Source organism: Octopus bimaculoides, chromosome 1 (genome assembly GCF_046866305.1).
Source record: "Octopus bimaculoides isolate indiv1 chromosome 1, ASM4686630v1, whole genome shotgun sequence".
Taxonomy (NCBI): domain Eukaryota; kingdom Metazoa; phylum Mollusca; class Cephalopoda; order Octopoda; family Octopodidae; genus Octopus; species Octopus bimaculoides.
The window spans coordinates 59,031,981-59,104,069 of record NC_142928.1 but is presented as its reverse complement, the minus strand read 5'-3'; the positions used below and the strand labels follow the sequence as shown (position 1 = coordinate 59,104,069).

Below are 72,089 nucleotides of genomic sequence, written 5' to 3'. Positions count from 1 at the left end.
TATAAACATTTCTCTGATGTTCATAAATTTAATTCTGCAGCAGCCAAATTATGTTAATTCCAGCATCCTTTCATATTTGTTGAATAATCTGTTCTACTCTAGGCACAAGGCCCAACATTTTTAGGGAGGGAGCTGGTCAATTAGATCGACCCCAGTACGCAACTGATACTTAATTTATGAACCCTGGAAGGATGAAAGGCAAAGTCGACCTCAGAGAAATTTGAACTCAGAACGTAAAGATAGACGAAATACCGCGAAGCATTTCACCTGGCATGCTAACGTTTCTGCCAACTCACTGCCTTATATTTGTTGAATATTGTTATTTGAGCGTGATCGTTATCAGCGTCGCCTTACTGGCACTTGTGCCGATGGCTCGTGAAAAAACATTCGAGCGAGGTCGTTACCGGTGCCGCTGGACTGGCTCCTGTGCAGGTGGCACATAAAAAACACCATTTGAGCGTGGCCGTTGCCAGTACCGCCTGACTGGCCTTCGTGCTGGTGACACGTAAAAGCACCCACTACACTCTCAGAGTGGTTGGCGTTAGGAAGGGCATCCAGCTGTAGAAACTCTGCCAAATCAGACTGGAGCCTGGTGCGGCCATCTGGTTCGCCAGTCCTCAGTCAAATCCATGCTAGCATGGAAAGCGGACGTTAAACGATGATGATTACCAAATATAAACAGCTTAACAATAGATATGTTCTCCTTCCCTGTGCAATTAATAGGAAAATGAAATTTTCCGGCGATACATTTTAGATGGTGCAGATTAGAGTTAAATTTTTACAGGAGAGAGGCGTTTCAGATAATTCATACACTTTGGTTAGTTTAAGTGAATGAATTACAAGGGAGACAACTATCATGTACTTCGCTTGAAATTGTAGAAAAGGAAATATTTCAAGTAAACACCGTAACACTTTACGTGAATCATTTCCTTTCTCCAGTTTATTATTGCAATGGCGCTTACTACGGATGCTGATGAGCTAAAAGTGCAATCTGATTTGCTAAATCCAAACTTTGACGGTTACAAATTATCTCTGGAGCCTTTACCAACATATAAAATTAACTTGGAAACAGGTAAAAAAAAAAATCGTTACTTCTTCCAAAGATAAGTAAAAACCATTCCACAAACAAATACGCCTTAATTCTGTTTATGTTCTTTGCTTCCAATTCATTCATCTAAACGTTTATATATTCGTTCGAAGATGATTATTTACTCCGTTGCTGTCACCAAAAGGATCGCAATAACTTCGAATGGTTAATCAACTTCGTTGCAAGTGGAGTATTTTTTCATCTGTTTACATATCCAAACACTTTCGATTTAACAATGTAGTATACTAATGACGCGTGGTAAAGAAGTGAAATGCAAAAATATGGCAATGTATGGAATCCCCGTAATTTGTTTCATTGTTTTGGTCATTGATATAAGTATTTTAAAATTAAGGGAAGAAAGGTGCGAATTAATATATATTAACAACAATAGCTTTAATCTTAGATAACTTGATAAGTGTTAGGGTGGGGAGTATTACCAAAGAAATTCTACGACGAAGTTGTCCCATTCACAGCCATCTTCAATGAGTGATCTTGTCCGAAACACCAGAACTCGTCATTTATCACGACAGGGCAGACGAACCTATGAGAAAACCTCTCTAAGAAGCATTTGCGGAGTCGCACAACGTATGGGAAATGGCAGCTATATCTCTCTTAAAAGGAGAAGGACACATTGAACGATGTGATCCTAGATGTACACTGCCTGTGAAGAAAAACAAATGCGGCATAGTCATAGCTGTAACGTCTTTAATCATGTCAGGGCTGACTTGGAGCTAAACAGCAGACGAATTTTTCTTATTTTATAAATTTTATCAACTTTCTGATGACACAACTAGGACCCTTGATATCTAGTTGTTTAGCCTCAATCGAGCAGACCTATGATCGTGTGTGTGTGATTAAAGAGAGAGACGGAAGATGGAAGGCACTAGAATCTTTATTGGTCACTACAATTCTTTTGGCCCATCTAATATCGACCCTCGTTGGTGGGATACTATACAACTGGTTTTGATGTATTCCTCGGTGTAGATGTGTCTTCTTAGGTGATTTCAAGAGGTATCTCGTTATACCCATAAAGTTAATCCACCCGACAGACTTCAACACAAATTGTCTGATCAGTTTCCCTTACAAGACTTGAGTCTATCCTCATTAATGCTAGAACAACATAACTATACACCTTATACACTCTAATGAGGTTGGTGACAGGAAGGGCACCTAACTCTAGAAATCATGTGCAAATAGAATGTATGAGAAAGACGAAAGACATCCTTGACCTGACTAGGGGAGCAATAACATGGAATAAGAACTGGCTCTGACCATGACAACCTGCCCGCCCCAAGACATGGAAAAGAAAATGAGGAGGAGGAGGACTGTATGTGTGTGTGTGTTTAAAGTCAGAGGTTGAAGTGCCATAAATCAGTCCTGCATAGAAAATTGGGGACAGTGAAGAGCAAATGGTAGTTAACATATCCACAGATATTAATTGGTCTTTAACAAAAAGCATTCCAAAGAAATGTACAACTTGTTAAAACAGATATTTGTTCCGTGCCTATCAATTAATGCTAATGAAGGGATTCTGAGGTGGTAGACAGAACATTTTGCAGATTTTGTTCGCAGTTCATCCACAATAAATGAGAATGTTATAGAAGACCTGCCACATCAATATGTTTTGAAAAAAATGAGTAATGACCCTAACCCAGAGGAAGTCAAAATTACCATTAAACAGATCAACTTAGAAAAGGAAAAACCCAGGAATGCACGTTGCATGTTACTGATATTATTAAGCATGGTGAGAATGTAGTAACTGATCTTATGACCGCACTAATTGTTAACATGCAAAATGGTTCTCTGTTCCATTGGATTGGAGAGATGCAACACTGACCTTAAAGTACAAGGGAAATGTGTCAAGACAAAATGGTAACTTTCATAGTATTTCCTTACTTGGAACAAGTTGTGCAAGTTCTTCAGTTTTCTAGATATTATGGTGATCATATGCATTTTTGAAGTTGGTAACCAACAATTGCACCTCCTCATATATGTTCTGGCAAAGCATTGTCATGGGCTTACTGCTATTCAATGATTCACGTGACATTGGTCTATTTTTGTGGGGAGAGTCTGGACAAGTTGAAAAGTTTTCAAAGAAACTTGACTTTAAACAACTAACCAAATTCATGTTATTGCTTCAATATAAAGTATATATGAACCTTATATGATCAAACATCAAGAAATTCAAATACTTTTACTAGCAGAAGCTTCAATCTATTATGCATCAAAGTCACTATCATCAAAATTCAATTCAGATGGCCTTATCATGCATATTACATAAGTAGCACCAAGCTTCCCTACCAGGTACTTTCCAGTGCACTCAGCAGTAGTGAAAAATCCTACAGATGCCTTCAACAGCATTACAAAGATCAATGGAAGAGGACAAGCAACAAAGACAAAAAGCTGCCAATTTCAACCACATCCATCTCTGCCGATCAAAGATAGCTTCAAATGTTAAAATGTTTTGTATTAGAATTGTAAATATTTGAGGAGTATCTTATGCAATACCAATTTCTCCTAAATGTAATGATGTTCTTCAGTCTTTTCTCAAATCTTCCTATTTTTACAGAAATTGATGTTGCCACTCTCACTGATAAGCAATTTTCATATCAACACTTGAAAGCTTTAGGCTGCCATAATCACCTAATTTTTGATCAATGGGCTATGAATGTTGGCCATTACATTCTTTATTTTGTTGATAAACTATGGAATATTTGCTGCATAGAACTAACCACTGTAAGTACTTCTACATATTTTTCTCGAAAATGCAATCTTTTTTAACAGTTTCATTTATTTAATATGACTATATAGTTCATTGACATCTGCCTCTAGTCCTAGAGCTTCTTCCTAAAATATACTTATCCCTTTTTGTGATGTCTAGAGAACCTGTAACTGTCTTTGTTGATATCTGTGTTACAAATATCACAATATATTTTATATAAAGAATTTAGATAGCTTATGTTTACAACAACTCTGTCACCTTTATGTTACAAGAAAAGAGTTAGGAGCTCTTTGCATACTGAAAAGAAATGCAATCATAACCTTGTAAAAGGGGGAATCCAGACTATCCATTAAGATTTTTACTGACATACTTGTGTTTAAAGCTCATCTAATGTTTATGAAAGTTTCAAATCAAAAGTAGATCACACTTGCTTTGAAACAATGTTCAAATACTTGATTAAATCTTTTTTGTTTCATATATTTTCTTTTTATTCTCATTAATTCATATATGTAGAAATAAAAGGAAGTTAATTTTAACTGGCAAAAACACCAAAATAAATTCACCATTTTACTTCAGCTTATTCCAAACTGATTTACAAGTAGGTAAGATCAATCTCTTAATTGGGCATCATTGTCTAACCTTAAGCAAACTAAACCTGCCTTCCTATCTTAGCCTACAGTTCACTTTAGGAATGTTATTTACAATGATTTTTATTAATAGAATAAGTTAATTGAGCTAAATTTCAATATCTGATATATCTGTTTAATTATTTCTCTTTTAGGAAAGTGGACATCCAAAATTAATTAATGTCAATCCAGCTTTCCAAATACCAAACCGAAACAATCTCCATTTGATACCTGGACGTCACAATGTTACAATAAACTTCCCTGCTCCAGATTGGGCTGTAATAGCAGATGGTGCTGGTACTCTATATTTACTAGAAACTGGACTTCGAAAAAATGTGCAAGATAGATCCTCATCATGGCAAGTGAGTATATTTAAATCAAGATCATTAAAATTTTTCTTAAATGTTACTGAATGGGAATTTATGTGTTAGCTGAAGAGCTTAACTGCTGGATTGATTCATATTTAGTTTGTAACATCATGTTATGTCCGTAAGCATATATCTCCAATCATTAATAATCCTAATTAGGAGTAATAATGTACTAAATCACATATTCAAAGAATTCTCAATAAATTAAAACTTGCCTGATAGTTGGAGAAAGAAAACGAAAACCTAGCAGCAATTGTTATTCACAATGAAATGAAATGGGAGGTAATTTTATAGAAAATGATTGATTTTCATGATTATGGGGGCAAATCTATTCTTTGTTAGCAGGCAAGATGACAGGTATGAACAAAATGCCAATGTGTTGAGAGCCAAACTTTGCATAAGAGGAATCAAATGAAGTGTACAAGGATGAAAACTGTGCTGGTATGGACATGTGATGCATATGAGTGAGGATAGTTGCTTCAAGAAATGGTATTCATTTAATGTGGATGGTCCAGGAAGGCATGAGATTAAAGTGGTGAAGATTCAGCTCAAGACTTTGAACTTTGTGGAGGAGATGACAAAGGACCAGGATAACTGGCAATATGCAGTTCTCAAGTAGACTCACTCACCTCATTGAAACTGAGATTCTGGAAATACATATATATATCTAATATAATGAATGTGAATGTCAGTGTGTCACGCTTTTCAACTTTACTCCTAGAGGCCGTAGCCCAACATATACCATTTGGAAATCAGGCCAACTCCATGAGTAAATTAAAAACATTCCAGGCCAAATTTAGCCCTTCAATCCTGAAATTTTTGATTCCCAAGTTTTCATTACTGCGATTGTTTTCAGTGATTTTTTTTTTGTGATGAATTTTTTAGTATCATAACAATTTTTATAATCTAAAGGCCAACTCCGTGAGTAAATTAAAAGCATTCTGGGCCGGATCTGGACCCGCAATCCTGAAATTTTGGATTCCCAAGTTTTCATTATGGCGATTGTTTTTGACATTTATTTACGTGATTTTTTTAAATGAATTTTTTTGTACAATAACAATTTTTATACCTTGGAAATAAATTTTGGAAATAATTGAAATTAATTGTGAAATCCAGTGATTATTTTCCGTGATTTTTTGTGACAAATATGATCATCATTGGAATATGACTCTGGAGGAAGCAATTGCAACAAATTCTCCAAAACAAGTCAAGAGATCTGTTTGCAGATCTTCCCATTCAGGATCAGTAGCTTAAAAGCTGCCCTATCGGATAGCTTTTAAGCTTGTGTGTATATATATGTGTCACATAGCTAGCTAGAGGCGATGGCTTCTTGGAGCTAATTCACGGCAGCTTTCGTCCTAATTTTGGGACTGCCATGTTGGCTTGGCGATAACTATTAATTTCCAGTACCGCTGCCGTAGTCTCCTTTAGAGAGACTTAGAAATATTAATAACTCTATATATATATATATATATATATATATATATATATATATATATATATATATATATATATATATATACTGAGGGTGATAAATTGAATATTAATTTAATTAACATCAATTTAAAACCAGTGGCCTAGCATATAAAAAATCTGAAAATTCAGAAAAATTGTATTACATGCATATAAGAAGGGATGACCGCTAAGTGGACATCTGATATGCTAGAAAGAGGTCATCAACGACCCAACCACAAAGAAAAACACCAATGTTTGCTGAATTTTTTCTGGAAGACATTATTTTTGTTTGTGGTTGGGTCATTGATGACCTCTTTCTAGCATATCGGATGTCCACTTAGCGGTCATCCCTTCTTATACGCATATATATATATATATATATATATATATATACACACACACACATTCCATCATATATATGTAATGGAAGTTGACTCATTATTGTGTGTTTGTATGTGGGTGGGTGTACACATGTAATGAAACTGCTATTCTATTTAAATTTGTTATACTTCATACATTTAATAACTACCTACACTTTAATTTTTTTTTAATAATATATAAACACAGGATTGTGTCAAATCGTTTTTTGTTTTAACAAAATTTTATATATCCATGTCAACATAATTCTCTATAATATTTATGTAATACAATACAGTGTATTTTATATTTCATGCTATAATTATATATGTTCATAGACAGAACATTTTATTGAAAGTAAATTCTTCCTCTATGTATATAACAGTTATCTTTGGGGGATAATGGATATGTCTTATTCTAATTGTAATCCATAGCTTCGTTTCACCAAATCTGATGTTCTTGGTGAAAACCGTGGTCTATTTATACTATGTGATGCCTTATTCCATACTGAGAATGAGAGTCATTTTGTTGAATGTCTGATACTACATGTTGATGAAGCTGATGAAGAACTGAAGGACAAGTATAATGCTACCTTTATGACTGTTCTTGAATGGTTAACTCTGTCTTCAGGTAAATAATTACATTTTTCTTTTTATCTTTTACTTGTTTCAGTCATTGGACTGTGGCTATGCTAGGGCACCATCTTGAAGAGTTTAGTTATAAAAATTAACCTCCAGTACTTAATTTCAAGTTTGGTACTTATTCTATCAAGCTCTTTTGCTGAGCCACTAAGTTACAGGATGTAAACAAACCAACACTAATTGTCAAGCAGTTGGGAGGGGAACAAACACAAGCACAAACACACACACATGCGCGCTCTCTCTCCCTTTCGCTCTCTCTCTCTCTCTCTCTCTCTCTCTCTCCCTTTCTCTCTCTCTCTCTCTCTCTCTCTATATATATATATATATATATATATATATATATATATATATATATTATATGCAATAATGATATTAATATAGAAATTAATAAATATAAAAATAAAAAGAATATGGATAGAATAGAATATAAATCTGATAAGAATAACATAAGTAAAACATCAAGAAACAGATGGAAAATGAAAATAAATCAAACGCATATAACAAATATGCAAACATTAAGGAATGGATAAAAAGGAATTGAAAAGCTAAATGATAATATCCCTAACAATTCTGTAAAACATTACACCCCATGCATAAATGACATAAACCTCCATAAAAATCATTCTAAAGATAATATAATACCTTTTGCAAAGCAAATTAGAACTAATATAGTGAAATTATTCTGCAAAGCAGTCTCTAAGCATTTTTCAGAGAAAAATAAATACCATAAAATAATAAACTCACAGAAATTCAGTTTCAGTGTATGCATATCAAAAACATAACACAGATTATTGCTGCACAAAATGCTAAAAGATTAAATGATTTCCAAGAGCAAAGAAAATAAAAATGAATTATTAGATGACGAAAATGGCGAGAAAATCAATGATAATATGAGTTGCACAATAAACGAAGAAAGGGAAATAACTCTAAGGGAATCCCTACTAGGATCTAAGCATACAATCTATAGAAAGAAGAAGCAATAAGCATAATATTAATTACAGAATTGATAATATAAATATTAATAATATAAATACTAATAATAGCAACAAGAAATATAAAAGAGAAAACAATAAAGGTATTAGGATAGGCAAAGAAAATAGTAACGAAAGTAGTAAACAAACTAACATAAATAACCTTAGGTTAATGGTAAAGATACCAAACTTAGAAAGTAAATATAATGAGGATATCTTTGAACGCGTAGAATTCAAGCACAACATTATTAGTGAGGAAACAGAGTGCTACTAAAAATAAAGCTTGTGATTGCGCTAAAAGAAAACAGTGACCATTAAATTCTTTTTTGTTGGGAAAAAGGAATTATATATGGGTGTAAGGTTGTATCTGAGGGACAGGATTACTACTATATAGGTTCTATGGAAAATTATATAAAAAAGATAGTTAATCATGAAAATACCTTTAGGGATAGTCAGCGAGAGGCTAGCACCAGTCTAAGTAAACTAATTTGATTGATTAAAGATAAAAATAAGGACTACCAAAACCTTGTGAGTGGATTTCATATTCGGAAATTGAAAGAAGACTGTCGTATATGTATGTGTATGTGTGTGCGTGTCTTGTGTTTGTACCCCCACCATTGCTTGACAACTGATGTTGCTGTTTACATTCCCATAACTTAGCGGTTTGGTAAAAGACACTGACACAATGGGTACTAGGCTTACAAAGAGTAAATCCTGTGATTGATTTCTTCGACCAACGGTGGTGCTCCAGCATGGCCGCAGTCACATGACTGAAACAAGTAAAACAACAAAAATCCATGCCATTTTAATCCCGAGCAAGGCTGGGTATCTCTCCTAGTATATCCCTAAGAAAGAACAACTTCTTTCTATACAGACTTATATATATATATATATATATATATATATATATATATATATGACAGGCTTCCACACAGTTTCCATTTAACAAATTTACTCACAAGGCATTGCTCAGCCTGGAGCTATAGTAGAGTACACTTGCATAAAGTCCCACACAGTTGGACTCAACCCAAAGCCACGTTGTTGCAATGCAACACAGCTGTGCCTGCACCTATAATCATTTGATTTTTTTTTTTTTTTGCTTCATCATTATATTAATACAAGTATCGCTGTATTATTAAGTAGTTCACTTTTCAGGCACATGTTTTAGAGTTTTGTGTTTCATCCCACAGTATCACACTTTGATCAAGTATTCTCTGTTAGTGAAATTGGATAAACAATAACTTTGTTAAAATCTGATAGACTGTATGTGTTTTTGAATTGTAAGTTTTATTGCCAATCTAAGACCACCACCTAGCCTTTGGCTGCCTCTAGTGGAGTTCAGACTTACTTTTTTATTTCTTCTTCTTCCTCAGATGATAAACAGATTTGGTCTGTGAAGCAAACTCGAAGATTACGTAGCTCCCGAAGTGCTGACTGCTGTTTTTTTGAAAAGAGTGGTAAAGCCATTTATATAGCAGGAGATAGACTATTTCAAATGATTTATGATTCTGAGCGACCAATAAATACAACTGAAGAAAAAGAACCATTAAAAGATGATTGTCGTAAGTATCTCGTAATAAGTATGAATGTGGACATAATTTTACTATCATAAAGGATACTTAGTTGATAAATAAGTAACTAGCATTTCATTACCATCCATTAAGTGATTTTGAATGATGTTAAAGGTACCTCTTTACTCCTATGCAACTAATGAAAATCTACAAAGAAATGTTAAATAGAAAGGGAAGCAGGAGGGGAAGAGAGAGAGACACATCTGCATGTCGGATGCTCCTGAACCAGTTGTAAAGTATCCCACCCATGAGGGATCGATGCTAGATGTGTCAAAACAATTGTAGCGATTAATAAAAATTCTCCTATCTTCCATCTTCTGTCTCTCATTTACTATATATATATATATATCATCATCATCGTTTAACGTCCGCTTTCCATGCTAGCATGGATTGGACGATTTGACTGAGGACTGAACCAGATGGCTATACCAGGTTCCAATCTGATTTGGCAGAGTTTCTACAGCTGGATGCCCTTCCTAACACCAACCACTGCGAGAGTGTAGTGGGTGTTTTTACGTGCCACCAGCACAGGAGCCAGTCCAGCGACACTGGCAACGATCTTGCTCAAATGTCTTTACATGTGCCAGGAAGGTGACGCTTGGCACAGGTGCCATCACGATTTTGCTTTTTCGCTTATATGTATATATATATATATATATATATATATTTTTTTTTTTTTTTTTTTTCCCCCAACCATATAGGTTCAGGTTCAGTCAAACTGTGCAGCACCTTGGGTAAGTGTCTTATATTGCAACCCTGGGCTGCTCAAAATCTTGTGAATGGATCTGGTAGATGGAAACTAGCTGTTAGGGATGTTCCACTCACAATCATGAGATCGTGGTTTCAATTCTCAGACCAGCTGCACATTGTGTTCTTGAGCAAAACACTTCATTTCATGTTGCTCCAGTCCCCTCAGCTGTAAATGGGTAACCCTGCAATGGATTAGTCTTCCAATCAGGGAGAATGTTGGCCTGCTTGCCTAGTCAGTGGTGTGGCATCATTCAGAAGCTAAAACAACACAAAGTGCATTGTGACCAGTGATGTATAACAACGTCCAATAGCCTGGTCAGTACCAAGATGTGTGTGTGTGTGTGTGTGTGTATTTGTACATCTATGTTTATATGGTATATTATTAAATGATGTATTCATTTTTACATCTCTTTTTCCAACCTAGCAATATATATTTATATGTGTGTGTGTAGTATATGTACTTATGTATGTGTGTGTGTGTGTGTGGCTGTTTGTACCTCATTATCACACAAGCCATGTCTTTCATTTCCAAATCTTTCATGAAAGCATGTCCAATTATGGGGAAATACTACCTTCTTTGGATACAAGTAGGAATTGGCAACAGGGAAGGTATCAGACTGTAGAAAATCTGCATCAATGAATTCTGTCTTACCCTTGCAAGCATGGAAAAGTGGGAATTAAAAACAATGATTGTTATATAAGAAAAAGACATGTGTACAACAGATAAATAAATAAACGATTGTGATGGAATAAGTTCATTTATACACTTATATATATATATATATATACACACACGCAAAGGGTGCACAGGATATTTGAGGACAAATTTATGTTTATAAAAAACAGCTATATAATAACAGATAATAACTTTATTTATCAAAAAATGTTATGAGAATAAAAATAAACCTTTTTTATAATGTTATTCAATAAAGCCACCTTCAGCTTCAACAACTGCTTCTATATGAGACCTAAGTCATCTACATGCTCAAATCAAGTTGTCCTGGTTCATTTTGGACATTAGTTTGACTATGGCAGCCTTCAAAAAATCTTTGGTATTATAGGCATGTTCATTGACCTCTCTCTCGACAATGCTCCACATGTAATAGTCCAATGGATTGAGATCTGGGGAATTAGAAGGCCAAATGTTAGGGGTTATGTGATCATGAAAATTCTCATCCATCCCTTCCTGTATTAATAGAGCCATGTGTGATAGTGCAGAGTCTTACTGAAACACATGACCTTCCATTACATACACTGTCTATCCAGGACCTCAGTGTAAGGTAGCAGAGTTAATTCTAAGGCTTTGTGGAAAGAAGTAAGGAGGCATCACACGTCCTTCATTGCTGACAACCCCTAAACCCATGAGAGTGAGAGGAAATTTTGTATGCATAACACATGGAACTTCAGAAGGGTCAACACATAACCATCTGTTATTTCTTCTGTTAACTTTTTGATTTTGGTCGAAGTTTTTCTTGTTTGAGAAAAACCAAATCAAATCTTCTTCTGCTGGATTTTTCAGTTTGTTTAATAGCCTTTTAGAGCTGATGTAGTGGTTTCCTTTTGCTTTTTTCTGACAAATTGACCTTTCCCCATCATATAAGACCTATATCTGGTGTCTTTGTGGACAACATTTCTGACTGTTCCTTCTGATACATAGTGATCTTTTGCAATTGACCTCATGGACTTTTGGGGATTATAATCAATGGTCTGTTGAACTTACTGGATAAATTCAGGTGTTCTGATGGTTTCAGAGATTTTAGAATGCTTTTTATGGTTTGATACTGGTGATATGTTTCTATCTTCAGTCTCTAGCTCCTTACAAACTTTGTAGATGAAAGATCTGGCAACTTTTAAAAATTGAGGTATTTCTAAATCACAATGCTCAGCCTTTATAACCACAATAAGAGCATGCCTCTTCGTTTCTTGAGTAAGCTGAGGGTCTGTCATTATCATTTTCTGAAACAAAGATTATACACAGTTAGCAAAAAATGCAGCAATGACCCAAAAAAGGTATGTCCTCAAATACCTTACGCACCCTGTATATATACACATGAATATAATACCTTTCAATTTTTACTTACAGCCCCTGAATACACGTGGATGCAGAATGCAGAGTCTATTACTGTTCATTTTTTGCTGCCAGAAGGAACACCAAAAGAATCAATTTACATCACTCTTCAATCTGATTACATTGATGTAGGCTTTAAAACTGGTAACCAGTTGTTATCAGGACAACTTGACCATCTAATTAACACACAAGAATCTACATGGACTTTAAATGATAACAAGTAGGAAGTTATTATTTTGCATGTGTGTGTGGTTAAGATTTCTGCTTCCCAAACACATGGTTTTGGGGTCACTTTCACTGCACAGCACCTTGGGCAAGTGTCTTCAACTATAGTCCCAAGCTGACAAAAACCTTTTTTAATGAATTGGTACATGGCAATTAAAAGAAGACTGTTGTGAGCGAGAGTGTGTGTGTGCGCACATGTGCATGTGTTTCTTTGTCTTAACATCACACTATAGTTGTAAAGATGTATCACCATCATACAAGCAGTGATACTCGCTTCCAATCTTCCATGTAAACATGTCCAGCAATGGGGAAATATTATTACCTTGCTTAGAAACATGTGATGCTTGTTAACAGGAAGGGTATCTGATAGTAGAAAATGTACTCCACTAAATTCTATCTGAGCCATGCAAGTATAGAAAAGTGGGTGTTAAAATTATATACTATGTGAACTGAGATCCCCACTGACAATATTAAATAAAGTGCTAAACACATATATTATGCAAATTAGTAACCCCATATCTCTGAAGCTACTGGATTGGCTACTTATTTTTCTGTGATTGATCAAGTGATGTAAACATCTCTGATGAGAACCTAAGGTTTGAAAATCGATCAAGGTTGTTTTTCAATCTGTAGAGAAATAGTTAAATTTGCCATGTTTACATATCTACTACATATAAGCATTAACCACAGTAAACTCATCCAGTTATATTGCATTTCTAGTCCCAAGCTAACAAATATAATATTCATGAAGAAAAAAAACTTTTATGGTGCTTTATAGCCTTTCTAGAAAATTTACCAGTCCATACCAACAATAAAATATAGATATGTTAAAATTCATGTTTCAAAAGATACCATTTGATCATATACATGTGTAACTGTCACACAATTGGTTTGAATCATTCATTATATTGTCTTTTAATTTAGATCATATTAAGGCTTTTTATTAAAAAAAAATCAGGACCCTCATTGATATGTGTTAAAATAGATTTCAAGTTGACAGAAATAGTGGAAAGTCAGATTAAGTAGTGTTCAGCATTTAGTTCCATCTTATATTGTGTTGAAACCTTTTACCAAGATATTATTGTAAGCTCAATTAACTACAAGCAAAATAAGCCTTGTGCTTATGCAAAAAAAATTAATAGTCGATGGATAATTTTATTCTCTTTCAACATATTTATTATGAGTAAAATAAAAACACATGGTTAGACATATCAGAACATAAGCATTTCCTTTCTGTAAAACCATTTTTATATACTCATTTTGTTTCTATTTATTTATATATTGTAGACTTGAAGTGTATCTGTCCAAGAGAGATGGAAGTATGTGGTCTCTTGTTGTCAGAGGTAATATGCGTGGTGAAATGGTTACATCTGAGGAACAACTGGCTGAGATACACAATAGGTTATCTCATCTAACTTCTGAACAATGGGTCAGTACCCTTTTCGTCTATATTTTGTAACTAGAAGATATTAATGTCATATCTATGGTTTATGAGTGTTCACAGTTATAGTCAATTACTTGCTGCAAAACTGTATTTAAAGGAGTTGATTGAATAAAATACATGCTCTTCTTTATCATTTAATAAATAAAATATCTACAATTATATTTATATATATATATATGCACATACATATATCATCATCATCATCGTTTAACGTCCGCTTTCCAAGCTAGCATGGGTTGGACGATTTGACTGAGGACTGATGAAACCGGATGGCAACACCAGGCTCCAATCTAAATTTGGCAATTTCTACAGCTGGATGCCCTTCCTAACGCCAACCACTCCAAGGTTATCTTCAGTGTAAAATTCATGTTTATCTTTCAAAATTTCAATTTGCTTTATGAAATAGATCTGCTGTTTGCATAATCAATTAAGATCTGTTACTGATGAAGCATAATAACACAGAAACTTGTCCTACGGTTTGATGACTTCAGTCAATGTCCAGTTTAGTGTTTTCACATACATTGCCTGTAAGGAGAATTTCTCTTCCAAGGCATTTTCCAGTCAAGGTCTTTCTACATTTGAGTGTGTTAAATATAAATGTACATAACTTTATTTTTCAAATGTTAAATGAAATACTATACTTAAGAGTAAGAATACTTCGACTAATGGATGTTAAAGACAGTTCTAGTACTAATAGGTGTTGATTGGCATGTGTCATCAGCTGGTAACTGAGAACAAAGGTTAAATCTCATTACTGATTCAACTAATGCAATAAAATATTTTATTTTCACAGCTCATTAATCTAAAAATGAAACAGAAATTGTCATTAGCAATATTGTTCTGCTGGAAATCCAGTCTTACATTATCTAGTCCACATGTTCCAACACAGGTCGTTAAAGGGTATTAGCAATTCTAAGACTTAGAAAATGCATCTCTCTGAGAAACAATCATATGTAATGGTTGTTGTTTTTTTTAATATTATTTTCATTTCTATTATTCTATCTCTGTAGAATCCTGATCCAGACAAGCACAATAAACCCTTCAACAGCCAACAGTTAGAAGATTGTGATGCATATCCCGATACACAGGCCATGTTAGTGCGTATTGATGGTGTCAAACATGAAATTACACACCAGGTAACTTCATTTTCTTTCCATCTTATCATTTCACCTCCATTCTCCCATAGCAGCATGGGTAGGCCATTATGTCACATCGTTTTACGATTTTGTCATCTGTGTGAGGTTATGCAACCTTCACCATACCCACAAGCTCCTTCCAAATGGCACATTTGACTCTTCTTAGCCATATTGTTATATAGTCATTCTTTGTATGCATCGCATGTCCAATGTAGTGTAGATTTCAAGCTACAACTAGTTTCTTTTTCTCTCAGATCACCCATGGTGTCATTCATGCATGGTGATTTATTCATCCAGTAGAGCATAGCTATCTCGTTTCTTCCCAGCATTCATACACTCTCTGCAATTAGTGCATATATCTCACTTCTATACAACACTTCACTTTGCATACAACCATCATATAATCTGCTCCACTCTTGAAGAACTTTGTTGCTAACTGCAATAACAAATAGCTCTCTGAGCTTTCGCCCCTTCCATTAAATTTTCATTATTCTTTTTCTATGCAGTTTCAACTGCTACTTAAGGTTACCCAAGTAACAAGTTGTTAGCTAATAGTACAGTTGAAAGATTGCAATCATGTATATTGTGCATGTTATTTATGTCAGCTTATACTGAGATCCATTCCATATTATGTACAAGCCTTCTATTTGTGTAGTGGAACAGTAAAATCCAAGGAAAGTGATAACATCATACTGTATTGTATTAACAGATGAAATATTTATAATTCTCTCCAACTTTTTCTCACAGTATAAAATTTATTTGACTATCTGAAATCCAATTATTCACTCCTACATTTCAGGCCCATCTTGGAAGTCATCAGTGGCTTTTCAACACCTTCACTGATGTTGAGAAAGCTCCTGCTGTTTGTCTACGCCATGATGTTGATGGTTTAGTGTGGCAATTAGGTGATGATGACAGCTTTGACTTAGCTACACAACCATGGCGGCATGTAGCAACATTCAATGCATTTGGTTATGTTCAAGCTTCAAAACAACAAAAGAAATTTTCAACTTGTCCACCTGACTTCTCTTATGCAATCATCAGTGATTGTTCAAAACATTGTTACATCTATCGTCAACCATTAGCCATTACTTCATCAATTAGAAACCGTAAGACTGGACATCAAGTAACAGCTGTTGCTAAGCAGCAAGTACTCTCTTTGGAAGCAGCAGAAAATATTATGGGTGTCCAGGCAACTAATCATTATCTTTTTATTTTAACACCAACCAAACTTCTAGCTGTCAATATGGAATTACATTAAACTTCATTGCCTTATTGCTCATTTTCCAATTAAATTAATGAAATATTGGTTTTGAGTTTCTCTTGTTTTTTTTGTTCTTGTTATTCATACCTTGAACTATTCTACAAATCAATTCCAAAATATGTAAGAATAAAATAATACATCCAGTATAAGCTTGATGAAATTTAATGCAAAATCAATTGAAATACTAGATATGTTTCAATAAGATGTCTTACGTTAGTGTATGCTCCATATTTCATTAAGAGCTAATTGTAATATTAAAGTCTACAAAATATTTTATTAATGCATGTCCTCAGTTGCTCAAAATTCTGAGTTATAATACCAACGCATCTGCAATAATCTTTTCATATTTAAATGACATCTTTTTATATCCTTTAGCATTCAGATCACTGAGCCAAATGTAATGCTTTTAATACATCAGATTGATCTGAATTAATCAAGCATTATCTCAGATCTTTGAGATGATGTGACTTCACTAGATAAACTGTCTTTCAGCATGAAATTTGCATTGTTATTTTGGATACTTTCTTCACATTGTAACAATTATCCTCCATTACTAATTTGGTCACCTAGGTAACAGAATCTATCTACAACCTCAAGAGAGCCTCCTGGGCATTTGAAGTGCTTTTAGTTCTGCACATGTCACATACAAAGACTGTCAATCTACCTGTGATCCGCGCAGCAAATGGAATTTCTTCCAACCCCTTTCCTACATACTGAGCAAGGCCATTTACCTGACAGAGTTTTATTGTCTTTCTTACTGACAACTTTGGCCATTGCTAGATTAACACCAAGGCCCTTTGATTTCCAGGTTTTGTTTCCATACCTGAAACTTCTCCGATTCTGCAATAAGAGCATGGTCATCAGCATATAGCAATTCCCACAGGCACTCAGTTTTGAATTCCTGTCATGGCCTCTTAATAAATAAGAGTGGGCTGAGAACGGAGCCCTGGTCAACCCCTACCTGTATGCTAAATTCATCATGGCCTACCCTCACCTGACTGACAGCACCAGTGCATGGCTTGTACAGCTCACAAAGATAAAAGTAAAAAGAAATTTGATTTTTTTTATAAAGGGTAATAACAATAATAGCAGGAAATTATCACTTCCATATCATTACCAGTGTCCTTTATTATGTTTAACCAAATTTCCAGTTCAAACTTAGTAAGTTTTCAAACAAAACATTGACAGAAAGGAAATTTACTAACATCTGCATTCAGAGATGAAACCTGTCAAAGGAAGACTACCATACCTCATCCTTTCACAAATTGCTAACACTTACCTGTTCACTATATCCTTCTTTGCATGCTTGACCCCTGCATACCCCCACCACCATTTCTCATCTATGTAGTTTTACTACTACTTTCCACCTACTTTCATACTGTCAGTCATCAAATCAATCTCCCAAGACCCAGTCCAAACATTCACTGTTCACTGCATTTATCTCAAACCACGTCTCTCTCACCTTTCAAAGATACCTACCCACCCATCTCAATCCTGTCTATTATAGCACAACCCCACACAGTTGAGGGGTCTTGTGAGTTATGTGGTTGGAAGATTCTATGAAGAAAGCAACCAGTTCAATGCAAAGTTGTTGGTCCTTGAACAAGCATCCAACTGTAGTAACCATGCCAAAGCAGAAATTGGAGCTCAAGCAACCCTCTGGTTCATTGAATCCTGTCTGTCAAATCGCCCAATCCATGCATGAGAGACAAGCATTAAAGAAGTACTATGCAAGACAAAAATTTAATTTACAAATCCTATGCCTGAAATTATCTCGAGTATATTTATTACATATTATTTACACTCATATTTGACTCATGATCACAAAGCTTTTCATTTTGATGTAATAAAAAAAAATTGTTTGAATATATAATACATACAAGGTACTGTGAAAATAATGAAGACTTAGTAACCATAATTTAAATATGAATATATCATACAATGTGCAATACAATAAATATAATTGAAATAATTTCACAAAAGAATATTGTGGGACAAATACAAAGATGAACACAAACCAAGTATTTATTATATATTTAAGCTTTATTTTTCCATTTATTTTTCTTTGACTTGGAGACCTAAAAAAGAAATTAAATAATACATTAGTAATCAGCCACAATTAAATGGTCTTGATGCAAATCTGGATAAAGATTTTACAATAAGCACTCCAGAATCATCACACAAGTCCCTAACACTTGCATCATAATCATAATAGAATATTATAGATGTCTAGTTGAGATTTAAGGACAATGCAATATTATAAATGTAAATAATCTTGAATATGGATAGATTTCCATAAATTATCTCTTTCATTTTTACTACAGAAGTACAGGTCCATGTAAAAAACAATGAATGAACTCAGTACATAGGAAAGTAAATACTAAATAGTAATGGTTATTCAATGTATTTTCCTCTTTTAATCAACTCCTACTTCCTAAAACTAGTAACAGGGACAAGGTTGCTATTAAACTACAGAAAAAAAAACATGCACAAACACTTAATTCCAGAGTGGGTGATTACTATGGAGAAGAGGTGGATACATTTAGTGCAGTTTGGAGAGAGAGAGAGTAGAGGAGGGAGTACAAATGGATCTGAAAAGTGACTTGAGCTTAGCTTGGTCCAAAACCAGGTCAGTGTAAGTAGAAAACACGAAAACAAGGAAAGAGCACACAACAGACCAGAAATTGGGAGTCTGAATAGCTTTATGACATTTTTCTTAATAGAGTCTAAGACGTCTATTTGTAATAGAAGCAGTCCCAGATGTTGGGACAATAGGCTTTATAACTATTATCTGTTCCTGAAGAAGGCCAATCTTTGTGATTACAGTCTTTATTGAGACAAGTGGGCATATAAGGTTAGAGTAAAGTGAAAGCTAGTCTCATCAGCACTGGGAGTGAAAATGGCTGACACTTTAGGTAAATATGTTGCTATGTAAGAGGGGGGAAAATTAGTAAGACAAAATTGCTTGTGTTGCAGTTTAATGGGCAACCTATTAAAGAGACACGTGGAACCCAGGGGTAAACAGTTTAGCTTGAAGATTTACATGACAAACAAAAAAGAATATTTTGTTCATGTCTAATTTTAAGTTTCAAATTTCTCAAGATCAAGTGGTACTACTGAATGACAATGAACAGGTGTCATGAAAGAGAATAGCTCAAGCCAGCCTATTCCCAAAGGCAATTCAGTTACCACTGTGTCCTGTATTTGTTGGGACAACAGGGTATGATGGAAATCTGGCAGCTGTTTCTTGTAAATCAGGCAACTACATACAAGTTGTCATTTTTGTTAGGAAATGGAATAGTGTAACCCAATCTACTATGTTTACATCATTTCTAGAGAATGTATTCTTCCAACAACTAAACCACTCAACATTGAAACATAGGAACAGACTAAATCTGAGAAAAACAGAATAAGATTGTGCATAGAAGACATGTACAATAGCCAAAGCAATAATGGAATGGAGAAATGTTTTGTCAAGATTTATAAGTTATTAGCAGTTACAACCAACAGCTACAAAGTTACTAATTGTCAATGAACAAAAACTTAACTAGTATATAATATAAAATTATGCATGCTAAAAGCTCTTATACTGAAGCAAGAAATTAAGCATATTAACTTAAAAGAACAAACAAAATCCAAGTCAGTCAAAGCTTTCCATGCACTGTGTCACAAGACACTCAAACAAGAGGTGTCAAAGCTTAATCATCACACAAGGACAAATAATTGTAGAGCCTCAAAGAATCATATCTTTTGGCTGGACACCTATCCACGGTATTTATGAAAGTGGGGACTCTGCTAAGTGGTTTTGGTTTAACTAGCTAACATATTAGGATTACAACTTAACTCTTACTGCAGTTCTAACAGAACAATATGAGGCTGATGGAAACAGAGCTAAACAGATAATTAAGATAACTATTGCAAAACATTAACAGTTAGAAATACGAAGTCATAATAGGGTATAAATAAATATCAACACAAACATTACTGCAAACTAAGTGTTCTGAAGCAGGTTAAGATGAGCTATACAGCTTCATGATAGTAATAATTCCAAATGCTATGTAGCAATATCTTTTCATCTAAATCAATACACTTGCATTAATGTTGTAAATTAACTCTCAGCACAGAGATTACCTTAAAAAGATGACCCAGCTAATTTTAATTCTAAACAGTGAACATTTGATATTTCTGAGAAAAGAAAACACCACTCACAAACATAGGTGGCAGGCTCATAAAAGATAGAAGTGCTTGTGTAATTTTACATTTCTGTAAGCCTGCATATAACAGTTCATTGTACCAATTGAGTCCACCTCAATTACAACGCAAACTTTCTCTTAACTCAAAAGATAATAAACAAATATCCAAGTCAGTCAAAGCTTCCCGTGCATTGTGTCATAAGACACTCAAACAAGAGGTGTCAAAGCTTGATCATCATACAAGGACAATTGTACAAGTTTTGAAATTTCAAGAATACCAAAGCAGCCATACAAAAGTGTTCACATTCAAATTAAATCTCAGTCAAAATCTCATAGCAAATGATTTCAGTTCCAACAATGCCCACCAGGATATACCAGCACATAAAACTAGTTTTCAAAATACTTCTTATTGAGAAAATTAGTCAAGAGAAATGAAATCAAAGCTTACTGCACTGTGTTGTCAAGAGACTAAAAGCAAAATGTCTAAAGCTTGATTACACAAAAATTGTTCAAGTCCCTCAAATTCTAATGTAATGTTGCATTTTAATAAACCTGTATTTATTTAAGAGTCTACTAGCAGAACTCAATCCAGCTTAAACTTAACCTGCTTATAATAATTACTCAAGCATCCATATTTAATTCAAAATCAAACATGACATCTAAAGATTTACACTATCAACAGCATAATACACCAATATGTAAAGGTGGATATTTTACAAAAACCCTCCAAAATACTGATTATATAAAAAATTTATTTAAAACATAAGCAGTCTACTCATGAAAAATAGTTAGAAAAGGATTACAGGTGAAATCCAAGTCAGTCAAAGCTTTCCGTGCATTGTGCCAGGAGACACTCAAACAAGAGGTGTCAAAGCTTAATCATCACACAAAGACAAATAATTGTAGAGCCTCAAAGAATCATATCTTTTGGCTGGACACCTATCCACGGTATTTATGAAAGTGGGAACTCTGCTAAGTGGTTTTGGTTTAACTAGCTAACATATTAGGATTACAACTTAACTCTTACTGCAGTTCTAACAGAACAATATGTGGTTGATGGAAACAGAGCTAAACAGATAATTAAGATAACTATTGCAAAACATTAACAGTTAGAAATACGAAGTCATAATAGGGTATAAATAAATATCAACACAAACATTACTGCAAACTAAGTGTTCTGAAGCAGGTTAAGATGAGCTATACAGCTTCATGATAGTAATAATTCCAAATGCTATGTAGCAATATCTTTTCATCTAAATCAATACACTTGCATTAATGTTGTAAATTAACTCTCAGCACAGAGATTACCTTAAAAAGATGACCCAGCTAATTTTAATTCTAAACAGTGAACATTTGATATTTCTGAGAAAAGAAAACACCACTCACAAACATAGGTGGCAGGCTCATAAAAGATAGAAGTGCTTGTGTAATTTTACATTTCTGTAAGCCTGCATATAACAGTTCATTGTACCAATTGAGTCCACCTCAATTACAACGCAAACTTTCTCTTAACTCAAAAGATAATAAACAAATATCCAAGTCAGTCAAAGCTTTCCGTGCATTGTGTTATAAGACACTCAAACAAGAGGTGTCAAAGCTTGATCATCATACAAGGACAATTGTACAAGTTTTGAAATTTCAAGAATACCAAAGCAGTCAAAATCTCATAGCAAATGATTTCAGTTCCAACAATGCCCACCAGGATATACCAGCACATAAAACTAGTTTTCAAAATACTTCTTATTGAGAAAATTAGTCAAGAGAAATGAAATCAAAGCTTACTGCACTGTGTTGTCAAGAGACTAAAAGCAAAATGTCTAAAGCTTGATTACACAAAAATTGTTCAAGTCCCTCAAATTCTAATGTAATGTTGCATTTTAATAAACCTGTATTTATTTAAGAGTCTACTAGCAGAACTCAATCCAGCTTAAACTTAACCTGCTTATAATAATTACTCAAGCATCCATATTTAATTCAAAATCAAACATGACATCTAAAGATTTACACTATCAACAGCATAATACACCAATATGTAAAGGTGGATATTTTACAAAAACCCTCCAAAATACTGATTATATAAAAAATTTATTTAAAACATAAGCAGTCTACTCATGAAAAATAGTTAGAAAAGGATTACAGGTGAAATCCAAGTCAGTCAAAGCTTTCCGTGCATTGTGCCAGGAGACACTCAAACAAGAGGTGTCAAAGCTTAATCATCACACAAAGACAAATAATTGTAGAGCCTCAAAGAATCATATCTTTTGGCTGGACACCTATCCACGGTATTTATGAAAGTGGGGACTCTGCTAAGTGGTTTTGGTTTAACTAGCTAACATATTAGGATTACAACTTAACTCTTACTGCAGTTCTAACAGAACAATATGTGGTTGATGGAAACAGAGCTAAACAGATAATTAAGATAACTATTGCAAAACATTAACAGTTAGAAATACGAAGTCATAATAGGGTATAAATAAATATCAACACAAACATTACTGCAAACTAAGTGTTCTGAAGCAGGTTAAGATGAGCTATACAGCTTCATGATAGTAATAATTCCAAATGCTATGTAGCAATATCTTTTCATCTAAATCAATACACTTGCATTAATGTTGTAAATTAACTCTCAGCACAGAGATTACCTTAAAAAGATGACCCAGCTAATTTTAATTCTAAACAGTGAACATTTGATATTTCTGAGAAAAGAAAACACCACTCACAAACATAGGTGGCAGGCTCATAAAAGATAGAAGTGCTTGTGTAATTTTACATTTCTGTAAGCCTGCATATAACAGTTCATTGTACCAATTGAGTCCACCTCAATTACAACGCAAACTTTCTCTTAACTCAAAAGATAATAAACAAATATCCAAGTCAGTCAAAGCTTTCCGTGCATTGTGTTATAAGACACTCAAACAAGAGGTGTCAAAGCTTGATCATCATACAAGGACAATTGTACAAGTTTTGAAATTTCAAGAATACCAAAGCAGTCAAAATCTCATAGCAAATGATTTCAGTTCCAACAATGCCCACCAGGATATACCAGCACATAAAACTAGTTTTCAAAATACTTCTTATAGAGAAAATTAGTCAAGAGAAATGAAATCAAAGCTTACTGCATTGTGTTGTCAAGAGACTAAAAGCAAAATGTCTAAAGCTTGATCACACAAAAATTGTTCAAGTCCCTCAAATTCTAATGTAATGTTGCATTTTAATAAACCTGTATATATTTAAGAGTCTATTAGCAGAACTCAATCCAGCTTAAACTTAACCTGCTTATAATAACAATTACTAAAGCATCCATATTTAATTCAAAATCAAACATGACATCTAAAGATTTACACTGTCAACAGCATAACACACCAATATGTAAAGGTGGATATTTTACAAAAACCCTCCAAAATACTGATTATATAAAAAATTTATTTAAAACATAAGCAGTCTACTCATGAAAAATAGTTAGAAAAGGATTACAGGTGAAATCCAAGTCAGCCAAAGCTTTCCGTGCATTGTGCCAGGAGACACTCAAACAAGAGGTGTCAAAGCTTGATCATCACACAAGGACAATGCTTACGGAAATTTATGTATAACCCTGCATATATATCAGACAATTTATATATTTCAAGTAGACATGGCTATAGTTTAAGTTTACTTTGCCACCAGGTGGTTTGAGATTTTCTCCCTTTGCATGACTCAGTGTCTTTTATTATAGCCCCCAAGCTGACCATGTGACAATTTAATAGGGTAAGTAATAGTGACAACAGAGGGTAGAGAAGGTTAGCTAAGAAATGGATGATGTATTCAAGTCAGGATATGCAATAGAATAATTAAGATGAAATCAGTTATATGAAACTCAACAGTAACATTTATCTCCGCATACACCACACCAACAAGATATACTCCTTCTACTCTATAACAAGTAGCTGTGTAGCTTCCCTACAGCAAAAAATCTGCTCTGGCCCCTTGTGTCTCACTTTAGCCCCTCATTCTATAGCATAAAGCCCAACTCAGTCAAACAATATCTTAGTGTTGCAGGCATCATCCCTTAATACTGGTTCTACAAGCAAGAATTGCAAGCTGTAAAACAGTTGGCATTAGGAAGGACATCCAGCCATAGAACCCATGCTAAAGCAATGGAGCACAATGCAGTCTTTGAACCTGTCAAATAACACAACCAATGATAGCTTGGAACATGGACATTAAATGATATGTGTATGCATACAAAAGAATTGTCTATATATAATTACACATTCATCACTACCAGAGATAGAGTAAAGCAGTTCAACTGACATGATGCCATTAGCAGTTAATAATAAACCCATATCAGTCAGAAGTTATGATCACAGTCACCGTTAGAGGCTGACTAACATAATACATGCAACATCATGTACAGGTTTATAATAGGTGTAAAGCTCCAGCTATTTCATTGTTAACATCTTGAAAATCCCAACAAATAATGATTCGAACACCAATGTTCCAAGTTATTTTTTTCCATGAACAGCAACAGTATTAATCCTTGAGCAGTTTAACTGACCAAATCTGGCCCAAATATTCTTTCAGACAAAGCAAGTCTGGCATCTCACACCTAACCTACAATGTCATTATAAAAATAATGAACCACTTCATAGAAATTTTGCAACTATAACACAATGCAGGAGTCAAAACAATGAGAATAAATAACCATTACATTTAACAGAGTAATCTAAATGCTACAGGGTTAAAGATGGCATTAATATAATGCTGTTAGGAAAGACACCCAGCCTTGGAAACCAGGTCAAAGTAGACCTTGAAGCATCTTGACTCATCAAGTACTGTCAAAGCCTTCAACCCAGTCCAATATGGAAGACAAACATAATTCCTTACTTTCACTAGATTCAGATAATGTACAATATATCTGCTACATTTATCTGAAACAATTGTCTCCAAAAAATATTGAACGGTTCCCAAACAGGAAATTAGTCCTTGATGACTTACGTTGTAAAAATCTCTTTTCTAACCATAAAGAAAATACTGACTGATATACTGATGAAATAAATTTACTCAATAACCTATTATATAAATATTCGTCCAGTGAATCTTTTAACAAACTAGAGGATGACATCACCAGCTGGTTGCTTACTGACAGTTACCCTACATCTCATTTATAAGGAAGTTAATGATAGTAGATTAACTATAAACTTAAGTATCAGTCAAAAAGTTATGATCACAGCTTCAAAGAGAACCAACATAATACTTGCAACACCATGTACATAGTTATAAATAGTGCTAAGACTGATTAGTTAAACTGCTCATAAATTATAGCTGATTACAGATAAACTATCAAGCAAAAGAAAATTGATTACAATATGAATAGCATTATTACAAACCTGGTGGTAAAGATTGCTTTAATTTGTCAGCCTTTTCTCTATCATGTATAACCAGTGTATACAAGAAGCGGCTACAACGAACTTTGAATTTAACATTATCCCGATTCTTCTTAATTTTTACGGCTGGAAAGGGAAAATGATTCAGGTAAATCTCAATTTACAATTTATAATAACTGCTGTAAGTACATAAGTAAAGAAAATAAAGTATAAATTGTTGCAAAGCATTCATACGAATACATAATTTGCCACTCCAGCTGTAAGCAGTTAACTCTAAACCTGTGTCAGTTCAAAATTGTACACAAAGAAAATTAACAAAAAGTTTTAGACTAACAACTATTTTACAGTGTTTACTAGGTATATTTTATCCTGGGATTTAATACAGAGAGAGTGTCCTGTCCTCATCATCATTATTTAATGTCCAACCTTTCAACCCTACACTATCCATCCATTGGCAATGACTTTATGGCATGTACCAAGTGTATTTTATCATGGCATAAGCACTACAGAATGGGTAAAAGAGATTAAGAGTACTTTGTCACTCACAAAGTTAAAGGATACAGCAATCAATCGTTTTGAGCCTCAGAAATGCTGTTCACAACTTGTCATCTGTTCGTTAATTTCCATGAAAAGTTTTTATTTACTTACTTTTGACAAGTGGAAGAGGAAGCTAATGGGTGTACATGTGTTTTATGTACTTGTATTCACTATAACACAGATTTTACATACACAAATGAAGTAGGTAAGAACGAACCATAACAATATACATACATAACTCACACATAAAATACGATACTGTTTTTGTTATCGTGCATGTGTGAGTAGGCAGCATTAATGAAGATGTTACACATTAATCTAATGTTAACCCTTTCGATACTAACATGGCCGTAGCCTGCTGAAAAATTTCTTGGTTCATAAGACCAAACCAGCCATAGCCAGCCAAGAACACCCAATGTTATTTAAATGTGAATTTAAGCAAAAATCTTGCTAGTTCATTTGTGAAAATATGTGATTTCACTTTGTAAATAGTTGAGTTATAGTATCCGACATTGCTTGATGTGATATCTGAACTCAGTGTATTTTGGGAGATTTTTTTTTTCCACATTTTTTTTTTGGCGTCGATTTTTTTTTTCAACTTTGAAAATGGATACGAGTTTCGTGCTATCAAACAGCGATTCTGAATTTAAAGGTTTTTCAATTGAAAATATGGAGATATCGAGAAAAAGAATGAATGAGGTACAAAATAGGATATTTCTATATCCGAAACCGGAAGCAGCGATAGCGACAGCAAAGACGATTTTACATCGGAATGAAGTAAAAACTTTTAAAATGTCTTTATTAGCAATTTTTCTGAGATGGGGTCTATCCATAGTCTTTCTCAGGAAGCAAAACCGTTAGACTTTTCTTTTCAGTATGCTTGTTTGAAGCAATCAATGCAGAAAAAAACTGTTACGCAGAATGTAAACAGTATATGCCAGGAAAGCCCACGGAATGGGGGATCAAAGTTTGGAAAATTTGTGAAGCAAATACTAGGTACTGCTGTGGATTTATTTTTATACAGGGAAAATAATGTTAGTCAGCATGGTCTAGGGTACGATGTGGTCTGGAATTTATCACTTCCATACCATAACCAGGGCTGTATATTATTTTTTTAACCAATTTTTTTTTAGTTCGGTCAACTTGCGGTGGAGTCCAGTATTTCAGCATTATGGTACACTTGTCCTGTTGCGCATTAAATTCAACTGATAATCTAGTGATGCGCACAATACTTCCATATCAAAATTTTGTTGCATACCTAATTGAATATTAGCTGATGATTCATTTTCTATGATGATGGGCACTGTCATGGATTAGCTGTCAGAAGTGAAAGTAGAAAAATCTGACAAGGAACGTTACTGCCGGTTTGAGTTGATTCTTTGGCTACTGACAGCTAATACCATGACTGGCCGGAGCTATCTGTCTGTATGTCTATCTATCTATCACTCGAAAGTTATTGGAACAAATTCGACACCTATATCCATGTGTTTGAAACATTACAGAGTATAAGTATCTACGGAGCATAAGTATCACATTTATTTTTAAACTTAACTTCAAACTTCATTTGTTTTCTATTTTGATAAATTCTCTGTTGAAAATTATATTTTTATATTTTAAATAATTTGCAATTTCAGAAAATATATTTTCATATTAAATTTGCATTTTCTAATTTGATAAATTCTACAGAAACAAACAGAAGTGGACGAGTGATAGATAGATAGATATAGAGACAAGCAGACAGACAGACAGATAGACAGCTCCAGCCAGTCAGTAGCCAAAGAATCAACTCAAACCAGCAGTAACGTTCCATGTTAGTTCTACTTTCACTTCTGACAGCTAATACCATGACAGTGCCTGATGATGTTTAAACAAAATTTTTATATTTACCTTTTGCTCAGTTTACCTGGATTTACTTGTAATTAGAGTCACTTTGAGACAAAAGTTATGCAATAAAATTTATTAAGAACCCTTTCTTTATGTTCCAAATACCACATTAATATGATAAGTAAAAAAGTTACAGTTGTTTAATGAAACTAGTCTAAATTCATGATTAGTTTAGAATTTAATTGAAACTCATGAGGGGTATATTTTGGTCAGAAATATAGTAAGGAAAGGGTTAAACTTATCTTAATGCATATCGAATTACACACACACATATATATATATATATATATATATATATATATATATATATATATATATATATATATATATATATATATATATATCCATCCATACAAGATTTACACAGATGAGTCAGAACTTGTGATCCCCCTGCCTCTTCGACATGCTGACAATACATACTTTCAAATTCTGCTTTCTGACTGGATAAACATTTTTCATGGAAAGGAACAAACATAATGGCATTTCTGAGACTCAAAACAATGATTTCCAAGGGAACTCACTTCTTTACATTGCATTATACTTTCTGCACAAGTCTCAAACACACTGTCCTTTACTCAGAGATATCTTGCATTACCAATAGAAGTGATAATTCTTTGAGCTTTCGACACTGGTGAATATAACATAAATATCCAATAGATAAAATATAAATTAGCCTTTAAAAAAAATGACAGTATTTGTATGAACGGAAACATTAACAGTTAACCCGCATCAGTAAGAAGTTACGATCACAGTCATTCTTAAAGAGTGACTAACATAATACATGCAACATCATGTGCAGGTTTGAACTGTAAAGAAAACCCCAAGACTCGCACAAATTTCTCACTTTGGTTTATTATACTTTCAGAAAACCCACCTCACTGCTAACAAGGCTAAGAAACAAATACAACTTTATAAAGGTCAGCTAGGGAAAGGTTTCTGCAAAGTTAACTTGATGGCATGACAAAAGACCATCAAGATGAACACAAGTCCTTACAATATTACTGGAAATACTGTTGAATACATCCATAAAAACAATATAGAGTTACAAACAAGTAGTGATAAAAAAAACAGTGATGATGTCGACTGAGAGTCAATTAAATTTTGGGAGCTAATGCAGTTTCACACCTCTCCTTGACAAATTGATATTAAACTATGTATACCAGCATTCACAACATATGATGCCTATATAAAACAATGTAATATACTCACATTTTGCATCTTTCCTTCTCGCAGTCAACAAAAATTCCTTTATTTCCGATATTTGTCTTGGCTATAAGATAAAATCAGATAGAAGTTGATGAAAATTTCACTAAAATGATATTTTAAAATTACAAGGATTCATATGTTCCTTATGCATTCCAGAACTGAGTTGCTGATTTTGACACAAGGGGTATCAAAAGAATCAATAAGCTTTTGGCTTCCAACTAAACTATATTTTTATTCACAAATTTGCATTACAAAAATTTAACATTATCCTTTTTCGCATCACCACCACAATGACGATGACAATTTCTATGAGTGGTTGCACGTTCGTTACCAACATTAGGCCGAGGACTAAGTAGCATGTGTGTGATGGTGTGTCTGTCAGTATACATTTTCATGATGATTGACACACACACACACAGTGACGGAGATAGGCTTCAGGTATGCATTAATGTGTGTGTCCCCAACAGTGAAACGCGCCGATATTGAAAGTAGCCTGGACTTCAAACAAACAATGTTCACTTTGGTACTATTCAAGGCGTGGTCCTGGTGCTCGCACTCGCGCTAGCTAGTCGTGACTCGTCGATCCTACGACTACCTAGCGAGTGCGCGTCATGCGCAAAAGATGTACGAGGGTTTTTTTCTAAACAAAGTAAATAATTTTTTTACACAAAGTAGAAATAGATGAATCTATGATGTGCAAGCGCAAATACAACGGAGGATGGGATAGAGAGGATAAAAATAGGTGGATCCACTGTTCTTGAATAGTACCGATTATTTCAATTGGTAACACATGGACAGAAATTGTTTTTCTCTACTTATCAAATTCGTAAACAGTAGTACAATATTCGAAAAAGTCGTGAAAAACAACCTCGATTAACTATTTCCTCAAATTCCGGATGCAAGAAAAAAGTTTGCCAAAGGTGCTCGTTAAATGTAAACAGAAGAGTTAGTGAAGAAAGCGCCACGTGACATTATGATGACTAAACAAGTTAACAGCATGAGGCGATCATGAAAACATTAAGTTAATCGAGTCACATGTGAATTTTCGTCTCAGTGCAAAGAATTGTTATAAATTAAATAAATCAAACCATAAAAAAAAAACATTCCTATAAAGATCCAAAAAGGAGATGGCTTAAGAGTTCGCATCTCCGATTTGTTCTTAGAACACGTGGTTTTTTGTTAAGCCAGATTTACTTGTACAAATTCTGAGATCGCTTTAGAGCAACAAATTGCCAATATTTCAGACTTAACGAAAAGACTGGGGGGGGAATATTTGTTATAAATGTTGTAGATTGCTGGTTTTAAATTCTGCCAATGGCGGAATTATGATAGCTCTACCAAATTTGCTCTGGCTAAAATACGAAAATAGGCGACAATATTCAACTCGGCTGATTTTCTTTCCCCCACCGATGGCATAAGTTTTCATTACTCTTGAATATATTACACAGTAAAATACAACATTCAATTTGAAACCTTTTAAAATAAAATATCACTGATTTTAGTCTTTTAAAATATTTTCTTTTTACAGATATTAGCACGAAATAATAACTGTAGTTATATTATTCTATGCTGCATTTGAATTTACAATTCTTTCAGTTAATCTGTATCTAATTTAGACATGCATGCAGTATTTAATACAGATCATCTATAAAAATTAGTCTATAAATCTGAACAGAAAATAGGACAAGTCAAAATACTCACCATTTTGAATGTTGAGAGCTGAAAATAAAATAAAACGTCAATTAATTTCAACAAGATATTGAAATAATTACATTTTTAAATATTCACGTGCATATTTTTCAGGTATAGACTTCAAAGGTCTTGGTCGGAGAAATCGAGAAAAATTTGAAAGGGAAAGCGTTTTCATAACATGTTTTAAATTGCTTTTGTTTTCAGGTAAATGATATAAAAGAGAAAATCTTAAGCCAACATAAAGTGATAAATAAACGACATATTAAAAAGCTAAATTTTTAAACGTGATAAATCTGTTTAACTTCATTTGACTGTTGAAGATATAAAGGGATAGCAAAAGAATGAGGCTCGACCATGGGTTCTAAGAATCATTGTACAACAAATCAAGTCCAACATAAAACAACAAATGTAATCATTTCTATAATGTTAATACTCATCCTAATTTAAATTGCCAAAATTTATAAATTAAAACCATATACGTGTCACAGATGAAAAGAGATTTATATGACAAACTTACTGAACAACCTGATGGTTGCTTTGGCGTGTTTCGTAAAGGGAGATAATTATTTTCAACGGGCAAAAAAAATTATAAGCGGAAGTATTTATTCCAAAGCATCATGGTACAATAGCTAGGAAAAATATTTTATTGAATTTAATGATTAATTGTTATATTCACCTAGAATACTTGTTTTCTGTCTCTTACTTAGAAATGATTTATATATATGTATATATATATATATATATTTACGATTATTTATATACAGCTTGCACTGCGGTGACACTCCCCTCGTCGACTGTCGTTTGAACATTACAATGATTTCGGAACTTCCCGACAGTGTTGTTCCCTCTGAAAATTTATTCCAGTCGAGCCAACGCAGAATCTTAATTACTCAGCTTGCTAAAAATAACAACCCAAAACTTTATATTTTAAAAAGGCGAACATGTATGATAATGTTGTTCTAAATACAGTATATATTTTTATAAAATAGATAAATAGTTGACACGGCTAGATTGCGTTTGATCATAGGTCACTTCGATCAAGCTTGACTTGGACTAACAGAAGCAATGGATGTACCAATATTTATTCACATATTCTCTTCTCTGAAAGCCAGATAATTCATACAAACCTATCTGGTTCATTTGTTCTGACGACTACATTACAACCACAACGCATATCAGTCAGTCATTCACATGCTAATCAAACTGATTTCAATGAGAAGCGTTCCCCATCGAAATGAGTGATCTGGGAGGTATTTTTGGATGGCGTTTGTTGTGTGAGAACTTTGTTGTACTTTTCATATAAAAACACTAAAAGTTCAATTTTATTGCCTTCAGTGTTTACCGTTTTACAAAATCAAACTAGAAAAGTGGACAAAACAGGGAATACAATTGAAAAGATTAAAAAGAAAAAGGAAACAAAAAATTCACCACCTTGGGTTGAAATGTTGGGGGCGCTGGTAAACCATTCTCATGGCTATTGAGACACGCTTGCCGCGGATGATGGCGAGGCTGGTGCGCTGGAACAGCCATGCGCCCTCACGAGCTTCATCAGTTACCTCTGCAAGGCGAGTTGCCAGTGAAGACAGGAATCTCGCAGTTAGTGGTCCGACCCCACCAAATATCTCGAACGTCACAGGATAGAAAATGTAGTTGGCCGACAGATCGCGGTATTTCTGGATTTTGTTCCGCTCGGCCGTAGAAGCTGACCGCAGCATCCAGGATGTGAGAAGAAGCAAAGGAGTCGCTAACTGTGACATCCAAGACAAGGCATCTACCTTGCGGCCATGGTGAGGCCGTCAGTTCTCCTCCCATCACATCTGGACAATCCAGATGGTTCCAAGGTGGAGGGGATGTTTTACTCGGGACAAGCTCCTCTTGAGTAACAGGTTCAACTCCGTATGACGCGCGAAGCGACCAGCACTCAAGCAGCAAGAAAGGTCATGGAGACCTGTGGAGTCGAGGAGCCTGCCACAACGACAGAGAAGGTCCCACAACTCTACCGCCTTGCATGGCAGGCTTATCACGAGTCCTATCTCTCTTTCGGTGACAAAATCATGACCTCCGCCTCAGGAGTCCAACAGGGCGACCCACTCGAGTCCGCTCTGTTCACACTGAGTATTGATGACATCACCAAGATTAGCATCGAGCTAGACCTCAACGTCTGGTATCTCAACGATGCTTGTTTGGGAGGTGGCCTTCGAACAGGGTTCTCGCCATTGCGAACATGATGGTTGGGGAGCTTGGTCTCCAGGGTCTCCAAGGAAACAGCCCCAAATGTGAGCTATGGATCCTCAACCGCCCGGCTTCTCAACATCAACCAACTATTGATCTTTTTGCAGAGTCCTTCCCTTCCATTGCAGTCCCTCCCCCATCGGCTTGGTGCTCTCTATGTGCCCCAATCACTAACCTTTCTTTTGAGTCCATCTTCCAGTCGAAGATGGTTACCCTTGAAAAATATTGAAGCTATCGAACCCCATCAAGGTTTTTTCATACTTAGGAATTACCTCTCGATCCTTAAGTTTCTATATTCACTCAGACTCAGCTCATCTTACCGATTTCCATCGTGCCTCCAACGCTTCGACAACCTAATCTTTGAGAGACTCGAATGCTTCGTCGATGTCAGACTCTCTCCAACGTCCCGCGATCAGGCTACATTGCCCAAGCGATTTGGAGGTCTTGGTCTTTGTAAGTGTTCGTCCCTCTCTCTCCCCTGCTTCCTTTTCTCCACCCACGCCTGCTCCACCCTGATGAGCAACATCCTCTCCTCTCCAATATGGACCAGTTCCAACAAGGAGTTGGATTAAGCTCTCCAACACTGGGGAATTGGGCTTGTCTGCTCCTGTGAAGGCGGAGGACTGTCGGAGTCAGAGAACTTGGGACAACATAATTTCGAAGGCCACCTTCGACTCCCTCTTCATCCAGTCGGACCAGTTTTCAAGGTCCCACTTACTGTCTGCTAGCGCCAAATACTCACGTGACTGGATTGATGCCACCCCTGTTGATAATGTTGGTTACCTACTCAGCTTGGGCGAACTCCGTGTCTCCATTACCCTCAGAGTGGGAGCTGGCGTATGCAGGGGTTTGATCTGTGGTTGTGGTAGGCTCCTCGACTCCACAGGCCTCTATGTCCTTCCTTGCCGCATGAATGCTGGTCGCTTCGCGCCTTATACGGAGTTGAACCTGATACTCAAGAGGAGCTTGACCCGGGTAAAGATCCCCTCCATCGTAGAACCATCTGGATTGTCCAGATGTGAGGGGAAGAGACCTGACGGCATCACCCTGTGCCCCTGGTCACAAGGCAGATGCCCTGTCTGGAATGTCACAGTTAGCGACTCCTTTGCTTCTTCTCACATCCTGGATGCTGTGGTCAGGGTGAAATCCACAGCTTCTGCGGCCGAGCGGGACAAAATCCTGAAATGCCGCGATCTGTCAGCCAACTACATTTTCCATCCTGTGGCGTTCGAGATGTTTGGTGGAGTTGGACCACTAACTGCGAAATTCCTGTCTTCACTGGCAAAAGTTCAATTGTGTTCCATTTTTAAAGTGGACCAGTGTCTCAGAAAGAGTTTTAAGTAGAAGTAACCTAAGGAGGTATTGTTTTTCTAGTGAGCCAGAGTCTGGGAAAATGAATTAATGTATGGTTGAATAAATCTCTAATAGGAATCTTGAAAGTGAAGAAGCAAAAGTTGGGAATCAAATGCTATTTTTACCAATTTACAAACCTAGAAAACTAACTGGTCCAGTAAAACAAACCTCATAAGTATAGTTGATATTATTATACATCGTCTCCCTACTCTTTATATATGTAGGAGATATATAATGGATTCGTGACCGAAGATCGAAAGTTGCATTTTTATCTTTGTTTCCAATGTTTCCTCAGAATGACAAACTTGCCAACAATCGGATGCAACAGCTTCGAATTCAGAAATTATCTTTAAATATCTGTGGTGGAGAATCTGGTGATAGGCTTACCCATGCTACCAAAGTATTTATTTCTTTATTGCTGACAGGGGGTTAAACATAGAGGAGACAAACAAGAACAGATAAAAGGATTCAGTCGATTACATCGACCCCAGTGCGTAACTGGTACTTATTTAATCGACCCGCGAAAGGATGAAAGGCAAAGTCGACCTCGGCGGAATTTGAACCCGAAACGTAACGGCAGACGAAATACCGCGAAGCATTTCGCCCGGCGTGCTAACGATTCTGCCAGCTCGCCGCTCTCGCTACCAAACTATTGGAACAGCTCATAGATCATCTTTAAAAAGAGCTTTAAATTTTCCTGGAAGCCCAAATCTTTCATTCCGCCTCAGCAACTTCTTTGTCTGCTTCTCAGTATTGGCAATGTTGTTGCGGTCAGTGAGTGAATTATTAAACACTATCCAAAGCATTTGATTGGATATAGCCTCTCCTTATACTACTTGTATTCAGTTACCTCTCAAAGGAATATGACAGTAATTTATGATTGCATTATGAAGACATCCTCCAAATCTCAGATCCCTTTTATTTTTTTTATTTTTTTTACTTCTTTAGTCTCTCGGATCGTCTGACTGAGAACTCTGGTGTGTTCCAAACATCCAGAGAAACTTAGAATCTCACCTTTTTGGAGAGAGGTGTTTATGCATCTATTGTCAGTCATGTATGGCTAATACTAAAAAGAATTTATTTTCAACACTCAAGAGTAAGGTGGATCTGATTTGGCTGGTGGTACAAAACTCTCTTCTGCCTTCTTCCAACATAATGGAATGAATCCCTTTTCCACATCTTCCAGAACAACATCGACAATCTTTGAGTTGTGGACGCTATTCTAGAAAATCTACCAAAATTGAGCATTTCTTAAGTAGTAAGAATACTGGCAGTGTCTCAACTACCAAGTCACAACCTAGAAATCGAACTCGAATCATTATGTCCTCGCGTAAAGCCAAGAACATGATTTTGTTAGAGATTTATGACATCAGGAAACAACTGACATATAAATTCTGTGATAGAAATCATTGTATCAAAACGTAAAGAACAAGTAAGCAACTGCTTGCTTGCTTCTTCATGCTCTTGCATGATGGGGTCGGGGTCATCCCAGGTTGGTGGTCTCAGAGCTGTGGCGTGCAGCCGATTAGGTGCATCAATGTTCCCCATCGGTGGTAGTCCTGTGCCAGCCCCTCTACACCCTCCAAGACGACGTCGAGCTTCTGGAGATCTTCCTTAATCACATCCAGCCATCTGGTGTGGGGCTCGTCATGACACCTCTTCCAACCCGCTGATGCTGCATCGAATGAGAGTAAGGCACTGGTAGGATGATCTGGTGGGAGGCAGAGGACATGACCGTACCAGCGCATACAGCGGATAGCTATGAGGTAGGAGGCTGCAGACTGATGCGTACGCGCGCATAGTTCTTTGTTGGAAACGTGATGGTACCATTTGATGTTCTGGGTAGTTCTCGGGGCTCTGCTATTGAAGCTGTCGATCCTCTTTGCCAGGGTCTTCGTAAGAGGCCAAATTTCTGCTCCACAGAAAACAGAGAGAACCAATGCATTGTAGATGCGAAGCTTCATCTTCCGGGAAAGAGAGCAATGGCGCCAAAAGGGCTTCCATAGGGAGCACATGACCCTAGTGGCCAGACAACATCTGCGGTTGATCTCTGGGGTCAGAACCCCATTGTTGGTGACTGTGAAGCCCAGGCAGATGAAGGAGCTCATAAACTCCACAACGTCAGGGCCAATATGGAGAGGGAGAGAGTCTGGGCCATTACTGACATATATCAGTTTGGTCTTCGCCCAACTCACCTAAAAGCCATGTTTTGCTAATTCCACTTGGTATAAGGTATACGGTTTTGCTGATTCCACTTGGTATATAGTATACCAATTGGTACCGCCTTGAAGACTATTTAGTTGAACGTATTGACCCCAGAATTTTTTTTTTCCTTCTTACTTGTTTCAGTGACTAGACTTCGGTCATGTATTCGACTAAAAATTCCTCAAGGCGGTGTCCCAGCATGGCCGCAGTCCACTGACTGAAACAAGTAAAAAAAAAATTTAGAACCCCCCCCCCCCCCAAAATGACCAAAAAATATAACCGAGGGAATTTTGTCCGAAGGGCTTTTGTAGGACAAAAGCTCCCTAGGACAAAATCTTCCCTAAACAGTGGTCAACTAATCACTATACTGGAAGTTGACTGGATAATAGTAATCTACGCGAAGCTCTAACTCATACAGTAGAAGTACACAAAATACAACAATAGGGACATAAGTGAAATAAAATGGCTACAATTGGGAATCGAAACTAAATTGCAGGCTCGTTTGCCCGGAAATCACGTAGACGAATACCTAAGATGGCGGCAATTTGAACGTGTTTTTCTCAAGATAAGAAAATGTCATGTCACAAATCAAAAACATTGATGGTATGTTCGTCTTAAACACTGATAGTTTTTTTTTTCTTTTTAATCTATTCGAATGGCTTCTAGTGTCAATATAAATAGCATTTTGACTCGAAATTATTAAAATAATATACGATAGAAAAAATAAGGAAAGAAAAAATAGGGAGAAAAATTGGTTTACCTCTTTTGAATTATTTATTTATTTCGATAATTCAAGAAAATCAAATCAGACTTTTATATTCCCTATTTTCGAAAGTCTGAATTTTATTTAAGCCACTTTCACATGCTATTACCAAAAATTGTTCAAGTAATTGTTTAAGTAATTTTTGATTTTACCCCAACAATTGCTGAGAAAAGTTTCAGTTACTTGGTACAAATAAGCTTCATGAACTGAACAATGAAACTTTAAATCTAGTTATTGAAGTTATAGAGTTTTGAAGCTTTATAATCCCATCTGGATGCCTTATGTAATCCCTTTTCTGTGCTTGCCACCCACTGTAACTTACAAGTTGTCAAGTCTTTAAAGGTCGTACTCATTCACTTCCCATCATTACGCACTGAGACAGTTAAGCACTGCTTCTAATCGGTGTTTGATTGCAAACTGTCTTTTGTCAGCGTTATAAGTTTACAAAAATGAAATTAAATTACTTTTGCATGACATAATAATTCACAAATTTTAGTAAAAATTTAGCACGGAAAAATATTTTTAAAGTTTTCAGGAAATGACGTTTAAACCCTCTTATTATGAATAAGTGTTTACATATTTAACCGCTTTGAATAGTTTACGGAGATGTCATCGGTATTTACAATTGCTTCTTTATCGTGATAATCTTTATTTAGTAGTCCATAAAGGATTAAGTTTATAAGAAATGTTTGTTATATCATTTGTTTACCAAAAAGTTCTAAAAGTGATTTTTCAAGGGAAGTAACGCGTTCATGTTAATGGTATAGCTAACCATCAACTATATCTTAAGTATCGCATTGATTACTACAGTTATGTTCCTTTAGGCGAGTGCCTTGCGTTTTAAGGATTTTATGGAATTGGATATTTTGCCATTTCCCCTTAGTTCTGAAAAGCTATTAGTTTTTAAAACAGAAACCATATTAAAGAAATGAAGTAATTGTCACAAACGAAAATAACAGATCCAAATCTAAAAACTGAACTTGATCTGTTAGGAACGTCTCTAGCTCTAGTCCTTTCAGATCATGTTAGGAGAAAATGCATAACTTCTGAGCTGCAGTGGACTGTTGATTAGGGAATTAGCTTCTCTGATGATTACCTATAGAAAACTATAGATTTCGTTTTGAGAACCAGCAATCTCATAAATCTTTGGCAACTGCATATAGTAAAACTTCTGAATCTGCAATATTAACATATGTTATTAAGTAAATCATAATCAAAGGAGATGCAAACCTGTTTAAACTAAATTTGTAGACTTGATATAATCTTTTTTTAAATATGATATTGTAAAAAGTTTCTGGAGAGTTAATTTTTTTTGTTTTTTTTGTTTTGTGAGTTATAAAAAATATTTCTATTATATATCAGTAAGAAAGTGTTATTCCTCTAACTTTCAAGCCTCCTCTCCTATAGTTTTACTATAACTATAAATGTATAAGTTTTTATTAACCCTATCCTATACTTTGCTTAGGTTTCCACTGCATGAATAAAAGATACATTACAAACAAATAATGTTAATCCATTAGATGATGGAATGCTGCAACTCTGATCATTTAAAAAATATATATGACAGCAATACTAACTTCGGTAAAAATATTCATTTAAAAATAACTTTTGAATAACAACTAATATATATATTAAATAATAAATTTAATATGATTTCATTGTCCCATTTTGCAGGAAAGTTCTGATGAGGACTTTGATATTGAAGATGATTCATCTCCTAAAAAATCTGACTCAAAAAACATTAGTATGCTGCAAAAAGGTTGCCATAGTGAAAAAGACTGGCAACGATGTGGAGATGATTTTGCTCACTTGACTACTTTTAAACACAGCAGAAAAAAGAAAAAAGCACAGAATGTTTCTTTGAATTCTGAACATAAAGATTTTGAAGAAAGTATAGGTAAGTCATATAATTTGTTAAAGCAGTTGATTACTGCTAACATCATATCAATGTAATCATAATCCTCACCAGTTTAATTTCCTTTTTCTCCATATCTACATGATTTATAAAAATTGCAAGTCTTGATTTCCAATACAAGCCTGTGACGTGGTTGGGTCACTGACAACTAAACTGGTGCTTCACATATCCGAGCATGGAGGATTGCTAGAATCTAGGCAGGATGGAATATGACCTGTTGGAAAGATGGATGAAATAGGGTTAATGACTATCTAGTAAAAGTGCACAGTGACACAGAAATACGCAAGATGATGGATGAGTATGCAATAAGACCCTTTAAGAGTAGCAGAGCACTAGTTCTTATCAAAATATCTGTGTAATTGAAGAAAACTGATGCAAAACCTAATAATCATTGTTTCTGGCCATCTTAATCAATCTTGGGCCATTGGGAGGAAAGCTGTTCTCTCTGGAAAGTGAATGTAGTTCTGTGCACCATGCATTCACTGTTATTGATTTCATGCATAAGAACCACAAACAGATAATAGATCTTTGATAAGTAATCATCATTAGCTTAATAGTGAAAAACTGTAGTTTCTTGGTTCGTGTCACCCAGATGACAGCATTTTCCATTGCTCTGCTCTTTAAGAATGGCCGTCAGTTAAGCAGTGGCAAGAGTTGACTTTCACCATATAAATATATGTGTGTGTGAATGTATGTAAATATAGTTATCTAAGTGTGTATGTATGTGCATAGTTATATTTGTCAGTATATTTATGTCATGTATGTATTTATTTATTTGCATATGTTTATATAGTTATGTATGTTTGTATGAAGGTATGTTTGTGTGTGTATATGTATGTATTTATGTGTGTGTGTATTAATATATATGTAGTTTCTTACCTAATTTATGTAAAAAAAAGAACTGACTGCTCAGTTATTTTAGACTAAGATTACACACATACTAATCTCACTCTTTCTCTCTCAATTCTGTTTGTTAGGACATGAAATCCAGTCACATTTTGATTACTATGAAAGATGTTGTGAACAGACACAACTATTTGTTACTGTTGCTTGTCCTAGATCTTCACTTTTTAAGCAGACCTATGATCAAAGTAGATCCAGCTGTGACCATCCTGTCTTTTTTCCAGACTTAGTGTTTCTAGAACTACATTATCAAGTGTGTTCTTCATTTTTCAAGATGGTGAATTTAATGGGTGGATAGCTGCTATTCGTAGCAGTTTGAGTAATAGCACAGAAGTTTCATCATTGGTTTGTACTGTGTTATTTTAAAGATCTATATAGTCTACAAGTTCAGCAGCTTATGAATTAACCACAATGTTAATGTATTTGATATTATTGGCTCCACTTTAGACAGAAAGGAGAAATAGACCTATTGAAGGGTCTTGTGCCATATATCAGTTATTTATCAGATAATTGCATTTTTTTATAAGACTACACGGTACCTGCCATTCTGTTTCCTTAAATTATATGCTATAATTTCTACTATTATTTTTCTATACTAATTTAAATCCGTAAGATAATTTGTTATTCACTTAGCACAAGCATGGCAGACTGCTACTATAATATAGAATGTCCTGTCAATGGGCCTATTTTTGTTTTGTCTGAAACTGGTGTTAATTATGTCTGCTATCAAGTTATACACCTGTTTTGAGTAAATATATTTAATTTTTGTGCTCAGTTTAATAAGCTTACTTAATAATGCCATATTTAGTAAAATGAATAAAACATCGTATTTCAGAATTAAATCAAGAGGATATAATATGGAGTTCCAGTGATGAAGAATCAAATTGTGAATTAATACCTTCATCCAAACGTTTAACAAAAACAAAAGAAAAACTGCCAAAATTGACTGGTAAAACATCATCTAACTTCTGCTGGCCCACTAATATTAATGATCAAGCCAAGTAAGAGTACTAATTTATTCATAACTGTCATTCTCTTACTTTTTGTAATTCATTTGTAAAGATAAGCAACAAGGTAAGCTGCCAAAGCATAAGGATGATGGTGGTGGGATTTTTTCCTCTTTCCTGTTCTTTTCTCTCTTGCACCTTAATTGTCAAACCTCACAAGTGCCAGTGGCATGAAAAAAATCACCCAGTACACATAGTAATATGATTGAGCTAGGAAGGGTATCCAGGTGTAGAAAACATGTTAACGCTGATACTGGAGCTTGGCACAGCCCTACAGTTTGCTGGATCTGGTCAAAGCATCCAACCCCTGTCTCCATGGAAACTGGATGCAATATGATGATGATGATATATAATACATAAATGGTAATTTCTGTCTGATCTGTCTATCCGTCTGTCTGTTACCATCTTGCTGCCTACACCAGTGAACCAATCTCGACGAAACTTTGCATACATGTTAAAGTAACATCCAGTTGAATTATAGACATTACATTTTAATTGTTCGCTTTGTGTATTAAATAAAAGATTTTGAAAATTAAAGGTGTCTATTTACATCCTGCATGTCTGTGTATATATATATATATAGAGAGAGAGAGAGAGAGAGACACACACACACACATATATTTCTTGATTTAAGGTGTGGCTGTGAATTGAGGACATTTTCAAACTCTATCTAACAGGTTGAGCATCCATGCAGAAGCTTTCTCCTTGCTCAAAGTAAACTTTGTCATGTATTTTCAATTGCATTTTGTAATTCTCTTGTTAGTGTCAAACACGAGAAAATCAGAAAAACTGTACAAAGGAACCTGATTTGTAATTTTGGAATAAAGAAAGAAGATTATGAAAGTAGTAAATTGCCCAGTAATGAAATCTCAGTTACCAGTTTAGTAGATCAACAAGAGAAACAGAAAGAAGAAAGCCATATTAAAACTGTGTCAACAACTAATACAAGCAATTTTCAATACCAAGTAATTATGAATATTTGTTTTATTTATATAAGAAGTAAAAAGAAATTGACTTGTCTAAACAGTTGATATTCACTTGTTTCTTTTAACTTCTGACATAAAACAATAGTTAAGTCACTTGCATCCTTTATAAATTTGATTGTTTATTTCAGTATATTGGTGGGGCTGTATCTACCCAAAATATATTAAGACTAAGTTTAACCTAATGTGATTTTAACTCATATCTACTCTATGCCAAGTCACACACATACACATGCACAGATACAGACATTATTTATTCTTGAATTGTTTCTTATGACATTTATTACAAAATGTATAAAATATTAAAGTTCTACCTTTCAAATCAGGTCATTCAATTGATTTACTGAAAATTGTCCAACTTTCTTTTTACAAGTTTGTCAGAACTTGTAATGCTCATTGAACTTTGAAAGCCCTCTTCAAACTGGAAAGGTTGAAGCTTGAATGTCCAACCTCAATATTTGCTGGAAAGATGTGGGTCGATAATATATCAAGCATTTAGCTTCTCTGTTGATAGCAAAGTAAATTTTGCTAAAGCTGGTGATTTTTAACTGGGTGTTTGGGTCAGTAAACTTACCTCTTTTGTGTTCTAGTTTAGTTTTTTATGATATTGCCTTGTTCTTACTCTATATTCTCATTTATATCCATATTTCTAGAGTGGTGTCGCTATTGAAGATTTTCCTTCAGATGAAGAAATCAATTCCATTGAAGAATTATCACCACCTCCTTCTAAAAAGAAAAATGTAAGTTTTTTTAACTAATGTGCTAAATTTTAATTAGAATGGTCAAATTTTATTATTGTCACTTTTATTATCATCGCCACTGATATTACTACCAAGCCATCAACATCATCATCATCATCATCATCATCATCACAACAATCGTTATCATAATCTTTCATTTAATATCCATTTTTCCATTCTGACATGGTTTCTGTGAGTTTGCTGTACAACTTAGTCCCTTTCATTTCATTTCTGAATCATTTCATCTTTCAAGCAGCACAACTTTCACATGCTTGATGCACTACTTCATCTTATGCATAGGTGACTGCTGGTCTTCCATAAATAATCTTGCCTGGACTTGTGCTGTAGAGAGGAATTTCTAGGTGCAATCCCATGGTCATTCATGACTGAAGGGAGTCTTTACTCTTGACCCTTTTTCATAAACATATATGTACTTACATATATAAACATATGCTCATATGCACGCACATATATTTTTTTTTCAGACAACGAATTCTGATATCTCTCCTGAAATTGGAATATCTTCTTGGAGCTCATCTACTCAAAATTCCCAGACTGAGATACGCAAAAAGGCTAGTAATTGGGTTGAAATTATAGAAGTATCTACTCCTATGAAAAATCAAGGAGAGGTTTCTGAACCCACTAAGATTCAACCAGAAATATCAGAGCATAATTCAGCAAAAAAGAAGCGTAAATATATCAGGTTAGTGTTATGCAACTACCTTTTTCTATTATGTGGATACTTTGAGTTAGTTTTCTATGTTGAGTAAATCTTGATTGAGAAAAGACAAATTGATTCACTTAATTTGTTCTGAGCTCTAGATTACTGCACTGAATACAGCAAATAGGATTTAAACCATTAACAAAAGTTATTCTAACTTTTGGTAAATAACATACTTATTTATTTCTCTTCTCAATGTTTATATCCATTTTCTGATACTGTCATATAAATAAAATGGCTTTGATAAATTTGTATATTTGCCTATTGTTGGAGCTGAGTAATTTTTTTAACTGCTAATTTCAGATTGATGAGATGAGATTGAAAATTTTTTTGTGTAAGGTACACTGAAGCAAACAAAATTTTGTGGCCACAGTTGATTTACTGAAACAAATAAAAGATTTAAGATACTGATCTAGAAGTAAACAGTTTACACTGAATCAGTAGGATCTATTTATAACAAGTTGGATTTATTTCAGTCAATTAAGTCTTCATACATGATAGGGAAGTATACAAGTAGCCCTCAAAAACCTTTCTGTGATTAAAGTGGCCTGCAACGTAATTTGAATTGGCCAGGCCTGATGTAAAGAATCTCTTGTTGGCTTGTTAGATGCTTCAGAGCACTGTATCATTGTGAAATTATTAAATGTTAAATGTATATTATTTTGGACTTAGAAAGTATTTACTTTAACAAATGAAATCTACTTCAGTCAGAAATTTCTGAGTAGCTCTTCATTTCTTTATTTTCTTCCATTATTAATCCATTTATAATTTTCTTCCTTTGTGTTACTTTTAAATTTCAGTAATGGTCTTGCAGCTAAATTGTTACGTTTCCAAGCTCGATCAAGAGTAGATTCTAATATTAGGTACTACCAACAGAATAGCAAATTGAGTGGTATTTATTTATTTCACTATGTTTCTCTTTACCTCATGTTAAAAATATTTGTTGGGCTGGGTGAAGTATTTTGCTATATTGATACTGATTTAAAAGCTGCTAAAGAAGGAAATAATGGATATATTTTTAAGAATATGTACTATTTTCTAGTTCACAATTTTCACTGCTTTAGTTTTGTGGTATTTTGCAGTGCTAGAGCAGGCATAATTTTTTAGGTTGCTTTTAGATTCATTGATGTTGGGAAACATTTAATTGGTCTTCCATGAATCTTTTGGATGGCACAAATGGATTTTTTTTCTTTTTGAACAATATAAATGATTAGTTGTTATTGTTTAGCCTCTGTGTCAGTCAGTAGAACAGGCCTAGGATCAAAGTTATCTCAGCCATGGCTATCTATCTTTTTTTCAGTGTATGTAATACAGTAGACAATATCTATTTTACTACAGAAAGCAGATACACCCACTCAAATTTCATTACCCTTAACTGTACAAAGCAGTTTTATGTACCAGTCTGGCTTTTGTTGAGGAATGTCATATTTGAAACTATTTTCTATTGAGATATTGTCGAGTTTATTGAGACAATGTGACTTGTAGAAAATACCAATGCTATATATTTTTGGGAGTGGTGTGTGTGTGTGGGGGGGGGGGGTTTAGGTATTTAACATTATTACTGGAATAACCTTGAAATTTAATTTTGCTGTTAAAGGGTTAAAATACTTGAGTGTGATTGGAAGGCAATTTGGTTGCTATTTCTAGTAGAATGAGTAACTGTGTAAAGCTACCCTATTGGCTCATTGAATGGTTAATATATGCCATATGCATCAAGTTAGTAGAAAATTGTTATGGTACACTTAGTAAATTTTTGGTATCTATAATATAACTGATAGTCATCATGTGAGTGATTTTTAGAAGGAAGAAATTAACTTTATTTAATCTAAGACATAGTGAAGGAAGCAAAACATGCTTAGTTATAAGTTATTTTTATTTTCCTGTAATAAAAATGTATTTTATATACTTGTCTTTGAAATTTTTTACCTTTTCACACATTTGTTACTTTATGACTATCAACATTATTTGGTTTATTTATTGCAGAAAATATTCTTGTTTCTTCTATTGAATAGGTTGTTCTGAAATGCTAACAGTATCTATAGAGAAAATAACTCACCAGTATGGTATAGTTAATGCCATGTGTGTTCCAGGAACCTATTCTGAGAAAAAAGAGTGGATACCAAACTCAAATAACAGCCATTGCACAGTATTGTTTAGCTATAATAAAGCAAATGATTTGAAACTCTCTGTTGGATCACTTGTCCAAATATATCCACCTTGGTAAGTTATTTTATTTATCTGTTATTTGTATTTGCTTCCTCATTGTCACTGCCTCCTCCTCCTCCTCCCCTTCTCTTTCCCTCCTCTGGTGTTGTTGTGCTAGAAGACTGATCTTTGGATGATGAGCCTCACAAAAGAGGCTTATCATTCAAAGGATCACATTAATTAGCAACATGCAGTGTTAGAGAAAACCCATTTGCTTGTATTACACATGGTGTAATAAATGTTAAAATAATGGTAATGATGGCGGCTGAAAGATATATATCTATATTTGAGCCTGTTGCCCAATATACCCTGTTAAGACTCCATCTTATGTCCCTTGCATTTCTGCCTATTGCTCAATAAATTCCCTGTTAATCCTCCGTCTTCTCTTTGATATCTTCTCATCTCTGCCTTATCTCTTTGTTATTCATCCTCTCCTCACTCACCCTCTTTCTTATCCACTATATCATCACTTTATTTCACCTATTGTGTTCTAATATCCTTTCATCTCACTTACCGCCTGACTGGCCTTCGTGCCGGTGGCACGTAAAAGCACCCACTACACTCTCGGAGTGGTTGGCGTTAGGAAGGGTATCCAGCTGTAGAAACCCTGCCAAATCAGATTGGAGCCTGATGTAGCCACCTGGTTCACCAGTCTTCAGTCAAATCGTCCAACCCATGCTAGCATGGAAAGCGGACGTTAAACGATGATGATGATGATGATTATGATGATCACTAATCTCCCTGTTCAAACTTTGTTTCTCCCATCATGCTATTTGATATCCTCTCATCTTTCTATCTCTAATCTCTGTCACCCATATGGCTACCCCACCCCCATGTACCCTCTTTGCAATCCACTGAATGGTCATTTTGTACTCTCTTATCATACTTTTGCTGTATCACTTCCATTATTCCCTCTTCCACCATCATCTCACACCAATCACTGTTTTCCTCCATTATACTCTTGCTCCCCTTCTCTCTTTTGTTCACTCTCTCAGTCATGTTATCTTGCCAAGTGCAGACATCATAGTGTATTGATGATTCTTTAGCCTTACAGCACACAATACAATCTCAAGAGTTCTCATACCACAATAAAATGCACCCTGCAAAGTGATTAGCAAATGAATGAGGTCTTTTAGTCTGTCCAAAGACATGATTGCCTCTATAGCACTGGTGTTACAATAGAATGCACCTAATACATTCTGAAAAGTAGTTGGGGTTCTGAATAGTATCTTGCTATAGAAACCATTTCAAAAATAGACAGTTTTGGATTAGAAACGATCTTCTGATCCATCTTGAAGAGTGAATAAGATTTGATTCAGATCATGACAAGTCATCCAACCCATGCCAACATGAAAAGTGAAAATAAAATTGATGATGATAATGATTATGATAGAAATTCACCATGGATGTATGAGTTCAACAGGTCTTCTTCAATACTTGTACTCTTTTGTCAGTCATCCTATTTATGAGGCTTAGCATTCTTTCTGCCTTCCTTGGTCTTCCTTTCCACAGGTTCTTTCAACTTGTGTCATTTGACACTTCTTTATCCAACTGTTATTCTTTTTACCTATCATATGATCTTACAAGCCAAGCTGTCTGTTGCAACTAGATATGATAGCTCCTATGTCTAGTTTTTCCTCTCAGCTCATTTGTATTCTGCTATTCATACACACTAGCATTACATATCCAATGGAGCATGCTTGTCTAATTTCTTTCCAGCCTTTACATATTCTTCTCATTCAATTATTTTACCATGCAACATTGCACTTCATACACTAGAATCATACAATCTGCCATTTGCTTAGAAATAATACTTTTGTTGTTAGCAGACTTCATAGCTCCTTGAATTGTTTTCACCCCTTTCTAATGTTAGCTGCCTTGCTTTTGAAGTACTAACCTCCATTACTAATCAAGTGATTTAGGTAACAGAAACTATTACCTACTTCTACTGAGCCTTCTGAGAATTTGAAAGAATTCATTTCTTGGGTATTCTAACTGCTAACCACTCTTGTAAACCTATTGTACATAAAGTCCTTCTTTGTCAGCTTGCTTGTGATTTCACTGCACCTTTTATACACCCATGCTTGCATGTCATTTTTTAATATATTTATTGGGATATGATATCTATAAAAAAACAGTTCTGAGTTATCATTAAGATTTTATCATTGATTCAATCTTATTAATTCTTGCATAACATATAGCCAATTTTTGTAGGAGAGATATATAGTTAATTCAATCAATGTATTACTGATACTTATTTCATCAACTATCAAAAGATGAATGACAGAATTTGAGCTGAAAATATGGAATAGCCTAAGCAAATGGACTGAATCTTTTCCTGTCAACCCACTAGTCAGTTTAGGACATCCATTAAATAAACATTGTTTTTTATTAAGTCTTCTGGAAGATAGTGAATGTATTATAAGTTTGAGATAAAAGTTTTAAAATATTTAAAATATCTGCATAATATTTGTCCTATTATGAGACAATATTGAGAAATACTGAAGCTTTCCATTGTTCTGATTATGTATTTAGATCTACACTGTTTTTCAATCATATTGATCTCCAATTGAAACAGTATAGATGTAAATACTAAAAATGATTTTTTTTTAAGGATGAGGTTAATAGACTGAAAATTTATAAACTCATCAATTCATCTATATTATCTAATTTCTTTTTCTCTTTGGTTTTTATTTTGATAGGCAGGAACTAAGTTTAAGAGCTGACTGCAGCAAAGTTTTGTTGTGTACTAACTACTGCCACAAACTTGAGGTACCACTTGAAAGAACCAGCATAGTTCAAACTGATCCAATCCATGTTGACCAACAACAAGTTCATTGGGCTTTGACTTGGAATTGCCCTTGTTCTTCATGTATGTAACGTGAGATATGTTTCTTTCAATAACTAGTAATAATATATTCCTTTGAAATATTTAGCTATCTTTGCATTTAATGAGGAACTTGAATAAGATAGTTTACTATTCCTTCATTCATTGTTACATGCATTTTCTGTGCTAAACAAGGTTAGACAAATATGTTATTGTGACATTGCTTTTCAGCTGAATGCCCATCTTGACACTAACTGTTACCTGTTTTTTAAGTAAAGAATCTCTCAGTCCACACAGCTTTGCAGGCCCAAAGTGGGCGGACAAGTTACTAACAGGAGAAGTGCTAACAGTAACACTATTTGAATATTGTAACTTTCAAATAAGTGAGTGCAGATGTAAATAAACTAGATACACACATATATGCATATACAAACGCATGCATACATAAACATCTTGAAATGTATTTCTTATTCAAAGAAGGAATCCTTTTGTAGCCAGCAAAGGTAATAGTTTCCTTAGCTACAACGCTTTCAAAGTACCTACCTCTGCCACTAATGTCACCTAGATAAGAAAAGCTATGGACTACTACAGAGCCTTAGAAGCATTTGAGAAAATTTATTTTACTGGTGTCTTATGCTAACTTATTCCTATGCATCTGCTATATATAAGGTCTTCTTCCAGTGTCAACCTACCTGCACCCCTACTACATCTCTTGTGCATCCATAGTTCACACTGGGTGCACAGTATGATATAACATGATTAATTAAAACTAAAGCTGAAGATGGTGGTGGTGATGATGATGATGATGATGACGACGATTCCTAAAATGTTAATGATGATGATGACCTGACAGTGAAATGATGTTAATGATATTGAGAATGTAGATTATCCATTTACATGAGATGTCTAAGATCATCATTTGTATATACTGGGAATTCTATTTAATATCCAATAGCTTTAATTCCTTAACCATCAGAGCATGTAAGCTGTATATGGTTTGCATCTCCAGTCTGGAATCCCTATCTTGCCCAGAAAATCAATTTATTGGAAGCTGTCCAGAGATGTGCAACTAGATGAATACTTTCTTTCAGTCATCATACCTTGAATGCATTGCTTCTCTGCGCATCTAGCAGCAGGCTTAGTAGAAGCCAACAAGCTTATCCACTATCTTTAAAAAAAAATTGGGACACCTTTTTTAATCCAGTATCTCTACCATGCATGGACATGCTTATAAAATCAAATCATAGTGCAGTACCAATGACTTTCAGAAACATTTTTTTCACATTCAGAATTGCTAAAGTATGGAATAAACTTCATGATAAACTACTTCATCAGTTGTCAGTTGTCAGGACACTGCATTCTTCAAAAATTCCATGTCTCTTGAAATTTATCAACACTACTCTTGCTGTATTTATACACTTTTTATGACTCTTTTAATGTTCATGTTTCTATCTTTTGTGGTTTATTCTGTATACTGTGCATGTACTGTTAGCCTTCACTGTTGTCTGCTTTCTGACCCACGTGTAATATATTTTGTAGTGCACCTGAGCACTATACAATAAGCACATTGTTATATCAATATACACTGTTGTAGTTATTGCTGAAATCTATGTATTCAACTATCTATTTATATTTACATAAGAAATATTTTTAAGACATCTTGTCTATGTTGAAATAAAATGAAAATGGTGTTAAACGGAATATACTGCATCTTTTCTATAGTTGATTTACTTGAGTTACTGAAATATTACTTATATTTTCTTCTCTAAAACTCTCTTTGATTAAACTTCCATTGTTACCTATTAAAATATTGTTTCTATTTAATTGTGACAGCTGGTTCTTTGAAACAATGTCCTGCACATGCTTGTCCCAGCCTAACTAAGTGTCCTACACTTTTTGTAAGTAATTAATAATTTTGTTTACACATTATCTGTTGTTCACAGATTTCTTCATTGATTAATTTACACATAGCAAATCAAGCCTATGTAGCTCATCCCTCCACATATTATTGATGTGGGATAGGCTACCGAAATTATTCAGTTTGAAGTTCCTAAGCCAGTAGTTTGTAATATATATGCTTTCCTAGTAGCAGTACATAAGGAAGATGCTGGCAAATATTTCACTTCTTACACTGTTGATATCTTCGTTGAACATCCTTTTATTTGACAGCAGTTATCTATATTAAGTTAGTTGTATTATTTTCAGTTTGAATTGTTTAATGTTTTTTCATACTAGCAATAATCTACAACTGTAAGATTATTGGATACATATACTGATGCCCCTCAATCAACTGGGTCATATTTTTAAAAGCAAACTGAAGAGAAGTTATGTACCTTTTTTCATTGGACAGAGCACATTAAACAGAAGACTTTTTTTATACATAGTCTGAGAATAATACATTTTCATTTTAACTACTCAGCTTTCATACCTGTAAATAATTAAAGTTGATTGTAGATTTTCTTCTAATAATTTACTTGGAGTAAAGTAGCAGTAATGATGGTTTTCAATATTTACCCTAAAACATTGCATTATATAAATCTTTAAACTACATATTTAGTTTTTCTAACATCATATGACTAACTTAATAATTGTTTGATCAACAACATTATTTCTTTAGGAAACACATGTCAAGTGCTTTGACTGAAGCCTTGTTACAAATAATAATAATATTGAAATTTTATACCCTACATTACAATTCTAATCTTAGTGCTATTTTAAACAAGTGAGAAAAAAGGAAGTACAGTCAGTTTCCTTTGATTCATATGCTATTGAAATATTACACTAAACAAAAAAAAAAACATGTCAAAACAAGATAAAAATATATTATGATTTCTGCTGGAATATTCCTCACAATTTCTTACATTTTTTCCTTATATACTTCCATTGCAGGCATCTAATTCTCAACCTCTGTCTACCAAAGAGATACCTACTTCAGAGTCGACTTTAACTACAGTCACAATACCTTCTAAGAGAATACATATTGATAGTAACAATACAATTTTGGATAGCATTCAGGGAAACCCAAATCTTCCTCAATATGGCATGTGTTTTCAGGCAACTATATTACGTGTGTTTTTGTTCAAAAACTATGAAGAATCCTTGGATGATGATAGCCAACAAGAAGTTTTAACATGGTTTGTTGATGGGTTATTCATAAATTGTATAGTTGCTATAAAAAAACAACTTATCTTCAAAACTTCTGTATGAATAATGAATATATATTGCAACCAGGATAAAGTTGGGTTCTTTGAAAAAATATGTAGATTGTTAAACTAATTGAAATATTTTGAGAGGTTTATGACACAGTTTCATGTAACATAAGAAGAAAACTCTGTGGTTACATTTTGAGGAGTATTCAATCAAATTTACATAAATATAAGGAATCAGATATTCTCTTTTATATTGATAAGGATTTGTTAACTGAAACCAAGATGACTAAACTTTATTAAAATAACCTTTTAAATAGCCATCTAATAATTAAAATTAATATTTAAAATTTGATTATTTCAGTTGGTCTGTCTTAGTTGAAGATACCCAAGGCACTGTATCTTTGGTTCACCTACCAAGCAAGAATAGTTTTGATAAAGAAAATCAAATTGTCCCAGATTACTATGCTGTCAACTGTATATGGAATTTTTATGGTATGCGTGTGCTTAGCCGTGCTAACCGACACAGGTTAAGAGAACTATATTAACTCTTTTTCAAATATTTATTTAAATTTATGTCATCATTTTATCAATAATAGAATAATAATTTGTCTTTAAGCCAAAAATCCAATTTTTCTAGTTTAAAGATATATTTTCCTCAAAAGATCAATCCTAAGCATATGACTAAATTCAACTTCCACAGTTTATATAGTTCAGAATCCATTCTTTCTCCACACAACTGTTAATAATAATAATAGTAGTAGTAGTAGTAGTAGTAGTAGTAGTCGGTGGCAGTGGCGCTACTGCCACTGTCAGCGTCATTTAACGTCTTCCATGCTGGTATAGATGGAATGGTTTGACAAGAGCCTGCCAGGTAGAAGCCTGCACCAAATGTATGTGACTGTTTTGGTAGGATTTTTACCTAACATCAACCATCTTGCAGAGTGTAATATTTAGTATAATCTGCTGTAGTTTAAAATGATAAACTGCCTGTTTGAAGCCTTATTACTTTATGCAGTATCATCCACAAGTTCAATGTCCATGCATATGACATAGCTTTAACTTATTATGAGTTATGTGTTCACTTATCTTTGGTATATGTATGAACCAGTTCACTATCTGATAGAAACTATTCATTGGTTATTTCATCATTGATAAATAGATAACTATATATTTAACTAACTACATATATATTTTGTTTTTTAGAGAACCAGATCTTTTTTCAATTATTGATACAACCTGGGTTTGTCCACAGATTCCTACTGAAACAGAAAATGAAATTGTAGTTTGTACAGTAAACCAGGAAACTCAAGTTACATCTGTTGCTAAAGTAAGATATTTTGTTGTTTGTAAATTACCTGCATATATTTTATTTAATGCACATGAACCAGAAAGCACCATTCAACTGATTCACAATGGCAGATACAGGAATTCAAGGAAAAATTACAAAAAAGTGTGTTGGATGAGTGAAATAAAAGCATGCTAGATAGACTATATTACAACAGGCACATGCTGAAAGTAAACCCATTCACCCAGGCTTTGTTCACCAATCTCACTTCCTTTCAGCAAATGTACTGGAGGATAACACCAACTCCACCCTCACCTTCCACTCCAAAAAGTTAGTGAGGGCCAAAGATAAAAGTGTCTGTCTTCACTCCTTTCAGTGACATCCACCATACAATCTCTTTTATGTAGCCACCAGACAAGAAAACTGCTTTCCTTTCCCATGCAAAGGAAGGTTGTGTGGCAATCTTCACAAAGAATTTGGCTAATAGCTGAATCTGTTCTTTGTGTAACAAAAGTTATTCAATAAAACTTCATGAGTGCACAATCCTCTGGCATTGAATGAGTACATGCAGAACAGTTTTGTCACTCTCCATTCATCATGCAAAGACTACCGTTTACTTAAGCCCTTAGTAATAGTAATTTTATAAGCAATGTCGCTGTGGAGACTTAAAGAGAGTTTTCAGTCAAAGTAATGGAATCCTGAATACAGGATTGAAGCTAGTTTGACTGATCCAATATTTTTGTGTCTAGAAGATATTGTATCCAAAGACAAGATGTTTGCATCTATCTACAAATGCACATGAATGCACGTATGGGTACACACACAAACACACACTATTGTCAAAGTGTCATATCAATGTATTTAAACTGTCATCTTCAGAACACTCCAGGATTTTGCTATGAAATTGGCCCACAGGATACTTCATTTACAAAGTCTGGCTACTTACCTGCTCCAGTCACAATACCTTGGACCATGTCAAAACTTGATTTAGTTACACTGAAAGATTTCCAACAAAAGGTTTGTCATCCACTTTTATAAAAATTAATTTTATTAGTATATAATTCATTTTTATAAACTAATAGAAAAATTACCCTCTAAGCAGTTTTCTGATAGTCGTTATACATTACACAGACACACATATTTGTCTATGTGTATATACATGGTCTGATCAATAAGTATCCAGACTTGCCATTGTAATGAAGCTAAAGCATGCAGAGTGAAGCCGCTTGACATAGATTAGCCTTGTACTCTGCTGTGCATGTGCACTAAGTTTTAACATTCTAGTTCACTTCTGCTGTTTACTGCAGTACTCGGAAGGAAGGTGTGTAGTATGTGATCGTCACATTGACTATGATAAAGTTGAGCAGAGAATCTGCATCGAATTTTGCCAAAAGCTTGGCGATATCTGCTCAGAGGCCTATGCAAACTTTGAAAAAGTTTTCATTACTCTCAACCCACTCAAAGAGATTTTGTGCAACTGAAACCTGGGTGTCTTTTTGGTCAGCTGAAAGCAGTTTTGGCAGACATGCATTTCGTACCCAAATCTGATAAAGGACTGACCTGAATTGTAACTAATCTGCACATCCTGTGATAAATTACGGATGGTGATTCTATGATTTCCCCTCACAATTGCACACACATCTGTGATGTTTTTCTCAGTTCTGCTGGTTGTGAGTCTCCCAGAATGTTCGTCAATATCAACATTTTTTCGGCCATCTTGGAAACGTCTGAACCACTTGTACACTTGTGTGCAGCTCATACACTTTCTGCAACTTTGTGTAGGCCTCTGAGCAGGTATTGCCATGACAACTTTCTCTGTCATGGTCAATGTGACGATCACACGCTACGTACCTTCCTTCCAAGCACTGCTGTAAACAGCAGAAATGAGCTAGAACGTTAAAACTGTGTACTTGCACAGCAGAGTTCAAGGTCAACTTTTGCCAAGCAAGTTCACTCTGTGCTTTAGCTTTGTTACTATGGCAACAGTTTGGATACTTATTGATCAGACCTTGTATATATGTTTATATGTATGCGTGTATATATGTATGTATGTAATGTATATATGTAATGTATATATGTATAGCTCCATAAAGAAGTGCCTATCTCTCAAAGTGGATGGAACACATAGAAGTGGGAGACCCATGAAGACATGTGATGAAGTACTGAAGAATGACCTCAAGGCACTGAAACCTTTCTGGCAAGATGACACCTTGCTATACTCAAGAAGACCCGTACCCCACAGTAGAAGGGTTAGGAGCAATCCTTCTGGTTTTGTAAAGCACTCCTGGCAGTGTCATGTAAAAGTGCTTGTGTGGTGCCACGTAATAGCACCTGTGCGGCAACATGTGAAAGCGCCCGTGAAGTGTCACGTAAAAGCATCCAGCACACTCTGTAAAGTGGTTGGTGTTAGAGAGGGCATCCATACGAAATCAGACTTGAGTCTGGTGCAACCACTCCCAGCTTGCCAGCTCTGGTCACACCGTCCAACCCATGCCAGCATGGACAGGCACGTAAAATACACCATTTCGAGCGTGGCTGTTGCCAGTACTGCCTGACTGGCCTTTGTGCCAGTGGCATGTAAAAGCACCCACTACACTCTCGGAGTGGTTGGCATTAGGAAGGGCATCCAGCTGTAGAAACTCTGCCAAATCAGATTGGAGCCTGGTGTAGCCACCTGGTTCACCAGTCCTCAGTCAAATCGTCCAACCCATGCTAGCATGGAAAGCGGACGTTAAATGAAGATGATGATGATGATGATGGCTCTCCGGCTTACCAGTTACAGTCAAACCATCTAACCTATGCCAGCATGGAAAGCAGATGTTAAATGAGATGATGATGATGATATATATGCAGGCATTATAAGAAGTTTGTTTCCCAACTATATGGTATTGGATTCAGTTTCTTATATCTAATACCTAATTGTTTTTTTCTGATTTATTTTTTAGTTAAAAAAATTATGAAAATGTGTATTATAATTTCCCTTTCAGTACTTAAAATTTATGTTGTTTGCTTAACTGAGATGCTAACGCACCCAATTATTCTTATATTTAAGTTTAGTTTCTGAAAACTTTTTTTGAAACATGTTAATTACTGTTGGTAGAATAAGTACTGTATTTATAACATAACAAAAGGTGACTTAGAAATTTGAATTCTAAACATTTTAGATCATTGATTTGGCTTTTATCCGGACTCACCACCTGCTATTACACTAATTGTTCATTGCTTACCATTTCTGTTCTATAATCAGTCAACCATCATATGTTTTTCCTTTAGCTAATATACTTATTGTTTCCTGTGTCTAAAAAAAAAACACCTATTGTGTATTAATGGTATTTGTTTTTGATATTTTGAATCAGTTATTTTGATGTATTTTTAATGTAATTTTTCCTTTATTAACTAAGGATTTTATTATTTCAGGTTAATGAATATGTTGGTCAAAGACTGACTTTTATAGGAAAATTGGTTTATAATTGGTCAAAGGTTAGACATCCAATTACTCACACACACACAGCTTTTTGTCTCTCTACCTCTGCTGATTTTTCATTTTTATTATCATTTGTCTCTTCTTAAACATTTATCTTTACTTCATTCTCATTCTTTTCAAATGAATATTCCTCTAAATTCATTTTAACATTGTGCATCTACCATAGTCTATCATTATCAATGCTGTTATAAAAGCTTTACACTATTGGTAAAACAATTGGTTTCACATGGGCCCAAATTATGTTCCTATCGAACTTAATACACCTTTAAAACCAGATTAAAATTGGTATTTAAAATACTGTCTTCATTACATTATATATGTACTTATATAAAAAAAAAATAATTTCAAAGTTAATTTTAGTCATTAAAGTCTAAATAAGTAATTACTTAGTTCTAAAAATTTATAATCTTATTAACTTTATCTTTAGGGATGAAGTATTTTCAATATTTACATCTGCACAACATTTCAATCAATTTAATTTCTGTTCATCATCAGTTCTTTCAAAACCCAGAAATGTAATGAAAATATAAACTATAACAAACCTTTTATCTGTTTTTTTCTGATGCAAATAGTACAAATTTGTACATGCCTGTATTTTACAGTGTGAGGCCGATCAGAATAGTTGTTCCATTGATAGCAGTGGAATACTGTATGTTACTGATTCAAGTATAAGCAGTGATGTGCCAGGTTTCAACTATATTACTATTCATTATCGAAAGTCTTTCATATTACCTAGTCAGCTATCTACTGTGGTACTTATCAAGGATGTACTAATTCAACAAAGTAAGTAAGAAATCATCCTTATTTATTTAGTTTATTTAATTAAATGAACTGAAATAATATTTCACTTGCAGGACCCGTGAATATTTCATGGAATTAATGGTAAACTTATTGGGTTATTTCTGAAAACTTTATCCAAAAATCCTGAAAGCATAACATGTATTGTGTCTGTATCAAAAGATAGTCATTCATCTGCTAATCATTGAAAAGTGAAGGAAATTGAAATATGATGGTTACTTAATGCACTTTATATATACACTTTATATACTTTATACACAAGTTTATAGATTTAATACACAACACTCTCCCTCTTTGCTTTACCCTCTCTTTCTCTCTCTTTTTTCTTTCACTCTTTGTCTTTCCCTTAACTAATCACATGAAAGCATTACAGATGGGCTAAGTAACAGAGGAAAAAAACTTAGTTAAAAAAAAAGAAAATATACACATTTTATTCACCTGATTAATCCAAAATTGAGTGTGAAATCTATTGGTCTTGTATTGATTCATTTTTTTACTATAAACAGAAATTAGGAATCAGTGATGCCAATTGTATGGAAGTTATATTGAAAGATGCAAGTGAGGATGAATTCCTTTTCTCTTTTTCTTTTATATATTTCTCATGTGATATGACCAATAGAGAAACAGTTAAGAAATCATTGATTGATAAGCATAAAAATCACAATTGTATAATTACAGAAATGCTTTTGCAAAATTTTCAGCAGTTCCTTATGAGCTGTTTATTATCCAAGCTAAAAACAAAATCATTCAAATACTTGTTTCATTTCATATTACCAAATAGTATGGGTTTTCTTTTAGGAACCAGTCAGGGAGCACTGGCGACAGCCATGTTCGGATGGTGCTTTTAACGTGTCACCGGCATGGGAGCCAATCAGAGGGCACTGGCATCGGCCACATTCAGATGGTGCTTTTTACATGCCACCAGCATGGGAGTCAGTCAGGGGTACTGGCATCAACCATGTTTGGATGATACATTTTACATGCCACTGGAATGGGAGCCAGTTAGGGGGCACTGGCCACAGGTACAATTTTGGTTTTACTTGACTCAACAGGTCTTTTCAAGCATATCATATCACCCGACACATCAAAGGTACTTTTTAATGGGCCGGACATGCACCATGGCATTGGCCATGGCTGCGATCTCACTTTAGTTGCCGGTTCTTCTCAATCACAGCATATCCCCAAGGGTCTTGGTCTCCTGTCATTACCTCTGTGATGCTCAATGTTCAAATGTCATGCTTCACCACCTTATCCCATGTTTTCCTGGGTCTCCCTCTTCCACAGGTTTCTTCCACAGTTAGGGAGTGGCACTTCCTCACACAGCTATCCTCATCCATACCAGTGCAGTCATCTCTCTTGCACACTACATTTGATGCTTCTTAGGGTGCTCACACTCTGTCGTGTATGCACACTGACATTACACATCCAGCAGATCATACTAGCTTCATTTTTTTCAAGCCTATGCATGTCCTCAGCAGTCATGGCCCATGTTTCACTGCCATGTAGCATGGCAGTTCACACACATGCATCATACAGTCTACCTTCCATCCTGAACGAGAAGCCCTTAGTTGCCATCAGAAGTAGGAGCTCCCTGAACTTTGCCTGGGCTATTCTTATTCTAGCCGCTACACTCTCAGAGCAACCATCCCCACTATAGACTTGGTTGCCTAGGTTGCGGAAGCTATCAACTATTTCTAGTTTTTCCTCTTGGCATGTGATGGAATCTGCATTCTATACATCTTTAATGTTTATTGCCCCTGTGCATCTGCCACAAAGAAAAACTATCTTCCCAGTTAACCTTCCTTTGATATTGCTGCACCTTTTATGTGGTCATAGCTTACACTAGGTACATCGTATGGAGTTTCTACCCACACCTTTTCTACAGATCAAGTAGGGGTTTGTGATTTGTCAGCCTTCCTACTTACTAAGACTTTGGTTTTTGCTAGGTTAACCCTAAGGCCCTTTGATTTTAAACCTTGCTTCCACACTCTAAACTTTGTTTCTAGTTTTAGCAGCAACTCGGCTATTAGAGCAAGGTCATCAGCATAGAGGAACTCCCAGGGGCAGCTTGTCTTGAATTCCTCTGTTATTGCCTAGAGGACAATGATGAATAAGAGAAGGCTGAGGACTAATCCTTGATGAACCCCTACTTCTACCTGGAATTCTTCACTATACTTATTGCCAACTCTCACCTTACTGACAGCGTCCCTGTACAGGGTTTGTACAGCTCTTACCAACTGCTCATCTATCCCCAGTTTCCAGATAAGGGACTCAGGGACTCTGTCAAAGACTTTCTCCAAGTCAACAAAAGCCAAGTACAGAGGTTTATCTTTGGCTAGATATTTCTCTTGCAGTTGCCTTACCAAAAATATAGCATCAATTGTGCTTCTGCCTGGCACAAAACCAAACTGCATCTCATCTAGGCTAACTCTCTCCCTAATGAGTTGGGCTATGACCTTCTCTGTAACTTTCATCACCTGATCCAATAATTTGATACTCCTATAGTTATTTCTATCTAAAACATCACCTTTACCTTTGTAGCAGTTGACTATGATGCTGCTACACCAGTCATTGGGTATGACTCCTTCATGAACTACCTGGTTTACGATGCAGGTGACAAGACCATAACCCACACCGCCAGCTATTTTAAGCATCTCAGCGGTGATTCCTGATGGGCCAGGGGCTTTCCTTGTCTTCATATCCTTAATTGCTTTATCTACTAGGGTACTGTAGATTCGGGTAGTTGGCCCCCTCAATTGAGTCAACCTTCAGCAGACGTTCCTCCTCTCATTCATTTTCCACATACAGAAGTCTTTCATAATGGCATCTCCAAGCCTCTTTCTTTGCAGAATCATTAAACGCAAGGGCACCATCATCCATGCAGACACATTTCTCTCCTATGAAATCACGGTTTTTTTCACACACTGTCTTGCAATCCGAAATACTTCAATTCTTCAGTCCTCATTTCGCTGAACATTGGGCTAAAGGGCTAAATTATTAATTTGAAATTGATCATTTAGGAATACTCTTGAACTGGCCAGGAAAAAGAATTATCTCCAATGGAAAGACTTCTTTTTTTCAGACTTTACAACTTTTTATTTAAGCAAAGAGCTTAATCTGATTTGGATAGTACTGTATAAGGATGTTTCTTTAAAATGTTAATCTCTCATCTATTCAGCGAGAGAAATACTTCTTTTTTTGACTGATAGCTGAAAGTTAAAATTCTGCCATATTAGGTACATATTCTGCTTATTTTAGAAACGAGCAGAATAACACATTTTATGTAGTAGAATTTCAACTTTTTACTTTAAACCAGCTTGCATCAAACTTAACCATTCTACCATACAGTATAATATAATACAGAAGCCGATTGTTCAAGAAGACAGCTAGTTTGCTGAATTAACTCAAGCATATTATTGGTATTTATTTTAATCCTGGAGATATGAAAGGAAAAGTTGATGTGAGCAAGATTTCAAATGTAGTATGAATGGAGAATTACTGTAAAACACTTTTTCTGATTCGCTGTTATTTTGGTCGTATTCACCATTTTTGTGATCAAACTTTTATTATTGGTGTCATTTAATGGTACATGGCTAACTTTTGTAAGGGAGTGGTATAGTTAATAGAATCAACCAGGTATTATGTAAGAGTTATGATAGAGAAGTCAATTCTAGCATGATTTGAACTCAGAAAGCGATGGAAAGCATTTAATTTGACACACTCGTTTCTCCCAATTCTCTAATCTAAATTATAATATATTGTAAGTGATAAAGTTTATTTTCAGAAAATTTTGCAATAGTAGACAGATTCAGTCGAATATGGACTTGGCCTTTGCCTGATCATGTGACCCAACAACTCAGTACAAATGTTAACATTGATATTGCTGACAAATATCAGAGCATAAAATTGTCACTTCCAAATTTAAAGATTGATTCAAATGTTTACAATTTGGTCAAAGTTCAAGGTAAGTTTTTCTTGCATTGTATAGCTTGCATATTTTTAGATATTTGTTTATTCATTTAATACTTATGTATTTTAGGAAAATCAAAAAAAGCTTTTAAATGCTAAAACAAAACAGGGTTTTGACATACTTGAAAAAATTCAGTGAAAAAGAAAATAGACACATACATGCTTATTTAGCTGGTACGTGTGTGTGTGTGTGTGTGTGTTTTTGTAGGTTTCTATATATGGAAAATAGCTTTTCTTTTAAACATATGTTTAAAACATGCTCTAGCTTTGTCTTTTCTCTTAATTTTTTTTTCCTATTTCTTTATGAGTTCCTTCCAGTTTGTTTCAAACAATGAGGTTGCAAGATCTAAACGGTGTAGAAATGTTGATTGCTCTAAGAACTTTATAGTTCCAAGCAATGTGTAAGGAATCAAGAAAGAAATATGAAAAAAAAATTATATATCTAGAGTACTGAACACCTCAATCCTTCATGTGTAGCCACTGCTATAACTGGGACATGTAAAGACATGCTCACAGAAAGGACACCCTTCCAAAAGGGAGACTACAAAAGTGAATAGCAAGCAGTGAAGTTTCCTGCTAGTGTCTATCATCAATATGATCTTCACTTGGTGTTGAACCACTATTTTTCTTCTTCAGTCATGCACTGATCATGATGTAGATGGACATATATTGATACACATATATTTACTAATACAGGCTTATATACACTATTTAGCATGAAATGTAGTCATAAGAAGTAATAATATTTATTCATTATACATATATCATTTAATATCCACTTTTCCATCCTTGCATGGCTCTCACAGAATTTGTTGAGGTAGATTTTCTATGACTGGATACCATTCCTGTCACTAATACTCACTTGTTTTCAAGCAAGGTAATATTGCTCCATAGCCAGACATATTTTTCATGGAAAACAGGAAACAAACAACCTCATTTGTATGATGGTGATGGTTGTTTACAATCATCACAGGATGTCAAAACAAGGATACACAAATACCCCACCCCCAAATACATACACACACACACACACACATTTTACTGACTTCTTTCACTTTCCATCTACTAAATCCACTCATAAGACTTTGGTCATCCCAGGGCTGTAGTAAACACTTGCCCAAAGTGCCAAGCAGTGTGACTGAACCTGAGATGATATGGTTGGGAAGTGGGCTTCTTATCCATAGAGCCATACTTGCACCTATACACACACATGCATGCACGCACATGCTCTGATGTGGGATTCTCTTTCACTTTATAAAAACACAAGATATAGTGTGTTGAATTTATTTGTTGTAGAATGCTTTAAAATTTTCTATCAATGTATTAAGGATATGTATGCATTGCATTCTGTATATAATTGCAAAGTGAAATGTAACACTGCTATTGCAACAACAGGCGTGATATACAGTATAGACCAAGATAAAGCAGTTATTTGGCAAACCTGCCCAAAATGTGATAAAGAAGAATTGGCTCTCAAGAAAAATAATGAAGAAAGGTGATTGATTTTCTTTTCACTTATTATAATGTTATGTCATTATGTGTCTGTGCACTGGTAGTGAGCTGGCAAAATTGTTAGCACACTGGACAAAATGCTTAGCAGCATTTCATTCCTCTTCATGTTCTGATTTCAAATTCCATTGTGGTCAACTTTGCCTTTCAGCCTTTTGGGGTTGATAAAATAAGTAACAGTTGAGCTCTGGGGGCAATGCAATCAATTTGCCCTCTCTCTCAAAATCTCAGGCCTTGTACCTATAGTAGAAAGGATTGTGTGTGTGTGTGTGTGTGTGTGTGTGTTTAAAACCATAATGGTATCTTTTAGGCAGCTGATGATGAAAGTATATGCTTGATGTGCTTGTTGTTTGTAAATCTTTTATATCTTGTGTTCTCATTGTTCTAAGTTGTCCTCATGCTCATAGGGTTGGGCAAGGGAGTGCTGAAAAGTTCTTGGCTTTAAGGGTATCACGAAAGACCTAGTTGGAGGCCCAACCTTCCAAGTTTTTTTACAGGGCTTAGAAAAACTGAACAACTGCTGCAATAAGTATGTCATTCTGAGAGGGGAATATGTTGAATATAATCATAATTAACTGATCCTCCTGTATCTTCTTTTACCCAAAGCCAGGAACTTTTCAGCACCCCCTCATACATAAAAGGTGATTGTCAATTCTATTTTTTAGTGTAACCACTTTCTCAAACACAACATCAAATGAAACAATATAACTACAAATTTAAATGTTTTTTAGTTTGGGGTTTTATTTGTTAAATAAATAAATTGCAACTGACTTTTTGTTCTACTTGCAGCTGGCTCTTTTGCTTTGTTTGCAATTGCCGAGTGGATGATACTGTAACACATATAACAATGGAGGTAATAATTCGGTGTCTGGCTTTACCTGGAAACTATCAAGTAACAGTCAATGTAGGTGTTAGCACTTCTGTGTTCCATTTCATGGTACTAAACATTTCAACATCATCATCATCACCAGCACCACTACCACTGCCACCACTATTATTTTTACACCCACTTTTCCAAACTTATTTTCTGTTACTGCTTTCTTAGATGGTTTAGGGATCACACCTCACTCATACTTACATTTTGGACATGGTTTCTATGACTGGATGCCCTTCCTGTCATCAATTACTTTGCAACTAGCACTACAATAAAATGCATCCAATATACTTTACAGAGTATATTAGGTGCATTTTATTGTAGCACTTGCACTAGAAAGGTTGTCTAATCCCAATCATGACTCAAGAGTCCTCTATGCATTACATTGTCTCTGTTCATTCCTTCGTTCAATAGAACCAGAGAGATTACCTCATGTTCCTGAAAAGGTGTAAAGAGAGTCTGCTTTTCTCTTCATTGTATCCTATTGATCATTATTTATAGTGATAAAACATGAATGTAAATATTATTTCTTTAATTTCAAACATAGTGCTTCAAATCAGGTATGTACAAGATCCTGAACCAAAATAGACTATTTCCTTAATGTTATAGTTGTTTAGCTGCAGATCATCCCTGATTGAACAGATTTATGATCAAAGATATTGCACTCAGGGCTATCCTATCTTTTACAGTATGTTTAGGACTACATTATCTAATATGTCCTTTCACTTCCTAATACAGTTAAGTGTTATTTGAGGGAAGTTTGGCTACTATTTATAGCAAGTTGAGCATTTTTTTTTTCAGATATAGTGTACGAAGCACTTTATAATCCAATGTGTTTTCCTTTTTTCTTTAAGATGGTAGGGTATAATTTGAGGTAGATATGACTGCAATTTCTCATGGTTTTGTTTCCATCTAACTGTTTCTCAAATTTTTTTCCTTCATAAAATGAAATCTCTTTTGAATGTAACTCCAGCTGTTAGTAAAGATTAAAATTTCTGTTATTTTACCTATTACTTTTAGCTCCAACAAAAAACTATTGAAGGTTTATTACCAGGAAATAATTCTGGTGATGTAAGTAATATATTCCACTTATTTACCATTAATAATTATTCCATTGTTTTGAAATAGTGATGTTATCAAATTAAAGTAATTATATACAGTTGGCACAAAGTGAAAGCTAACTAATAAATAAGTCAACTTGCAATTAAACCTATATAACTGAGAGTCTTGCCAAATAGTTTACCCTTTACCTATTGCACCAGTTTTTATATTTGTTTGTCAAGCTTCAGTAATTAATTTGTATAAATCAAGATATTTTGTTCCTGCATTCTGCAAATTATACTCTCAACAACTATGGTTAAAGGTATACCCATGTGGTTAAGATATCTGCGTTACAATTAAAAGGTGCTGGTTTTGATCCCATTGCATTGCAACATGGATAAGGGTCTTCTACTATAGCCTTGAGTTGGCCAAAGCCTTATGAGTGTAAATTGGATTGACAGAGAGTGTGCACATAGCAACCTGATGGACTGTAACTATTATTAAGTGGAATATTTAATCCATCAATGAAGCCCTCAGATATCTTTAGTATAGTTTTCTTTGTTGTAAGCATTCAAACCAGTTCTGTTTTCCTTCCATTTCCCCAGCAGTTTCAGAGGCTTTGCAAAAAGGTCATTAGATCAAAAGGGTGCAGTATTGGCATTAGAGCACACTTAAATTATTATTCTAAAAACTAGAGAGGCAATCCCATTTTCATCATATGAATTGTGTTTATTTTAATTATTTTGTTTATTTCTTTTTATCTTTAGGATTATGATGTCTCTACAGTTCTTGGTCAACAACTTGGTCCTCTGACATGTCTTCTGAAAAAGCACAATAATTTACCGAGAAAGCAAATTTCAGAATTTTATCTAGAAGAGATTCAACTCATCTAAGAACGATTAAAATAAAAAATTACCAACATTCAACAGTTACATACAACATTTTGTATTTATCATTCATAATTAGCCATGTATCATTGAATTGCTTCAATAATTTGACATTTAAATACTGTATATTTTTAAACTAAATAATTGACAAATATATCACTTTGCAATGTTTTAAATTTGTTATTTAATATTACAAACATTATGCTCACATCATTTTCACCATGTTTTTCATTCATATTCAAGAAAAATTTATTTTCCTTGGGATCATCCCTCATTCTTGTGGCATTATCATTCACATTAGGTCACGAATGAAAATATATTTTTTACATCATTTTTTAATTTCATTTTGCTTTTTGAGATAAGTAATAAAATTAATCTATTTGCTTTCAAATAAATAATATAAAACATTATCAAAATTTGAACAAAATTTTTAAACACTAATTTTCCAAAATATGTGCTAAAAATATATAATGAAACAATACAATAACAAGAAATTGTTTAATATTATTAGTCTTGATTGAAAAAGGCTTGGTTGGAGGCCCAACCTTTCAAGTTCTTTTACAGGGCTTCGAAAAACTGAAGGATTGCTGCAATAAATGTGTAAATCTGAGAGAGGAATATGTTGAATAAAATCATAACAATGAACTGATCCTCTTGTATTTTCTTATACTCAAAGCCAGGAAGTTTTCAGTACCCCTTCATGTGTGTGTGTGTGTGTATATATATATATATATATATATATATATATATATATATATATATGAATATGTATATATACCATTTTGAGCGTAGCCGTTGCCAGTACCGCTTGACTAGCCCTTGTGCCAGTGGCACGTAAAAGCACCCACTACATTCTCAGAGTGGTTGGTGTTAGGAAGGGCATCCAGCTGTAGAAACTCTGCCGGATCAGATTGGAGCCTGGTGCAGCCATCTGGTTTGCCAGTCCTCAGTCAAATCGTCCAGCCCATGCTAGCATGGAAAGCAGACGTTAAACGATGATGATGATGATGATATATATATATATATATATATATATATATACATACATATATAGTATAGGTTGGATGGTTTGACAGGATCTGATGGATTGAAGGTCCATGTCTTGCTCTAGTGTCTCAATTTTGGCATGGTTTCTATGACCAGGTGCCCTTCTTAATATCAACTACTTTACAGAGTGCTTGGCACATTTTTCATGGTACCAGCACAACAATGGTTGTCTTGCCCTTGACAAGACTAAAGAGTTCTCTCAAGTCCTGCAGTGTCTCTGCTCAATTTATCAACTACTTTACTCAGTGTAGAGTTTATGTTTTGCTATTCAACTTCAAAGAAGGACATAAAGCAGCTGAAACTGCTTGTGATATCAACGAAATGTTTGGTGAGGAAATGACCAGTGAGTGGTCAGCTCAAAAATAGTTTAAACGATTTCACAGTGGATACCTGAGCCTTGAGGATCGTGATTGTAGTGGACGCCCATTTGTCATCAATGATAGTCAATTAAAGACTCATTGAGAAAGATCCATGTAAAATCACTCAAGAACTGGGAAAAGAATTTCAAGTTAGCCAGAAAACTGCATGCGATTGGAAAATCCAAAAAGCTCAACAAATGGATACCATATGATTTGAATGAAAATTAGAAAATGCACAGGCGCAGGAGTAGCTGCGTGGTAAGTAGCTTGCTTACCAACCACATGGTTCCAGGTTCAGTCCCACTGTATGGCACCTTGGGCAAGTGTCTTCTACTATAGCCTTGAGCTGACCAAAGCCTTGTGAGTGGATTTGTTAGACGGAAACTGAAAGAAGCCCATCATATATATGTATATATATATATATATATATATATATATATGTGTGTTTGTGTGTCTGTGTTTGTCCCCCAAACATCGCTTGACAACCAATGCTGGTGTGTTTACGTCCCCATAACTTAGCAGTTCGGCAAAAGAGACCGATAGAATAAGAACTAGGCTTACAAAGAATAAGTTCTGGGGTCGATTTGCTCGACTAAAGGCGGTGCTCCAGCATGGCCGCAGTCAAATGACTGAAACAAGTAAAAGAGATATGAAATTTGCTCCTTGTTTCTTCTCTGTAACCAGACCAATCCATTTCTTGACCGTATTGTAACTTGTGATGAAAAGTGGATTCTGTACAATAATAAAAAATGTTCTTTGCAGTGGTTGGACCAAAATGAAGCACTGAAACCTCTAAACCTGAGCTCTTCAAAAAGAAGGTTATGGTAACTGTTTGGTGGTGTACTGCTAGATTCATCCACTATAACTTCTTAAAACCCAGAAAAACCGTTACTGCAGAAGCATATTGCCATGAAATTGCCAAAATGAATGTAAAACTGCTACTCCTGTCCCAGATTGGTCAACAGAAGAGGGCCAATCAGTCTCCATGACAATGCTCAACCACACATTTCACTAATGATGCTCCAGAAGTTAAGGGAACTTGGCTACGAAGTTCTTCCCCACCCAGTTTATTCCCTAAACCTTTCTCCTACCAACTACCACTTTTTCACGCACCTTGATGGTTTCCTGCAAGAGAAGGAAATTCTGTGGCACACAATTAAAGGCTTTGGGAAAGTCAGGATAGATAACATCCACCCGTGAATCACCATCAGTGATTTGGGTGGTGTCTTCAAGAAACTTGAAGAAATGTCTACAACAGCTGGAATTAGGGATAAATCCAAATTGTGATGGTTGAACAAGACTGAGAGCTCCAGAAGTTTCAGAGTGTTACTCTGACACAGGACTTCATCAGATTGGTGATGCAGCTAATAAGACTGACTGGATGGTAGTTGACAGGTGATGTGCAATCACCCTTTTTGAACAAGAGAATGATGTTGGAAGAAGAATGAAAGCTGGTGCAAAAGAAAGAACCTGTTACAGACACTTATTCTATGCTGTATTTCTCATGCACACACACACACACACATTATTGTATACATACTATTGTTCATATGAAGGCCTGTCATGTATTGTTTATGTTGCCGCATGCACGCACACACAGTTGACTACCTTAATAAACCTACTCTTTATATATAACTAATGGTTGTCTCTCATTCTCTCGATCCTTGCTGGCACTCGCTCGTGTCTCACATTGCAAGCCCTCTTATGTTATACTACATGTTTTGTGTTGACCGTGCGACGCATTAAAAGGAGCCTTCTCCCGCACGTTGTCATTCTCCTTTGGTTCGCACAGTCGTTCTTTACATGCTTTTGTGCCAGGGAGAAGCACTACTGATGCTATATTCCAGGTAAGGCAGCTACAGGAAAAGTATCTAGCCAAAATAAACCTCTGTATCTGGCTTTTGTTGACATGGGGAAAGCCTTTGACAGGGTCCTCTGCTCCCTTATCTGGTGTTCATTGTGGAAACTAGAGATAGAGGAGTGGCTGGTGAGAGGTGTATAAGCCATGTACAGGGACGCTGTCAGTAAGGTGAGGATTAGCAATGAGTATAGTGAGGAATTTAGTGTACAAGTAGATCCTCATCCCTCTCTTGTCCATCATAGTCCTCCAGGCAATAACAGGAATTTAAGTCAGGCTGCCCCTGGGAGCTCTTCTATGCTGATCTTGTTCTTACAGCTGAATCACTACCAGAAGTACAGAAAAAATTTCAGGTCTGGAAACAAGTTCTGGAAGCAAGGTCTGGAATCAATCTTAGAGTTAATTTAGCAAAGGAAAGCAGACAAATCACAAATCCCTTCATGTAGATGGTCCTGCTTGATATGTAGAAAAGGTGTAGGTAGAAACTCTATGAGGTACAGATAGTGCAAGCTATGGACACAAAAGGTGCAGCAATATCAGAAGGTTAACAGGGAAACTAGTCTTTGTGTGTGGCAGATGCACAGGTACAATAAACACTAGAAATATGCAGAAAATAGACTCCATTAAGTGCCTGGCAGGGATACCTAGAAGTAGTTGATAGCTTTTGTTATCTAGGTGACCAAGTAAACAGTAGAGGTGGATGCTCTGAGAGTGTAGCTGTTAGAATAAGTATTGGCTGAGCAGAATCCAGAGAGCTTCTACCTTTGTTGGTAACAAAGGGCTCTCCCTTAGAGTGAAAGGCAGATTGTATGATGCATGTGTGTAGACAGCCATACTATATGGCAGTGAAACACGAGCTGTGACTGTAGAGGACATGCAAAGGCTTGTAAGAAATGAAGCTAGCATGCTTCACTGATTGTGCAATGCTAGTGTGCATGTACGACTGAGTGTAAGCATCTTGAGAGAAAAATTGGGCATAAGACACATCAGATGTGGTGTGCAAGAGAGTCAATTGCACTTGTATGATCATGTGATGCATATGGATGAGGACAGCTGCATAAAGAAGTACCAATCTCTAACTGTGGAGGGTACCTGTGGAAGAGGTACACCCAGGAAGATATAGGAATGCGACGAGGTGGTGAAGCATGACCTTCAAATGTTGGGTCTCATGGAAGGGATGACAAGTGATTGTGACTTTTGTTGATTTGCTGTGCTTGAGAACACTCTTCAAACCAAGTGAAATTGGAGTTGTGCCTGGTATCTGTGACATGTAACAACATTTGTATAGTGACACATAAAAGTACTCGTGTCAGTGAGACGTAAGAGCACCTGTGCCAGTGACATGTAAGAGCACCCGTGCCAGTGACACGTAAAAGCACCCTTGCCCGTGACAAATAACAGCACCTATGCCCGTGACACGTAAAAGCACCCATGCCAGTGACACATAAAAGCAACCATGCTGGTGACGCGTAAAAAGCGCCCACTATATTCTCGGAGTGGTTGGCGTTAGGAAGGTCATTCAGTTATAGAAACCAAGCCAAAAATCAGACTGGAACCTAGTGCATCTCTCCAGCTTACCAGTTCCAGTCAAAGCGTTTAACCCATGGGAAACAGACGTTAGATGATGATGATCTTATTATAAGATATTAGAATAATATGTTCTTCAACTAGAATATTGAAGGGTCAATGTCAACTAAAGGTGTCAAACATCTGTAACTAAAATCAGGTCAATTGGAATACATTTATGTATGCTCCTGACTTTGTTTCTTCATAACTTTCAGGAAAAATAGATATTTTTCTTCATGAAATTTACTACACACCTCTCCGGTGGCGTAAATTTCGATTATAACGGAAATTGTTGTGAAGAATTTTACGGATGGCGGGGAGATGAGGAGTTGCAGAACATTCACACGAGTCAAACTTGTTTCCTCATAACTTGTAGAAAAATAAGTATTTTTAAATGAAATTTTTCATAAATACCCTTTAGATGGTGTCGAATAGAAATGTATCGAAGTTTTATGAGAAAAAAGAAAAGAAAAAAAATTGTTAGGTGCACACTCAGTCATACTGACATCGGAATAAAATGGAAATTGAAATTTAAAAAAAAATATGTAATGTGTGTCTACATGTGCGCGATACTATCACCAATTATTTAAAATAAAAACAAAACCCATCAAATACCGTTATAGTCACAATCTAGATATTTGTAGAAAATTTCATTAAAAAATAGGGATTTTCCCGAAAGTTATGAAGGAAAAGAGTTCCATGGGGTGGGGCATACTTGTGTAGGTATGCTCTTGATTTAATAGACATCTATAAACATAGACTTTTACCTAGAGAAAATAAAAACATAAAAATAGTTCCATGTAAATATCATCGATTTATATTGAAATTGATTCCCATGTAACATAGCAT

The 72,089-nt window shown here is 35.0% G+C and overlaps 3 protein-coding genes across 8 annotated transcripts; 2 read left to right on the top strand and 1 right to left on the bottom strand.

Annotated features, from left to right (window-relative positions):
- Positions 1–385: 385 nt before the first annotated feature.
- On the top strand, positions 386–16,730 carry LOC106880979 (nudC domain-containing protein 1). Its single transcript, XM_014931161.3, has 9 exons — positions 386–1,072; positions 3,657–3,823; positions 4,591–4,797; positions 7,050–7,245; positions 9,601–9,789; positions 12,632–12,836; positions 14,129–14,270; positions 15,296–15,421; positions 16,221–16,730. Exons 1-9 carry the CDS (start codon positions 952–954, stop codon positions 16,680–16,682), a joined length of 1,815 nt encoding a protein of 604 aa, XP_014786647.1. The 5' UTR covers positions 386–951; the 3' UTR covers positions 16,683–16,730.
- Positions 16,731–18,709: 1,979 nt separating this feature from the next.
- On the bottom strand, positions 18,710–33,105 carry LOC106883306 (large ribosomal subunit protein eL38-like). Its single transcript, XM_089351773.1, has 5 exons — positions 32,992–33,105; positions 31,570–31,587; positions 29,872–29,932; positions 26,245–26,367; positions 18,710–18,763 (listed from the first exon to the last, which is right to left on the bottom strand). The coding sequence occupies exons 1-5, from the start codon at positions 33,088–33,090 to the stop codon at positions 18,741–18,743; spliced, it is 324 nt and encodes a 107-aa protein (XP_089207899.1). The 5' UTR covers positions 33,091–33,105; the 3' UTR covers positions 18,710–18,740.
- Positions 33,106–37,241: 4,136 nt separating this feature from the next.
- On the top strand, positions 37,242–67,055 carry LOC106883305 (DNA repair-scaffolding protein). 6 transcript variants are annotated; one of them, XM_014934264.3, is made up of 21 exons: positions 37,242–37,953; positions 39,788–40,010; positions 41,767–41,932; positions 42,702–42,903; positions 43,575–43,661; positions 44,147–44,364; positions 45,183–45,274; positions 46,395–46,602; positions 49,290–49,459; positions 51,248–51,312; positions 52,304–52,548; positions 52,925–53,089; positions 53,767–53,890; positions 54,728–54,865; positions 57,266–57,328; positions 57,935–58,115; positions 61,915–62,094; positions 63,495–63,594; positions 64,398–64,512; positions 65,503–65,553; positions 66,291–67,055. In XM_014934264.3, exons 1-21 carry the CDS (start codon positions 37,924–37,926, stop codon positions 66,414–66,416), a joined length of 2,949 nt encoding a protein of 982 aa, XP_014789750.1. In that variant the 5' UTR covers positions 37,242–37,923; the 3' UTR covers positions 66,417–67,055. The 6 variants fall into 6 exon arrangements, 5 of the variants coding, with proteins under 5 accessions (XP_014789750.1, XP_089207898.1, XP_052823021.1 ...); XM_089351772.1 differs by lacking the exon at positions 37,242–37,953 and adding an exon at positions 38,673–38,728; XM_052967061.2 differs by lacking the exon at positions 37,242–37,953 and adding an exon at positions 38,737–39,441.
- Positions 67,056–72,089: the final 5,034 nt, after the last annotated feature.

Coding starts and splice junctions, on each gene's coding strand:
- LOC106880979 (XM_014931161.3), top strand. CDS start 952: ATGGCGCTTACTACGGATGCTGATGAGCTAAAAGTGCAATCTGATTTG. Junction 1,073..3,656: donor TAAAATTAACTTGGAAACAG/GTAAAAAAAAAA, acceptor CTATTTTTACAG/AAATTGATGTTGCCACTCTC. Junction 3,824..4,590: donor GCTGCATAGAACTAACCACT/GTAAGTACTTCT, acceptor TTTCTCTTTTAG/GAAAGTGGACATCCAAAATT.
- LOC106883306 (XM_089351773.1), bottom strand. CDS start 33,090: ATGGCTGTTCCAGCGCACCAGCCTCGCCATCATCCGCGGCAAGCGTGT. Junction 26,368..29,871: donor GAGAAGGAAAGATGCAAAAT/GTGAGTATATTA, acceptor TTCCCTTTCCAG/CCGTAAAAATTAAGAAGAAT. Junction 18,764..26,244: donor AAAGCAATCTTTACCACCAG/GTTTGTAATAAT, acceptor TTTCTTTTTTAG/GTCTCCAAGTCAAAGAAAAA.
- LOC106883305 (XM_014934264.3), top strand. CDS start 37,924: ATGTCATGTCACAAATCAAAAACATTGATG. Junction 37,954..39,787: donor ACAAATCAAAAACATTGATG/GTATGTTCGTCT, acceptor CCCATTTTGCAG/GAAAGTTCTGATGAGGACTT. Junction 52,549..52,924: donor CAACAAGAAGTTTTAACATG/GTTTGTTGATGG, acceptor TGATTATTTCAG/TTGGTCTGTCTTAGTTGAAG.